At 47.3% G+C, this 70070-nt stretch overlaps 3 protein-coding genes across 4 annotated transcripts in view; 2 read left to right on the top strand and 1 right to left on the bottom strand.

Moving 5' to 3' along the window:
- Positions 1-18163: 18163 nt before the first annotated feature.
- NDRG3 (NDRG family member 3) lies at positions 18164-51797 on the top strand. 2 transcript variants are annotated; one of them, XM_009886323.1, is made up of 15 exons: positions 18164-18220; positions 22912-22947; positions 39115-39220; positions 39918-40038; positions 40564-40626; positions 40953-41013; positions 42651-42737; positions 43282-43338; positions 44546-44649; positions 45050-45115; positions 46526-46577; positions 48020-48067; positions 48731-48766; positions 48859-48910; positions 51299-51797. In XM_009886323.1, exons 1-15 carry the CDS (start codon positions 18164-18166, stop codon positions 51475-51477), a joined length of 1125 nt encoding a protein of 374 aa, XP_009884625.1. In that variant the 3' UTR covers positions 51478-51797. The 2 variants fall into 2 exon arrangements, with proteins under 2 accessions (XP_009884625.1, XP_009884626.1); XM_009886324.1 differs by lacking the exon at positions 22912-22947.
- A 5476-nt stretch (positions 51798-57273) lies between these two features.
- Positions 57274-59600, top strand: SLA2 (Src-like-adaptor 2). The gene is made up of 7 exons (XM_009886322.1): positions 57274-57367; positions 57477-57570; positions 57702-57788; positions 58096-58199; positions 58908-59057; positions 59228-59354; positions 59459-59600. The coding sequence occupies exons 1-7, from the start codon at positions 57274-57276 to the stop codon at positions 59598-59600; spliced, it is 798 nt and encodes a 265-aa protein (XP_009884624.1).
- A 9086-nt stretch (positions 59601-68686) lies between these two features.
- Positions 68687-70070, bottom strand: part of PHF20 (PHD finger protein 20) — a 57315-nt gene continuing 55931 nt past the window's right edge. Inside the window, exon 17 of the mRNA XM_009886320.1 lies at positions 68687-68982. Coding sequence (XP_009884622.1) covers positions 68840-68982 — 143 coding nt within the window. The 3' untranslated portion in view covers positions 68687-68839. The remainder of the gene's footprint in view (positions 68983-70070) is intronic.

Raw genomic sequence — 70070 nt, 5'->3', positions numbered from 1 at the left:
GCAGGAAGGCCAGACAGATGAATGAAACTAGTCTCTTCTGACTTTACTGCATTGAATAATATCGACATAAGAAGCATTACTTGAAGGGCCCAAGAAAAACAAGAGTACAGCCTGAAAATAGATTAGAATGAACTGCTGAAACTAAGTCAGATCAACATGTTGTTTTGAAAAGAAACGAACACCTGAGCCTGTGTGATAAATGACTTAGTCCCAAATCAGGTTGCAATTTAAGTTTACAATTTATTAAATGAATAAATGCAGGCAAACAGTGCTGGGTGCGCTGGGAGCCTCTGCTCTACCGAGACGCACGCTGTACAGTTCCTGTTTCTGGTTTATATCCTTTCTGCTAATACACATTCTTTAAAAGGTGGGTCTATGCGAATAAATTCCAGGAGTAGGCTTATCTCTTTCTGCGCATGCCCTCGGGGTCTTCTTGGCTCCCATCTGGTGGTCTTCCTCGCTGCCTTCAGGATTACCCCAGATTCCACGTATGCACATGTCCTTCCTCAGCTCACCCTTAGGGTGACTCCAGATTTTTATGGCTTGACACCATACGGTTAACAGCAAAACCGGTCCAAACTAACACACAAGTATGTCTTTTACAAAAAGCTAAAACTATATACATTAACCACTCCATTTCTCTTAGGCCTGTGGTTATACAAGGGTATATAAGACAGAAAGTCACATTTCACCATGCGGCCCTAGCATTAGTCCATATTGACATGAATCAGGTGAACACATTTCACAGCCTGTAATGACTCCCACTGCGTCCTTCTTTTGATTGAAGCTCTGGAACAAGCAGAGGAGTATCAGACTTCTCCACTGCTATAGTGGATGGACGCTTTTCTCTTTGCAGCTACCAGGCACTAACCTAGTGTAGCTCATACACAAATGCAGAAAATGTACATAAAAGGGCCAATTCGAGTATAAGAGGACTAGAAAAGAGAGAGAACGGTGACGATACAGAACAAAGATGTGGAATGAGAAGAAAGAGGAGGAGACATTAGACGGTTTAGGACTTTGTACCTTGGAAAGGAGCCACTTGGGGGACAAAAGAAAGTAATAAAGCTTTATGAAAGCATGACTGGCACAGAAGGTGAGTAAAGAATAACTGGCAATTCTGAGAGCATGAGGACTATTGGGACATCCAGTAAAAATTTACCTGTAAATCGGACAGAAGGAAGATTTATTTTATACAGTGGTTTTGCAATGTTAGCCATTGCCAGAGAATGATGCAGCAACCAAAAGAAAAATAAATGGATGAAAGGTGACAATGTTTGTTGATTAAAAAATAAATAATTTATTATACTAAATAGAAGACTTAACTGTGAGGAAACATGGAAAAATCCTATGCACTGAAGGTTTTAAATTCAGTGCAGTGAAGTAATGTACCTGGAGAACAGCCGCCACTGTGTGTATACGAGCTCTGGGTTGGCTTTCCAGTCATAGATGAAACTTGAGGGTTATAATAGGCAGTTCTATCAGAATATTATTTCAGTGTTTGGAAAAACAAATTGAAGGTTAGATGCTTGCGGAAAAATAATAGTGATCAAACTAGGAAACATACTGTTGTGTAAAGCCATAGTGCACCGGTGTTGTGAATGCTGCATGAGTGCTGGTCTCATTGCTCTTAAAGATCCAGTGAAACTGGGAGAGATCCTGAAAAGGTTGACAAGAATGATCAAAGGTCTGAAATGAGCTCCCTGTGAAGAATGATAGCTAGATCAAAACTCTTCAGGCTCAGAAAGATATCTTTGAAGATAATATGATGGAAGCATATAAAGTCTTAGCAGCATGGAGTGTATGTGAACCCATTATGCACTGTCTCTTCCTATAAGAGCCCTAAGACCACCAAATGAAAGTAGTGGGTGGCAGGCTCAAAACAAAGTGAGATATTTAGAAAGTGGAAGCAGGACCTCCTCCTTTCTCTGTGGCATTGAGGTTTTAATCTGTTGGAACAGTTCCCTGGATTTAGGCTGATTTATTCTGCAGTTAACACTTCATCAGAATGCTGTTCACAAGGCTTTGAAAGCTTAGCTCTAGAGCTCTGTTCATAAGAGAAATCTTTTCAAACGTTGGAGTAGGGATATGAAGCCTGGCAGGCTGAAACAATCCCTCTGATCATTTTGCATTGGGCAAAATCTCAACAGTGTGTTTTGGTGGAAATACCCAGTAAAGTCAAATACAAATCAGGTACAGATCGCAACATATAACCTGGCCTTGTGGCTGGTATTTTGGGGTTGTTATTGGTGTATTAAAGCTTCTGTGACAGCAAGACCTAATGTATCCTCTTGGTCTTACAGTTGTGGTAGGTAGTTCCAGCTTCAGTTACTGCGGAAATAACACAGGATTAAAATACCAACCAGTGGCAGTATTGTTATTTTGGGATTGCTCCACAGGGCGTAGAAAAGGACAGACTGAAGGAGAAGGTTTTGGATTCATGGAAACTGGATGTGGTTCCAATGTGCAAGTGGTATTTATTTGTGGTTTATTACCTGTGGCTTCTTGTCTTCACATATTCATTGACAAAATTATTTTCTTGCCCTTTTAGGCTGATTCAGAGCATCTTGCTAAATATTTATTTACTTAATTGTAAGAAGAGGTATCACTTAAATTCATAGACTGCTCAGGTGAATTGTGCTTTGTATTGTATTTCAGTTTAACATCTGCTTCTAACCTGGAGAAGGGCTTCTGGTCACAAAAGCTTGTCCTTATTTCCAGCTAGTTAAATAAAAGATATTACCTTAATCTGCAAATCTTCGGAGATATTCGAAGGTTGAAAGAGTGGGGAGAGGAGTGATGGGGTGCGTGGTGTAGCCGAGGTACGATGCCCCTCTGCTGTAAGGTGTGCTGAGCTGCAGTGTGAGCACGTGGCCTCGGGGACTTTGCTCCCTGGGAGAGCTCATGTCTGCCTGGGGACACCTCGCTTCTGAGCAGGGAACCGCTGTGCCTGAGGCTGAGCCAGGCTCTCCAGACAGTGCAGGAGTATTCTGTGGTAAGGTGGGTTATTATCATTTTGCTTTTAAAGTATTACGTATGATCCAGAGTAATTGGATTACTGGTGCTTAACAGATAACTAATTGTGTTATGCTCTGGGGGTGCTCTTAGACCTCTCCACTGGTCAGCTAAAACTCATTAGCTTAAATTGCTGTGGAGGAGGCTCAAAAGAGAATCTGCACTTCGGTTCCATGATGGTGGCTTAAACTAATATGATATTCTTTACAATTGTTTTTGGCACCTGTTAGTACCACAATTCACCTGACTAATACCATCGTAATTACATCTTGTGGTATGGCTACCCTTCTTCAGCACACTTTAAATCTCTTTTGAGGGTTTCTTTAGAATTCATGGCTGTAACATTGCAATACTGGACATGGGGTAGATAGGTATATCTGCTGTTTTCCAAAAGGATAAGGCAATGCAGCTTGGAGAGGGAGGGGAAAAAAGTACTATTGGAGTGAATAAAATCAATGCAGATTGATTGCAGGCTTTCATTTTATTTCTGTGATGACTGCATCAGCAGTGTTTTTAAACTGAATTCTGCTTAAACGTTAATATGGGAGAAATGAGCATGTAATGTTACAGGGAGGAAATACTGAAACCAGGTAAAAATATTTGATAATTTGTCTCCAGGTGAGTGTTGGCCAGCTAGCCTGTCGTTAGAGAAGGTATCAACAGGCTTTTGTAGGGTCAGGGCCAGTGTTCTAATGCTTGCCGTTTGCTAAGAGCCTTGGTTTGGGAAGGTCCTTCTCTGGACAACACACACTGACTTCTGGAAAGTTGTGGCTGCTCAGAGCTGTTGAAATGCGCTGCTGGAAAGTTAGTCTTTGTTTTACCCTCCAGAGTGTGTTACTTTATATTGAATATTGTTTTTTGGTTTTGCCATGTTGGGATGAAAGGGTATTCTGTGTATGATTGGTACAGATGTTTATAATTTTTGTGAGTATCGGGGAAGGAGAGAGGCACCAAACTAGATTTCACTGGTAAGGCTGCCTTACCAGTTTTTCTGCAGCACAAAGCCTGCGAATAAATAACCTCTGTGTTCAGAAAGAACAACAGCATTTCAGTGCGCTGAGGAAGAAGCTTCTACAGGACCAGAGAAAGACTGACTCTTCTCTGAAATATGCATGAATGTACAAGCAAAGAGGGAGTGTTCCCTAGGTGCTGTTCCCTAGGCGTTTGCTCTTGAACCGTATCAGACTGGATCTTGCACCACACAGACCCTGTGCAGTCCTTCATGTGTTCTTATTCTGGAAAGTATTGAATATTTTTCAGGGCAGGGATCAGTTTAATATTAAACCTGTTATTTTGACATTAACATCTGCCCTGAAAAATCTACCAGGAGATGAATTTCTGATTCATCTACACCTTTAATGTGTCATATTTGACTTGATTCCTTATTAATTATTAAACACTTTTAGAAAGGGAATTTTTAAATAGTGCTGATGTGTGGCTGTAACAGTCACTACTTTTGGTTTTTCTTTTTTCTTTTTATTCTGGTCTGTGATATTTTCAGGTTAAAAATTTCATTGTTTATACATCTGCTTTCCAGCAGCTGCCTGTTTTGCCAAATTTGTTATGGTTTGAGAAACCCATAACCATTTATTGTCATTTAGACAATCATTTTATCACCCGATGACTCCTCCCCACCCACGAAAGGGAATCAGGAAAAAACAAGGGAACTGGGAGTTGAAGTATAAACAGATTTAATAGAGTGGGATTAGATAATTAGCATTAATAGCACTAAAGAACCAACATTGATCCCGATACCACTACAGAATATGCAAAGATTATCCTCAGCCCATTCTACCCGTAGAAGCTGTGCACCCCCAGCAGTGACAGCCAATGGGGGGACACTGCGAGCGCTGCGGCCTCGGGAGGAAGGGAAGGGCTCAGGGCTCTGGCACCGAGGCACAAAGGTCTCAGGATCACTGCCTACCAGCAGCTGCCTTCCAGCCTTGCAGCAAGGGAAATTCCCATTGGACAAAAGGAAACCATTTTTGCCATGAAAGTGGTGTGTAATGCTGGAATCCACATCCTTAGAGATTTTCAAATCCGTAAGGCCCTGAGCAACTAGATCTGCCTTTGAAATTACTCCTGCTTAGAGTAGGAGGTTGTGCTAGGTGACCTCCAGAGATCCCTTCTAGCCTACCTTGTTCTGCGATTGCATTCAGATCCCATAAACGGAAATCTTGCAGTGCCTCTGTCGTGCAGTCTTCACCTGCAGAAGAGGCTGTGAACAGACTTCTGAGAAACTTCCTCTTGGTACTTTGTACTTGAGGAATTAGTTTTGGACTTTGGTGTAGTAAGCTTTATCCTTTCCTGTCGCGTCGGAGCGGTAAGTCCTCCTTGTCTCATGCTGATTTGTAGGGAATGAGATCAGGAATTAATCTGTTGTAACCAAGTCTTTGTAAATGTGGGGGGATAAATGTGAAACCCATGTGAGGGTTCAGCTTCATTCAGAACTAGAGTGTTAAAACTGAGTCACTTGCATTGAGATCTTCAACCTCTTTTCAAAGAAGTAAAATCATTGTGTTTTAACATCTTCATGGCTTTGTTCACAACAAGTACATACTCTAGTTGAAGTGTCTGTGGTATCATGGATTTCTTTCCTGCCTAAAATGCCAATGGGGCTTGTATCTGGAGGGACAAGGGCAGGAAGCACCTTCAGGAGGATGCGTCTGTCAGACTTTGGCATATCTCAGGCACTAATGACCAGGGCTGTTGAAGGAAGATGGAAACTCGCAAGCATCCAGAGCCAAAAACAGCCACTGGAATCTGTGGAGAGTAAACTGGGTTTGGGTGCATGTGGCACCCGCTAGGCCTTATCTGACAAACTCCCAAAATTTGGGAAGGCATATTTGGTACAGAGTGCCATCCTCCTTCGGCCTCCAGCTGCTTTTTGAAAGGCATTCCTAATTTGATGGAAAACATTGCTTTCCTTGTGAAGATATTTTAGGTATCTACTTTTTGTATAGTGTTATAATGGACTCCAAACAGAAGTCATTGTTATGATTAGCGATTTGAAATCGGTTACTAATGGCCAGGAGTTAGACCCTGGAGATTTCCTTGAGGCTGTGCTGAGATTGTTAATGCCGCTCCAGGGGCCTGTCAAGGGTGACGGATTACTCGAGCAGCCACAAGTGGCAGCAATCAACAGAGCTCAGGCCCATCATCAAAAGGAGCTCCTTTTTTGATTTTGGGTAAAATGCCACTTGGTCATAAGAGCTTATGAAGCAGCAGCAGTTGGCTCCCCCATGTGCCTTCCTATGCTCACCTGGGACCCGGGCAGCTCTGAGCTGCGCAGCCGCGTCAGGCAGGGCCGTCTGAGAGAGACTGAGCCCGTTCCGCTGGTGAAAACTCAGGGGCAAGTGATGTCACTCCTGAAATAGTTAATGCATTTTGCAGGAAAATTATTTTTCTTTCTTCTCTGGCCAACACTGAAGAAACCCACGTGAACACCTTATTTCTAGGCACCTGCCACCCAGATTCAAGCATTCTGTTTATCCTCAGACTTGCAGAATTTAGCTGGAGGTCAGCATACCTGATGATATTCCAGGCCTGGTGTAGCATGATTCTGCTCCCGGACAGAGGATTTAAATAATTTATGTCATTGATGGGTGGCGTTTACAGGCAAGGGAAGGAGGGCAGGCATCTGTTTTGGGGTTCTTGGCCTCTTTTTGGTACAGCTGATGGTGAAATACGTCTCTCTCACCTCTGCATTTCACCGTGAGGTGACTTCATCTGGTGATGGGGAGGGACTCAGCTGTCTAAAAACTGCCACTTTGCTGTATAGGGTTGGGGGGCTACAGGGCAGTGGCTCCCTGCTTGGGTGATGAATTTCACAACTGAAGAGTAACAGGCCAAATCCAGGCGCAGTCAAAACCAGTTTGGTGCTGGTGGGCAGGCAATTCTGTAGTTTTCTCACGGGCTGAGCACCTTGGGCTGTGCTAAGCAGCTTCTCCGCTACTTGCTTGTTTCAGTGCGTAGAGAAATGCATGGAAAGGGCTCCATGTAAAGTGTGTTAGATAAAGATGGCATAAGAGGGACGCTGTTTGGCGTGCCCAGCGGTGCATCTGCTCATCTGATTCTCCAGCGTGGCAGTGGGAGAGCTGTTTAGGGAGAGGCTGTGAGCTGGGCAGCTTTCTGCTGCTTTCTCCCATTGCTCTGCTGGGATCCACAAAGTTGGGCTATGGATACTGGAAGAGATATCCATTTTATTATTTTTTTCCCCCTGTCTAGTGTCTGTTTATGGGCCTGTTCTCCTGAATGTAGCAACACATTTTTTTTGAGTCTCCTGAATGCAAAACCTTGAATTTTTGATCTCTGTTAATAGTTCTTCTTAATGAGGGTCATATCCCGCTCTCCTTTCTCCTCACTCCCATCATCACACTGGCTCCATTGCTCCTGTGGTCACAGCGTGAGCTGCTTCAACTCACTAAAACAGCAAAAAGCAAACCTCTGCCTTAGGAAGCAGGAATAAAAATTTGGTTTTAAATTAAGCTCTTCAATAAGTTCTAACTTTCAAACATTATCACAAGTACTGAACCACCTGATGTTTCTGTGGGTGCTCTTAACTCCAGTGCTCCCTCTGCCCCATGGAACATGCTGGGGTGGGGTTTCCCTGGCAGCTTTGGAAGTGATGGCTGACGGCGTGTATTTGCTGGTGCCTGTGATGGCTCTGGCACTGCTCAGTAACCCTTGTCGATCGTGGTGGTTGGATCTCATCCACGCTGCCTGGTCATGACGTGTTTGAGTAATGTAGTTAGCAAGTAAACAAGTAACACAAACTATCAGTTTGAGCATCCTTTGCCAAGGGACCATTCTAATTCTTTCTTCCTTTTAGTCCTCTTAGCTTCCCATTTGCATTTGGTTTGTCATGCTTTATGGTATTTCCTGTTTTCCTCATCTGGACAAAATTGCCACTGCTTTTAAATCCCAGCCATTCCCAGGATAGCCTCCTTAAACTTGCTGTTGAGTCATGCAGGGTTTGTGTATAAGGTGGCTCTATTTTTATGCTTGCGTAGACTACCTGAGCTTCCCATACAGCATTTTTAACAGCCTCCAGGGTCCCTGTAGGATTCCTTCTTTTTGTTGCTTTTTCTAATTTTTTTTTTATTTTGTTTTGACAAGTTGCCTTGTTTTTTATATAGTTTCTTTTTTTTGGAAATGGAGTGTGTGGGCCAGATTTGCTAGCTTTGTCACACTACAGCATTTAGCCTAATTGTATTGTGTTTTCTATTGAAAAGGAGATCTTCCACTAGTATCCTTCAAAGCATCGTTCCAGTCTAACCTATTCTACAGGATAACGTTTCCTAAAAGAGCAGCTGTAACACGCCCCGCTTCAGTCTGCTTCTGGGAAACAGGTCAGTTGGAGCCCTCGTGTGCCCAGTGTCACTTGAGGGAAGGGCCAGGGTCTGACACAAGTACATCCCCGCGAACTGTGGAGTTACCGCCTCAGCACCTGAGCAGACGTACCTTGCAGGGAGCTGACAGCCTCGAACACACTGAGCAGTCTTGATTTACTGCTGAAGTAGTTGGTGTTTTCCACCTGTGTCTCTGTTGTAGTCATGCAGGTGTTTACAAACTGCTCCCCTGACTCATGAGGGAGGATGCTCACAGTGGCAGGAAGATGGGGTCAATTGCTGCATCCCGTGTCTGTTTCCACCCTCTCTGAAATAAGACATTATTACCTGTTTTAGCAAAGGGCTTCTATCCATTTCAGAAACTTGTAACATGAATGCCCATGCTGATGCATACTAGATGTTAATTTATAGCCCCCTTGTATCCAGGGAGCACCATGAGGACTGTAGTGAGTTAACTACTTTGTATATTTGCCTACTCTGTATGTTGTACGTGATCCTCAACTTAGACTGCAGGAGTTGGAGATGACTCCAGAGCTGGACATGTCTGGTCCCTATTACATGAGCTGGTCTTGATGTTCATGTGATTGTCTGATAGACTCATTCGGTTCAGTAAAACAGCAGAACGCTAACCTGGCAAAAAGTCAGCATTAAATCTGCTCACGTCGCAGTCAGGCGTGCCAGAAACTGCTTAAGGCAGGGTTTGGGTCATGGCTGCAAGGGGACGGAGGAGCAGGGCAGAGGAGAGCGCTGGAGGATCTGATGTTCCTTTTCAGAGCCTGTAAGGTAAAACTTTAGTTCCTCTGTATCCTGAAATAATACCCTACAACAAGGCCAGCTCAGATTAGCAAACTGCATTCTGGTTTATATTCTGTATACACTTTATCTAAATTGATTAGATTTAGCATATCTTGAAGCTAAGGTCTGCATATCATCTGGCAGTGTTGTGAGCACATACTTTATCCACTCCATGATTCAACTGAAGAGCTAACACTGCCAAAAAACCTTCTTTCTTACAATCAAATCTCAAAGCAAAGTCTTTATACTTGACAGAAAAAGAGGTAGTATAGAAGGAGCTGAAGGAGCCTTTTCCTCAGTCAGTTCACTGATCCAAGTGAAAACTAGTCCTGGAAAAAATTAAGGAGGCAGGGAGCAGACCTGATTTGCCACGTTGCCGCGTGATCATCGACCTGGTGCGAGGGAAGGAGAGGGAGGAATTTCTGGCTGACGTAGGGAGGGGGGAAGGACAGGAGCATCCCTTTTGGCAGCAACCGACAGTTATATTAAATGAATAATGAAATTACATCCTGAATTGATTCTGAGTTGCCCTGTATCTGTTACTGGTTTTAACTGTGTTAATTTGAGTTGCATCTCCTGCGCTGGCCAGCTGCCTGAGAAGGGGCATAAAATTCAGCCTGACACACACAAAGATATTTTCTGCTTGGAAGTTAATTCACAGACTGGAAATGATGGCGGTGACAGCAGTACAGCAGTTGTGATGGTTTTGAAGTAATGACACTGAAACTTAGGAAGCGATTGTCCTTCAGATGAGGCAGGATGGGCAATAAGCCAGACTGGAAGAGCTTGTTCTGGGAAGCTCCAAGGAGCAGTGCTACATGGGTAAGGGAAAAATGCATTTCATTAATGAGGAAGAAGGGGGAAAAGCATAGACTAAAAATCTAATTTTAGCAATTTGTTTTTCATACAGCGTATATGCGTTCTTAAAATTTATGTCAATCCTGTGAATGACCCTTTTGCAAGTGATCTGCAGTTACAGCAGATTAAAATAGTGAAACTGCGTCCTGAGAGTTAAAGCTGTCTTCTGTGTACATCTGTATTCTTATATTCAATAGGCATAATTGTTTAATACTAAAAAAATATGTATTTGCTGTGATAAAACTGAAAAGGTCTCTTCCGTGTCTGCTGGTAACTTGGAATTGGGGATGTAATCAGCTTTGACTGCAGGTATATTTTCTGATGGCCAAAATCCATTTTTTCAAGTTTGAATGAAGTAAGAAGGAAAGTTTGGTTTTGCTCTCTGAAGACATTAGTAGAAGTGATTTAGTTATATATACATATACAGCCCAATGAAAGGGTGTTAGTTACCTGAATGAGCTGATACCAGAAGCAGTTGTCTTAGTCTTAGCTGCTGAGGAGCAGAATATATTCCTTCTTCCTGAGCTTTGCACGCCTGTGATGATTTCTATACTCACATTAAGCTAGGTTTATCCAGGCTGCACTATATTACACTGCACGTGCCAAGAGATGTGACCAAAACTACTTGGTGGTAGTACTTCACTGTTAAATATATGTTATTACATCAGTTTTAGGTTGTACAATTTATATGTATGAGTGAACACAAAAAGTTTAAGGTAGTTTTATTTTTAAAATGAAAGTGACTCTACAAACTTTCCTGTGCATTTGATCTGACTATTTTTCTTCCATCCTAATAGCACTTCGCATAAATGAGTTAAAAAAGATCATCACAATTGCATTACAAAATATGAAAAGTGAGATCTGACTGAATGTTTGTTTAGCTATACTATAACTTAAATGGTGGTTCCCCCCACACAGCAAGAAGGCTCAGTTGGGTGTAGAGGCTATACTTAGCAACTTAATGTTCGGTAGTCAGTGAAAATGCAACTTTTTCAGTAAAATAAATAAAATGCAAAATCAGCATTAAATTTCCGTAAATTGAAATGTGCTGTTTGATTATATAAATCATTGTTAAAATCTCTGTTTAAGCAGATTTCCAATCTGTCTTGCTCTTTAATGCTTTATTTTGCTCACTGAGATATATATTCACATTTTATTTGGTTTCTTTTCACTTAAAATGTAAAAACACAGAGTCAATTAGTAGAAAACATAGTTGCAACAAAGCAGAAACAAGCTTGAAAATAAAACTGCAAAGGGAACCGAAGGATCTGATGGAAAGCAGCCAGATTTAATCATAAGCTGCTTAAGAGTAAGCTGCTGCCGAAGAGACCAATTTCCCCGCTTGCCCTGTGTCGTATCGGAGGACGTGTGCATGCAGAGCTGTTGAGTTCAGCTACACGTACCGCCTCGGACTGGGGAGAGCTTCAGGGTGTGGTCAGGGGACAGAGAGAGGAGATGGCACAGGGAGAAGCTGTGGCGAATGCAGTGATGGTAGACAGTGCTGACAAAGAGCTACCAATGTTTCAATTGCGGCAAATATCCAACTGAAGGCTTCGAGAGCCCTCACCCATACCTGGGTGGGACCTCCTGAACTGCAGGGGTTGTGGAAGCAGGTGGCTCAGTACAGGGGAAAGCATCTTTGAACAGATCCATTTGAGCATGTCCTTCACCGTAAAACTGATAAAAATGGCTCTGTTGTTTAGTTTGAGCTGTGTGAGCTGCTGATGTTGGATAATGCAGATATTGCTTTAGAGTGGTGCCACTGGGCAAGAAAGGGACATGGAAAAATCATGTGAATAACATAATTGATAATAACAGCCACTGCTTATTTCATTTGCTGTGGGGAGAAGAGCTTATTAAGGGAAATGCTGCAAAGCTATTTGAAAGAGATACCATGACCAGAAAAGGCTCTTTTGGAGACAATAATTTGCATCATTTTTGTAGAGAAATTTTTCATTCCAGTTTATAGCCTGGATGTCTGCACTCTAAAACTTCTTGGACTGTACTGTATGGCGGAACTCAGCATGGTTCAGGGTTTTCATGGGCACTGGTCCAGGTAACAAAACAATTTGAAGACTTTTACATTTTTCTTGCATTCTTGCTCAGTCAGCCCTGTAGTTGATACCTGTTAATTCAAACGGTGACTAAGGATGACGTCCTGCTAGCTGAGCTGTTACCCACATGGCACTGTGATGCTTCTTGTAATTAGGATTGGACTCTTTCTCCAAAATTAATGGGAAGCTGGGCAAAGACCTTTTCCTTGCGAAACCATTGTTAAATGTAGGTCTCATTTAAATGCCTTAGTATATTTAACAGCTGGCATATCTGTCCTGAGTGTAGTCCAAATTTAAAGGAGGTAAAAGCATGCTGTGTTACAAAGCTACTGTCACTGGTGTGCAGTAGCTGGCACTGTGCTAGTTAAGCGGAACGTGATTTCTCTGCAGGCTTGCAGTTTATCTTGGAGGTGGAACGCCATGTGGTGTATTCCCAAAAATGTATGAGCTGGAACACAAAGTGAGTAACATAGGAAAATATTTTGAAAGTGAATTTGGACCCTTTGCCTGTTTTGCTGGAAGTCACTGTGTCAGCCAGCTTTTCAGGACAGAAACTGCATAGCCTGTGCAGGTGGTTAGGAAGCACAGTGCTGTTGAGAGGCTTACAAAGGACTGAGGAGCAACATAACAGGAATGTCCAAGGGTCTCAAAGTCCATATATGAAACTTATTTTACGTAAGATCTATACGCCAAGACAGGGGGCTGCCCTACCACACTGAGAAGCCTTGTTAGGCAACTTGTCTTCTGGTGTGTGCAAAAGAGAGAAGCAAAGGAGGCACAGGAGGCAGGAATCCCCTTAAGCAGAACGGAAAAAGCTGTAGCGAAAAGCTACACAACACACAGGGCTGAGTAAATGCCTGAGCTGCAGACCTGGGGACCATGGGGAGGTTCCTTTGGTTCTTGCACTGGCTGCAAATTCTGGGTTTGTTCCTGTTGTTGCCATGAAAAGCCGAAGTCAGGACTCTTGCATCACCGTCTTCCTTTGCACGCTCTGGAGCAGCATTTCTTCTTTCCATCTCATAAGAAACAGGCAGCTGTGTCAGACAGCAGTTCTTGGAAATGTAACCCAGGTTGTCATGACTGTAGGCATAGTCAGTCCCTGGAGAGGAGGGTTCTTCAGCCGGCCTCTGCCAGGCTGCCAAACAAGGGAGCGTGTATTTAGGTACGTTTAATGCCATGTTTTGTAGCATAGCTTGATAACTGTCTTGTGTAATGTTGCCTCAATGCGGTTAACATACAAAGCAGGAGTATAACAGGCTATGGAGTTAACAAATTAGAAGCTGTAGTCAAGTTGATGCATGAGTCAAGAGATGAATGAACAAGAATTTTCAGCCTCTGAATACAAGATTTTGTTGCACTGAGTTCCTAAAGAGCATGGAGAGATTTCACCTCCATAATAAAACAGAATATTCAAGGAGGTGCCCGGAGAGTTGGACTCAAGATCCAGCTCTTGCAGCTGTAATCCTGTGGGGAGCGGTACTGCTGGAATTTTGGTGACTAGAAACCAGAGCTGAAGTACCCACAGGTGGTGCAGTTTACATGGCTGGCTCTGTGGGTGCAGGTCTGTAGTACTCATGCTCTTGATTTACTGAACTTACTTTTAACACAGCTTCTTTTTTTTTGTATATTGAAAAGATGTAAATTGAGAGCACCCTTCTCTTGGAGTAAGCACGCGAGCACATATTTCAGATCTTATTTATAGGTAGATGGTTTCTTTCTTAGGCTCACCTGCCTTGATTTTTTGCAGCCTTCTGTGTCCTACCCACATTTCTAGTCTCTGTGCTAATGATTCACCAAATGTTTTTCCTCTATTCTTGTCTTACCAGTTTACAAAGAGCATACAGTCTACTCCAGCCTTCGGGAAGCCTTTGGAAAAAGATGGATGGTTTAAATTGGGGTATTTGAGCATATTTATAGTCATATGTAAATGGAAGCAAGAGGAATACTTGCAAAGCACGTGGTACTAGGACATTTATAGAAAAATGTATGGTTTATACATGGATCATTCCAGGCAAACCTTTTGCTTTGCCTGTAGCCTGTCTTCTACAGAGCTCTTCTGTGTACTATTAATATTTATGCTGCTTTGTTGGGGTATTTTAAATTTGCTTTCAGCATATGAAATTACATGTTTCTTTCTTTAAATAACAGGAGGGGTGGAGGGAGAGAATTCATTGTTTCCTGGGCAGATATGTCTGCAGATCTTTTACGAGGAGTCTTTAACATGGTTGGAGCAAGGGATAACCCAGGTCACCAGTACCTTACCCTTCCCTTTGCCTCTGCATTTGGAGATGTGCTTTACCAGGTGTCTCTGCTACAGAGCGTTCTCTTTTCAGAATTTCTTTATGGCCTTTTTTGGACAAGTATGTCCCTTTGCCATGTTTCAAACCAAAACCCATGTTGCTGTTGGCATAGCACGGTGCTCAGGTGAAGTTGTGGTGAATAATCATGTAGAGCGAGTAAGATCTCGGCCTGTAATAACCAAGTTACCCAGATTTGGTCCAGGGCAATCCCATTCAGATTGCTGAGACCTTGGGAAGAGAAAAGTGCATGCATCGGCCTACAGAACATCCTCTGAACAGATTCAAATAAAGTCTTGAGGTTGTCACAGCCATTTTCCAAAGAACTCACAAGCGAGTGGATAGGTGAGAGCTGGTTCAGCAATCTAAAAAAAGCTGCTTGCAAGCAGTGATGTACCCCTGTACCTTTTCCTTCAAAAACCTTTGAGTTTCTAGGAAAGCAGAAACAAACTCAGAATTGCTGAATGAGCAGATTAGAATGAAAAGGTTAGAATGAAAAGAAATCCACCATCTGGCCGTTTGTGGCTGTGTAGGTTTAACCTTTCTGTCTGATTTTGCTCTCAGTTCAGCAATTTTCAGTGGCTTCCTGGCTCACCTCAGCGTTCGGTCCCCCCCGGCCATTTTGGAGGTCCTGCTCTCGCTCCTGCAGCCTGGGTGAGGGTCTGCTCCAAGCCAAAGAGTCTCCCAGGCTGAGTGTGCTGCGAACTCAGTGCAGAGCACGTCTCTCACTCTTCCTGCGTGCTCCCTACAGAAGTTTTCCCAGCTACATGAGCCCAGTTGGTGTTAAGGAAGGTGGTCCCTTCTCTCTCAAGGGAGTTTCACTTAATTCTGAGCCCAGCATGCAAACCAGGCACCTTTCAGGTTGCTGCCCAGCTTGCTTTAACAAAGGAGCAAGAGGCAGTGCAGGTGCAACACAACAGTTTGTTGCCTTAGCCCCTACAGACCCCCCCTTCCCCTGAAACTGTATTTGGAGCAATAGTGGCCCCAGAAGATAAGCATCAGATTAATTTGAGTGACTTTGTTTATTGTGTGTGCTGTAGTTGCATCTAGAGACGAAATATGAAATTGAGGTTGATGAGATAAAAGCATTTGATAATCCTTGCTTTGAACACCTACTTAGTTTTTTATTATTCTCATATAACAAATTATTAACAAAGTAGTGCATGGGATTTACAAATTGTGTCTGTCTCCCTCTCTCTCTATTTTACACGCTTCGTGGACCGGCATGCTTGTGTGGGCAGCAAACGATGTCCCCTGGCAGGGTTGTCCCAGTGCTCGCTGGCAGTTGTTGCTCTTTGTGTAGCTCCTGGGGAAACTGGGAGGAATATCTGCAGAGCTTTAGCAAAAGTATCTTTGAGCAATCTAACGCAGAGCTCTGAGTTGCGTTCTTTGTTCAGTCAAAGCTCAGTAGATGCCCTGCTTCGCTGTAGGCTTTGGTTTAGGCAAAAATGCTAGGTGTGAGCCTGACTCGTGAACCACAAAGCAAGTGTCATTTTACATTCCCTTGTGTATAAAGCCTGACAGAGAAAGGTGGCTGGTGTATGCAGCTTTTTAATCCCTTTGCGTAGAGTGGGCAACTTCTTGGTCTCTTGGGTGACCTCAAGAATAAGCATCACCTTCCTGCCTGCCATTGGGTCCAGTGGGTGTCTTTTCAAAGAAGCATAAGAGAGGAATAAGCTCTCCAGGTAATGAGGGGGTTGTTTTTAGTACTGTGTCACCTGCTGCAGATAACTGTTTGAAAGGCTTGTTTGAAACTCTTTTGGTGTCTGTAACCTTGTGGGGTGCTGTTTTGGAGAGAACCTGGTAGATGTTGAGCTCTTCATCAGTCCCCGCAGTGTATACAGAAGTTGCAATTCCTTAGTAGAAAATATTTTTTGGTCTCCATAACACCTTATCAGAATTACAGTAATTACCTCTTCCTCTGGGTCTTACAGTGCACTATATAATGACTCTTGCTGCTCTTCTGAATAAAAATGCATCATTGGGTAAGGGGGGATGTTACCTCTAAATTAACTGGTTTCTTGGAACTCTCATAACTGATGTGTTTTACAGCAAAAAAAATCTGAAAAAGAAGAATAATTTCAAGTTTTCCGAAGTAAAGGAGCTAAAAGAGAGGGGAGTTGCTATGGCTGATTTTCAGAAGGAAAAGGCATTATGATTTGAAATTATTATCTGAAAGCTGGAGAGGGACTTTTTGCAAGGGCATGTAGTGATAGAACAAGGGGTAATGGCTTCAAACTGGTAAAGAGGAGATTTAGATTGGATATCAGTGGTGAGCCCCTGGCGCAGGTTGCCCAGAGAAGCTGTGGCTGCCCCATCCCTGGAGATGTTCAAGGCCAGGTTGGACGGGGCTTGGAGCAACCTGGGCTGGTTGGAGGTGTCCCTGCCCAGGGCACGGGGGTGGAACAAGATGAGCTTTAAGGTCCCTTCCAACCCAAACCATTCTATGATTTGTTTTGTGCCAGGCTGGCTTCAGCCACACCAATGTTAGTCCTGGCACAAAGGGGGGTGACAAGAATGTGCAGCTTTGCAGAGTGTTTGGGGTGAAGGGAGCCCCCCCCCTTCCCAGGGCAGCGCATGGATGTGTGGAACTAAGGTGGCTGGAGGAGCACAGCTGCAGTACTCTTTTTTCCAATTTTTTTTCATCTGTCGTTAACAGCACAACATTATCTTGGACAAAGAATTTGATTTGTGACAGTAGTTGAGAGTCTGTTTCTAGCACACTCAGCTAACGTCCAGGAAGCCCACCACATGCCTATTCCTGTCCCTGCTTATGTCCATGACTTCTTTTATTTCATCTACAGTAATCTGTATAGTTTTCCTGAACAACCAAATAATCTGCACTATCAGGCATGATCGTCCCCTCTTTCCAGAGCCACCTTTGTATTTCTCCAGCTGCCTGCTCTAGAAAGTCTCTTGTCTAGAAACACAGGTAGAGTCTCTAGAATAAAAATTAAATCCCTGGTAAACTCTGCCATATTTTTCGTCTGTCCTCATTGTGATTTCCAATACGTATGGCAACCTCACATACTGTTGATTACTTTCTTTTTTTCTGTTGATGACTGTGCACCACCTGATGGAGAGTGATTGCTTGGGCTGCACAATTAACAGTGTTACTCTGCACATGTTCAACTGGACCAGGGCTATCTGGGGGTCATTTTTATATCCCACCTCATGAAGCAAGGGCTGCCTTGGGTTCTGGGTTGTCTTATGTTGTGCTGACAAGGTACTTGGATCTCCACACCTCTGTCTCCCATGTGCAAATGCGGTGGTTGCTGCGTGTCTGGTGGGTTACAGGCACAGCGCTGCTGTTAGAGGCCGGATGCTGTGGTTCAGGTGTGTCAGGCATGGCAGGGAGACGCCAGTATTCCCGCATATTGAACACAGTTTTTCACTCTGCTGATCCAGAGTTTGCAGTTCATTTCCAGGCAGACTATGGTTGAAGTACCAGCAATGCATGGAAGTGGATCCAGACTTTCTGAGTAGAAAGGCCTGAGCTTTCAGGGACAGCTTTCAATGGGCAAAGCGATGTGCAGGGTAAGGAGTGACATAACTGAGACACTCAGTGCAAACATGGCTGTTTGCCTTCTACAGTTACAGGTGCTTTGTGTTGCACTGAGAACCAGCTTCTTTCAGACCTTCAGGCTTCGGTTTGAGCATATACAAGTCTAATGAAAGATCTTAAAGCTTTCTTTGGCTACCATCTCTTCTAATACTGTTTCTAACAATATGCTTTTGTTTCAGAATCACCCATTTGCTGCTCTGAGGGCTAGTTGGCTCTACCTACAGCACCATGGATGAACTGCAGGATGTTCAATTGACAGAGATCAAACCACTCCTGAATGATAAGGTAATGCTAGCTGCTCCTTTTTGCTCTCACAGGTGTACTCTGGTTGACTTTGGCAAGGAGCCCTGATTGCCAGGGTTTCCTTACAGCTTGGAAGTACCTTAAACACTGAAAAACAGTAAATGCTTCCCCACTCTGATAATCCACCACTCTATATTCTTCCAAAGTCTCAGGGAAAGACAGCCCACCACAGTTCAGGTAAGTTTAGAGTCACAGAATCACAGAATGGTCAGGGTTGGAACGAACGGACCTCTGGAGATCATCTAGTCCAACCCCACAATATGTCATGACTGTACTGAGAATTTGCAAAGGCAGAGCAGAAAAAGTTGATACCATTTCTGACCTGGAGGAACTGTAGAACCTCTAATAAGTTTGTGCTTGTTAGAGAAAGCTTGGATTGTATCCCATTTTCTTTTTTTTTACTTTTTTTGTTTAAAATCTTGTGTCTTAAACTATCCTTTGGTGTTTTAACCCCCAAAACACCCCTGCCTCCCTGGATTTAATGATGGAGAGCCATTTCCTTTTAATATCTCCAGAGCCTATCTACAGCAGTCCAGATTCATGCAATACTGAAACTTTGGAAAATCATTATATTGCAGCAGCTGTTTAAGGCTTTCACTCTGTCATCTTTGGGCTGGAGGAGAGCCATCTGGGCTTTAGGAAAGCCCTAGCCTCACTGGATTCTGCCACAAACTGTTGCTCCAGGTGCCTAAGTCATTATGGGCCATGCCAACAAGATCTAGAATCTTGCATCTGCAAATTGTGGCTGTGAGAAATGTGGTTTGGTCACTTTCCATACCTAACAGCCAAGGCTGATGGTACATGAAGTAGTTTCCAGTGCTTTGCTGTTTAATGGCTGACATCAAGAACTAGCTTGTGCTGCCAAAGGGATATGGTACTTTGTCCGCTCACTGTGTCCTTGTGAAAGACTGTGCTGTCTAGTGGAGATTCCCATGCAAAATAGGTGAAATCCCTGAAATTCTGCTATGTTTTAGTTTTTGCTGCTTAGTTCTTCCTCATTTCTGCGGTGTGCTAACATATCTGTTTAGTATCTGTAAAATCTAAAAATTCAGCTGAAATCTTCAGTCCAGCTGTGTATTCTTACAGCCCAATGCTGACTACTAGGCTTCCACCATAGCTTAAACATAACTTTTTAAAATGTTTCCAAGGAGGGTGAGCCTTGGAAGAACAAAATCAGTGTAGACCAGCAGATAAAAATACAGAAAGGCCTTGAAAACAGTTTATGACTTCAAAATTAGAGATAAATGTTTACAGAAGACAAGCTTCCTGAATGCAGTGCCCCAGCTCTTGCTCATGATTCTCTTAGGATTTTCCATGTTTGAGTTGAAGAGGTGTTGTGGTTTAACTCCAGCCATCAACTAGGACCACGCAGCCTCTCACTTATCCCCTGTCTCTACCTCCCCCCAAGAAGGGTAGGGAGAAGAGGGAGAAAAGGAGGGGAAAGGGAAAAAAACTCATGAGTTGAGATAAAGACAGTTTAATAGAACAGTAAAGGAAAAGGAAAATAACAATAATAATGGTAAAAGAATATGCAAGACACAAGTCACTCTCAGTGCCTGGTGAATTGGTTGCCCAGCCCTACGTGAGCAGAGATTGAGGATTCTTCCCCACACCCCTGGCCAAACCCCACATATATACTGAGCATGGTACAGAATATTCCATTGGCCATTCTGTTCCGTCTATGTTCCTTCTCAGCTTCTATGGGAAGCTGAAAGAAGTCCTGGACTAGTATAAACATCACTTAGCAACAACTAAAATAATATGCATTATTGACATTCCTTTCATACCAGCTCCAAAACCACAACAACCACTAGAAGGAAAAATAGCTGAAACCAGGACAAGAGGGTAGATTTCCTGTGCTTCAGTGAGCTGACTCAGTAGGAGGTATTGAAGCATGCCAAAACAAAGTGTTTTTCACTTTGTAAGTTTTTAGTCTCTCTGTCAGGTATTGCCTGATCAGGCCCGTTGGGTCCCTGCTGTGGTGTCGTCTCCACAGCCACTTCTCTTAACTAATAGCTGGGACAGTTCTAGTTTAAGTGCAGCCCAGTGGTGTTAACTAGCATACAGAAGGGCACATACAAACTCATATTTGGTTTCCTTGACTCAGTTTTTAAGTTACAGGAAGTACATATTGTCTCAGTAGGGAAAAAATACGTAGAGTGGCTCTAGAGCCATCCTCAGCACTGTGTGGGAAGCGAGTTGTGCTGTGGCTCTCCTTTTTATACTTTAACAAAAGAAATACCTCAGGGAGCTACCATCTGAGGTCTGGCCCTTATTAATGCTTTCAAGCTTGAAATAATACATACGTGCTTTTTAGATGTAGTTTATGGAGCATATGGGTGTGGTACCATAACATGCTGTTCTGTGCAGTGTATCAGAGTCCAAAAAGTATTGAGCTGGCAGTTCACTAAGATTTTTACTGACCAACTGGCTTTAGATGTAGGAGTTTGAGCCAGCATGGATTAATGGCCAGAAATAGTACAGTAAATCTCTTAAGGTGCTAATGAGTGAGTGCTCATGAACTCTTCAGATACAAAGACTGCTGTACTCTGGTGTCTTAATACTCAGACTCCAAAACCAGTGGAATTGCCTGGGAAATGGAAATGGGTCATATCCCGTTCACTTGTCTGAACTGTTGGAAATGTCACTGGGCACCACTGAGTCCTGGCTTGGTTTTGTCTCAAATATGTCAGCAGAAAATTGCAAGCCTGACTTTCAAAGAATACACTCTTATGTGTGTGTGTAACTTAAGCTGAATAGCAAGTGCAGGGAAGTAAAATACATTAGAATGTATATGTTCACCTCATTCAGGCTCACTAAAATGCAGTGAGTTTATACTGGGAAAGAAAATCAACTTCCAATGTTCCCATTTAGTTGAACAAGAGAGAAGAAGAGAGTACTGCCTGTAACCTGATCAGAAAACTTATCCCCATGACACTTTGTTATTCTGGCTGGTCCATATTCTGTCAATTTTGACTCCTATTAATACAACCTTAGTGAAAAATTGCTGAAATACAACAACTTAACTCAGGAGCTAAGGGCTGGATTGGGTCATTTCAGCTAGCTCTTTGCCTTTGAGGTTCAGCTGTCGCACCTTCAGAGGACTGAAAAACATGCCTTAATCTTAGACTTTCTCAAGTTAAGACGAGGAATAGATTAATGGTTTAAAGTCAGATTTTGATGTGTTAAAACCAAGTAACCAGGAGTGAGGACATGGCAGCACTAGTGCTGCTTATGCATGGTGGTATACCCTGACATCGAGCAACACAGGTGCAGCCTTCGTTCTCTGCTTTGTGTTGTTTCCTCCGGGCTCCCCGTCCCGGGAATCTTGCTTTTCTCAGTACAAATGCAGATCAGCCTTTTCTTTACTTAGCGTGCACCATCCAAGTCCAGTGCTGGGTACAGAAGTTTCTCATTTCTTCGTAAGCTTTTTTACAGTCCTTAATCACTGTGGCATTGGATGAGTGAACTTACCTTCTTTACAACCTGGTAGATGAGAAGGCTCTACTGTCTGTATTTAACAGAGCGGGGAAAGAGGCATAGACAGAGGTGTCAGAAATCTCAACTAACTTCAGGATCTCAAACTGAAATAAGAGGGGGCTGCTTTTTATTTTCTTTTCCCCCATCCTAAGGATTTGATGCTTTGTGTCATGTCACGTTCAATACTTAACACGGGAGGTATTCTTAAAACAAATTTGCAGATATCTCAACTTAAAGGTCTCATGCTGAAGAATGTAAGTAGCAACCTGTGTTCTCCCTAATGTGGCAAAGCTCTGGGGGGAGGAAAACAGTGCCATTTGTTTACACATGGAGAGGAGTTAGGGTGCTTAGCCAGAAGAAGTGTTTAAGGTGTTTCTGTTATGCATATATGGTCCTAGTTGTAATTTTACCACTAAGGTGCTACGTCTAAGGCATGTAAGATAGAATGCTATCTCAAATGATTTGCTCAGCCTTTTGTGGCATTTGACAGCACTCCGTAGCGTAACCTACTCTATGGTCAGAGCGAGAGTCTCACCACACACATGGGCATACAGACAAGTTACTGCAGACCTTCAAATTTGCAGTACGCCCAGTGTGTGCTGTACTTACTGTGCTCACCTATATGCGTGGTCTCACCCTCTGGGAAAAGTCAGTTGTGAATTGCTGAGCCCAGTCACCATGTCTTCTGGTTTCAGTAGCTTACAGGTCACTGCGATTGCTGTGGAACCATACCGCACACACTGCAGTTACTGCATAGCTTGCTTTCTTGCTCTCATTACGAGAGGTCCCAGTGGTAGTCCTTTCAAGAGTTTTGTATTCAAACTGATAACGGGCACCAGGATCAGACAAAACCCAACCTTATGACCAGCCTGACTTTGGTCGGGGTCCTTCCTACGTACCCATGTCGCTGCTCGAATGCTATCAACTCTCGGCTGTGTCCGCAGGTGCTCTCCTTAGCTGACAGCATTGGGGCAGCCCCCAGCAGACTTGCTGTATAGTAATGCACAGAACGTGCATGCAGTTTTCTTGTTCGGGTCTTACATTTTGCTGCTGTCCTGACCACAGTCAGGCTAGACTGTGCTGAAGCAGAGGTTTCTGAGGGGAACTTTCATGGTGTTGTTGGGGGTGTTCTGGGGTATTGTGCTGAACTTTTTTTTTTTTTCTTTTTTTTTTTTTCTGGTTTTTGTTAACAGAATGCAGCTCGCAACTTCCAGGACTTCGACTGTCAGGTAAGAAAAGTGCAGGACACAAGGATCTGTGTGCAGACTCGCCATGGCCCATCAGTAATGCTGAGAGAGAGATGAAAAAGCTCTGTATCTTAATTTTAAGTCCTGTTAAGGTTTAATCAATAAGAACTTGAATGTGTCCAGTTGGCAGATAATGCCTTTCACCCTTTCATGCAGAGCGGGTTGTTCTGAGCTCTGAGGTGCAGACCTGGACTGCTCTGCTGAGGCTCCATAACATCTCCCAGGGTGGCTGGTCTCCGGAAAAGCAGTTTCTTTGAGATATGCAATATGCTGAAGGGCTGCAGCTCTGTCGCATCCCATCTGGTTCACTGGCTAGGAAAGGAGGAGCCTGCGTGCTCTGTCTATTTGCGTTGAGAGTAGATGGAAGTCACCAAGCTGCCCCAGATACAGCACAACTGCTTTGCTGGGCCTGGGTCATGACGAAGCCATGGTCATTTTCTGGGAGGTTATTCACCTGACAGAGCAGTGCAGAGATGAGCCTGATGGCTCTGGTTGCTATAGGAATAATCCTTTTAGAGGAGCAGTTGCACCACAAGCATCCAAGACAGAGGATGCATTCTTTGTTAGGCAGAGCACAGCACTGAGATTACGTGGAGTGTTTTGTAGAGCACGGGCTCATTTACCATGCTGGATTACCTTGCTGACTTCCCACTCAGCATGCTGATACGCAGCTGGCAGCTTTTCTTTCTCTTCAGCTGCAGGAGGGTGCTGTGTCTGTAGTGTTCTGCTTAGCACAGGACAGGCTCTTGCAGCTGTATTACACCGGTGGTGTGGCTAGGGGGTAGAGCTTTCAACACCATGTGATAGCTTTTAGTAAAAGTCTGTTGATGTAGATGATTCCAGAAAACCTTCGGCCAGCGTGTGCAGAAGAGGAATATAATAAATACAGTCTGAAGAAGATAGTTTGTGTTTTTTCCAACAGACACTGAAAGTACACCCCTTTTGGGCAGGCACATGTCACTGTACTGCTTTAGCTTGATTGATTGTGAGTTTTACTGTTACCTTAAAGTCTATAAGTATAAAATTACTAATCTTAGTAAGTTGAAACTGTAGTGGCTAGTCTTAGAAGAGGCAACAGTGTTACACAATGACTTTTCTGTTTTAATAAAGGTAGATATGTGTTTAAAACACTTCCCTGTACTGTCGTGTCTGTCTGTCTTTCTGCATCTTCTCCATCTCTGCCAGAAGTGCAGCGTGCTCCCATGTTGGATGGGGAATCGGTAAAAATAGGTACAATGCTTTTGAGTAAGAGCGTTAGGGAGTACAGGCACTGCCTGCTGGGGCTTGTCTGCCCTCCTTGGAGGGAATATAGATACAGTGCCTGAGCATCTGAGTGTGTTAGCTGTCACTGCAAATTCTCTAATGACCCAACAAGGCAGTAGGTTTGCCCATACCCTGCCTGTCTGTGAGCAGATGTGGGCTTTGGAGCCGGAACGGAGTGAGAAGGTAGGAAGGAGTCCCTGTAACAGAGCTGTGCATCGCTGCTGCCTTCTCGCTCTACATTTTCCCCCTACAAGCAAAGCCTCTTTGTGCAGTTCTTCAAAGAACACCCAAACCTGAAGTTGTGCAAGCCCCAGAGGAACACGATGCTACAACCACTGACTCATGGGCGCTCTGCATGTCCCAGTGCTGTTGTCTCGGCTCCCTGTCCGCCCTGGGGCTGAGCTGTGGGAAGAGCTGCCAGCGGCCCTGCAGCCAGGGAGAGGGGGTCTCTCAAAGAGAGGGGCTCTCTGAGCGAGAGGGGGCTCTTGTGAGTGCTGGGCCCGGGAAGGACATGCTTGTTGGTTCTCTGTGCTTTGATTTAGATCAGCAGTGAGCTGGTGGCCATGGCAACAGTTGGGCAGGAGACAAGATGTTCCTTCCCAGAGCCCTCTTGGTAATTCATTTAGAATATTTTTTTTTTAGCAAGAAGTTAACACAGTGTCTCTTGTGACTGTAAATGTTGTCCCAGCCTCAGCTTCCTCCAGCATCTCTCCCTACAAGGTGTGGTTTCAGGGCACACCTGGCTTGGCCCCCTGTCCTACCTGGAAAGTACCCCCAGGGGCTGGATTAAGTCTCTGTTTGAAATCTGTCAGAGAGGATAGATAGTGCGTTGGGTCCTTGGATTTTCTGCCTTAGTTGCTAATACCAGGAACAGTATTTAAACTCAGATGTTGAGCTCTTCTGTTGTCCTGTGAAAAAGTACTGCTGCTTTTTAATCTGCCAAAGCACATCCAGCTGCCAGGTTGCGGCCTCTGCGAAATTGGTGTGTCTTTACTTACCAGTGTTTGAGAAGGGGGAATTTGAAGTGGTTTGCTAGGACTTTTAGAGCAAGGGAGATCCGGTTGTGTAAAGAGAGACTTAAAAGCACTTACGCTGAGTCGGGGGTTTAATTTGTCCAGAATTTCCCAGGGAGGAGTACCCTTGGGGGGGGAATCTCAGTTATACAAGAACAGAAGACATACGCTGGCCACGAATTCATGAAGGCTGGTAACTGGAAGATGGTTTCCAGTTAGCATGCAGTGAAGTTCTCAATCAGCTTCCGATAGCAGTAACATCTGCAAGGGACCTGGTGTGTTTTAAGAGAAAATTTAGGGGGCTTGTGGGATGGATTATATTATCTTACACAGTGTAGTGTTTGCAGTATGACAGCATGGCATTAGTGATGCAGGACCTGCATTTCAGACCTTGTTTTTAATAGTTCAGAAAGAGCTGTTTTAAATGGAGGTAAAGCTGTGGCTTTGCATGGTGTCGACCACATCCTGGGCTGTGCTTGCAACGCTGCAGCCAGCAGGACGAGGGAACGGGGTGCCGTCTGTCAGCACTGGTGGCACCCTGCTGACAGTGCAGGTCCAGTTTGAGCTCCCCAGTACAAGACATTGACATACTGGAGTGAGTCCTGTATTATTTCAGCCTGCATTATTCTGTGTCCTCAGCCATGGATTCGCTGTAAATCTATCCCAGCTCCTTCCAGGACTGACCTTGGATACAGCCGGAGCAGTGACACAGCCCGCCTCTGCGTTTGTTCATCCTGCGGTGCCTCTAGACCTCTTTCTGGGTGGAAGCTGGAGTTTCAAAATATTTTCTGCAGTTGATCCATGCTTATGAGTGGGAGAAGTGTTTAGTTTAATCCCAGCTCACAAGCATGTCGTTAGCGCTGTCACTGACTCTGCACCTAGTGCCAGGCACACAGGTTAGGCGTGCTGTTTTCTGTAAAGCTTTGCCAGGTGTTACTTTTCAAGGTAACGTGCATATTTAAGGTTTATAAGATCTTTCCTTCCTTTGGGGAATACGGGTGATGCCATTGTGAATTTCTGTTGATTTCCTGGTGTGTTTGTTTTTAGTTTTGAATAACTTGCCAGGATCAGACTGGGGCAAAGTCAACATAGCAAGCATCCTCTTGCCTCTGAAATTTGTTAGTCTAGGTTAACGTGGTATGATAAAAGCTTTTAGCTTTTCTGATACAGCTGAGTTTCAGATACGGGTGCCCTCATTTTCTTAAACTGTTCATCTGCAAGCAACTGCAATTAGCCCTGACAAATAACAGACTGCCTGGCCATCAGCTGAAACAACCCCCACATAATCTGATAACCATTTATGATGGAGATAAAGGAGAGCTAGCGTGGTGGCTTAGGGGCCTTTATCAATATGAATCTAGGTTATTCTCAGAAATAAAATGTATTAACCTAAATCTGAGACCTACATTTTACTTGAAAGCTATATGAACTCTAATGAAATCTGGTCTTGGCTTCATTTAATGTTTGTGGGCAGATGGTGGATTAAATGGTCTGGGTTGCTGGTGGACAGATGGTGTGGTGACCTACTCAGTTAATAAAGCTGTGCTTGTGCTTTTATTATTATCTGCAGACCCTCTTCAGCTGTTTTGAGAAGTAGGTGGTCTGTGTTAGCCTAAATCTCTCCCCTTTTTCCAGGTGACTTGCTTTAAATACCAATGAAGGAATATGCTGATATATTTGTAAAACTATCCAAGTAAATCTGTGTTACCTTTCAGTCTGATATAAGCTAGCATCTGATCTGTAGCTAGCACTTCCTCTCTGCTGCCTCCCACCCACGTGACAGGAGAGAGGTGTTTTGCTCCCCACCACATGCCATGCAGAAGAGGACCAGGGCTGTGGAGATGGGTCTGGGATTTGGCAGAATATTTGCAGAAGGCTCACGAGGTATGGAAGAGGTGGGAATAAGCAAGTCCAGGACATGCAAAGTTCAGCTGAAATGGAAGAGACAAGACATGGTTAAACCCATGGAGGAAAAAAAGGGAAAGTTTCCCTGTACAACAGCTTGCTATGCATTGCTGGAATGAATTGAAAAGGTGGAGTTACTCAGTGTTGCCTGTGTTCAGAGTAAAACGCAGCAAAATGTTTGAAGATTTAACGACAGACCTCAATGAGGAATTTTTTGCCACTGTTTTCTACTGGAAGTGCAACTTTTCAATAACACCATGTGTTTACTGATTCAATTTTGGAGAAGTTCTTCCACAAGCATGTTTGTTTGAAGCTTTTTAATCTGCATTTTTAAGAGTTTGCTAGTCCTTGCCCAATTTCTTTGCTTTATTTTTGCTTTCTGTGCAGCAGGAGATGGTATTCTGCTATTGAGAGGTTATTGAAATATCACATCATGTGCATTTGCTGATGTCATGGACGTTGAATCGAAACTGTGCTCAGTTTTTAATGAAATCATTAAAGCCAGCTTGTGATTGCTACACAGTGGCATTGAATACAAGACGGTTTAAGGCATCTTCTGTTTATTATAATGAAATAATATGAAACGTTAGCATTTTGAGGAAGAGTTTGCTTTCTCTATATGAGTAACAGGGGAGCTGTTCTCACCAGCATTGAAATATTTTGTCTAAAAGATTGAGGACCATTCTTCTGATTTGTACAATGAGTTCTTTTGTTCTCTTGTTCAAAGTGCTAGAGTGAAATTAATACAACACAGAAGACGTTTTGATCTAGAAATCAAATTTTTTTTAATGCCTACTAAATCAGAAGCTGCCCCTAATCTTATGAAAACTAGTGTCACCACTAAAGTACTGGGTTTGACTTCTAGTGATACTACAGCAGCAAATACTGTAAAGCTAAAAATGATTAAAATGGAATTTTATTTTGGATTTTTTTTTTTCATTATTCTTATTGCTTGGGAAGCTCTTCCTCTGATTCTTCCCGTCACTGGCTTTCCATCTAAAAAGTTTGTTTTCTGTAAAACTGCAATGTTAAGTGCTGGGAAGCCTTTGCTAGCTAGACTTAGACTGATTTTTATTTTTAAATGGATGAGCACAATCCTCCCATGGGGTTTAATTAAACGTTACTTTTGCTTTCTGTATGCTTGTGACAACAGTGTGCTAAAGAGGTTGATTATGCAGATGTGGTATTTGAAGTTCCTGTGCTTTTTTTGTTCCTGTCAGTGAGTTCTCACAGCAAAGCAAATGTATGCACTTTAGGTTGAGAAAGGGATTTGCCTCCTTCCTGTCTTCAGAAAAATGAATGGTGCCTTTCCATTAACAGTGACTGATTTGTTTCCATCTGTTATGCAACACCCATTAATGGTATTTCAGAGCAGCTAATGAGTAATTGCAGTACTAGTTATAACTCAGTGCGGTTAGATGCAGTTCTAGTTCCCGGGGGCATGGGAGGTTTGGAGACACAGAACACGGCCCTGCTTTCTCTTCTTCAGGAGATTTTAAGATGTTCATGGTCTTCAAAAATGTAGTATTTCACATCATGTCAGCAGGTGGACTGTCCTTGGCTGGAAACGCAGCTCCTGGCCTGTCTTCCGGGTGATGATCTGAGGTCTAGGAGGCACACAAAAGATGTTTAGACTTGCCTGTGTGTTAGCACATTTAGATCTTCCTTGTATGGGATTCAGGTATACAAAGACCGTGTGTCTGCAGGTTGTGGCACCTTCAGCCCACCGTTCAGGGGATGGAAGAATGCTTGAGGCATCAACCTGTCCAACTGCAGCCGGTGGAGAAGGCTGCAGCCTGATACCCCACTGACTCAAAACAGTGGTGTAGAGTGCTGGAAAAAAACAACCCGCTGCCATTCTTGTGCAGATGAGAGCTGATCTGCAAGAGGTTTAATTCACCCAGAACTATTATAGATGTAGGAAGGTCCAGTTTCCTGCATTAGGTGGGGAAAGGGGAATTTACTGTCAGAGCAGGAGTAAGAAGCACCACGTATTCCTAAGTCCGTGCTGGGTGCCTTGCTCATGACATTGAATACTTCACTGGAGTGCAAGAAAGTTGTGGCTTTAAGTGCTGCCTGTAACACATGGGCAGGGCAGGAGATGGAGAAGTACATCTTGCTCCATCTCCAACATGTAGGTGTTGTCATTAATTGTTTATCAGTCTCAATATTGTGTATTGTGTGGTTGTAGGAGTTTTTGATCTCTGTTGGCTGCACTCCCGTTGTATGTGACTTGACTTTAGTTCATTTGGCTGCAGAGCCAGTATCTGTTCTCTAGGAGAATCTGAGTTTTGGAGGTCACTTGCCATTTCTCTCTGGCTGACACAAAGCATTAGAATGGGTGACAGATACACACTAGGTCTGTCCTTCAGCATCGTGTGCCTTTGGAACAGGAACACACAAAGGCTTGTTTGTATATACAACAATAGGTTGGGTGTAGCCCAGCAGCACCTTTGGCTCCTGATGCTTTTGTGTTTGTGTAACCAGATTACACACCTCCTTTTCCTGGTGCTCTTGATTCTCACCCAACATTTCTCTAATTTAAGACTTAATCCAATTACATGAAGTACTAGAAACCAATGCCTGCTTGCATAGATCATATTGTGTTTTCTATTAATAAATTTCTGCTCTATATGGAAATGAATAATTTAGTTCAAGATGTTGCTTTAAGTCTGATTTAGGCTTGCTTCCCACGCAGCTGTCTCCTTCAGCTCTACTCTTTCCAAAATAATTTTGTGCAGAGAGGACATGGTAAGCAGTTACCTACCGACTGCGTTAAGGTCTGTGGAACTGTAATGGTAAGAGTTACTAGATGGTGATGTTTTACAGTCTTAGAATATTTTTTTCTTAGCTTATGGGCATGCTGTTGTTGTTTTAGTACTGTGTAGAACTTTGAGGGCAGCTGTTGCAAAGAGCAAGACAATGGAACCTCTACTTTAATCTCTCCAGGGTTAATAGCTGTAATATGTTGCCCGAGGAGCATGCTGCAATTGTTTTCCACCTTTGCCAAGCTTGGCAAGATGACATGAAGTAAATAATAGCTGTAGCTACAGTATCACTGAAAAAGGGGAAAACCTGATGTGAGTAATCTGCATCTTCTCCACCTGACAGCAAAGTGGCAGTTTTCTTTGCCTTAGGTGAACTAGGACCTGAGTGTCCTTAAGCTGAATGGTTTTTTTGGACGTTTCTAGCCCTTTACTAGTAAAGACATTCAACAAGCTTGGGCAGAACGTGAGCAACAGACACCTTGCTGCTCTGTGTTCTGCGAGATTTGAATTAAAAAAATAAATAAAGCGGTTTCACAGATGTGTTCTTTATTGTTGGTCTCCAAATTAAATAAATTCTCAGTTTTTCCAGGGAATTAATTTTGAACTTTGAACAGCTTCACATTGGGAGTAAAACTCATCTGGTAATGCCAAAAAAAGAAGCTTAATAAATTAGTCGTGAAAAGCGCTGGTAGTATGAATCCTCATCACTAATCATTCCTACTGTGAAACAAATGGTTTACTTCAGACTTTAATAACTTTTAAAACTTAAGCTGAGGATCACACTTGACCTGGAGCTGAGGGAGCATGACTGGAATTTGGCATGCTGCAGTCCAGCACCCAGGTACCTCGATTTGCTGCCTGGGAGTCTCTGGAGCTCAAGGCATTAGCACCTCTGGAGCTGCTGTTGGATGCTTCATTCACTTACTCAGAGATATTTTTTCTTCATATGGGAAATTTTCTGTGGCACTTGTCAGTGGCACTGTCATTGCTTCCCTATCTGGCCAAAGACAGGGGGTGGCAGTCAGCCATGGTTCACCCATTTGAAGCTTTTGCCACCTGGGCATGTGCCCTCTTCTTCCCATAGTCAGTCCCACAGTAAATTTAGACATTGGCAGTCATAGTTGGGTGTGTGTTTTCCTCCTCAGTTTAAGAATTATTCAAAGATGTTAAGGCCAAATAGCATAATGTCCCATTCTAGTCTGACCTTCTGCAAATCCCCAGCAAGGAATACCTCCCCGCAGTTCCTCAAATGTTTTAAAGCTGTTGTTGGGTTATGTCTTAACAACTTCTGGCGTCTGAGCCTTTAGAAAATTAGATGTGTGTGAACTGTAAAGTGTAGGGCTCTGACTAAAAGCACAGATTCTCAGGAGCTGGGACCATAAGGCATATAGCAAAAATCACAGGGCTTTCAGAGATGGTCAGCAGCATTGGTGGCCTGTTTCCAGCTACTGTCTGTTCTTCTGTCCAAGCCCTACCTGAGAGTATATCTTAACAGTATAGCTAAGGCAAGTCAGTGCTTCTGCCGCTCTGTGCACTCGCAGTGCTTACCTCCCATCCGAATGAGAGATCCTGTGGCTGCAGGGTCAGTTGCTTTGCTGTAGTGGGACAGCGAACCCAGCCCTGCGCTCCCACTTACAGGTTTCCATGAGACTGTCAGCTCACTGGACATGGGGCAGGGCAGAAGGATGAGAGAAGCACTCTTTTTGATACCACTTCGTGAAGTCAGCCAATCTGTACCAAGAAGTTGTACGCAAAATCTCGGTTTTGTTTTGTTTCTGCCAATGGTTATTGTATTCTTATCTGAGATCATAGAAGAGAGTTGAGGTGCCTCTTGGTGGACACTGACAGTGGAACAGTAATACCTGGATACAGTGTACAGGAAGGAAAGGGTGATGCAGGTGGTGGGAGAGGATGCAGATGGATGTTAAAGGAAGCTTGTTGATCTGATTTGGCTCTAACTAATGTCGGTGGATAACTTAGATTCCCCTTAGACTGAAATCCCAGGCCCAAATAAGAAATTTATGTTTTGTCTTTAATTGTGGGAGTGCCCAAGATGGTGATCAGAGAAGCTACGGAGGAGACAGGACAAGGGTAGGAAGCTTCAGCTGCCGAGCGTCAATTAGGCAGATGTGGCTGACTGGCTGGCATGACATCAATGTGCCATTTTAGCCACAAACTTCTATGGAGCAACAAGTTAGGGAGCCCTAGAGAGGAGAAGCCATCATTGACATGATTCTGAGAAGGAGAGAAAAATGTGTTCAAAACAGTGTCTTCACAGAGCTGCTCTGTGATAGGAACCATAACGTGCTCCATGTTAACGTCCTTGGGGAAAAAGAAAAAAACCCAAACCATCGAAAACTTCTACTGGTTTTGCATTCAAAGTTTGAAACAAGAACTGCACAGAAATGGAGAAGCTTATTGAAAACGAGCTAAGCAGAGAGCAAATGCCCACCATCTATCACAGCAGACATGAGAAATGGTGCAGGGAAGCCAGCATGACTAAACAGAAGGGCATGGAGGCTATTGAAAACAAAAAAGCATTTTTCAAAAAGCTGGAGAAAATGGAAAAGTTTATAAACTCCAGCAGATTAAATATATGAACAGAACAAAGCAGGCAAAAGGGGATTTTGAGAGATGACTTGCAAAGGGCGGGAGGGGTGGGTAGAATAGTCCTGTTTCAATCTATCAGAAATGGAACGGTGTGAGAGGGTTTGGAGAGTGCTAAGGCTGCTCAGGCTCTGAAAGGAGGACTTAGAAAAACTAATTTTTTTGTTTTTTCTGCACACAAGCTTGCCATGGAGCAGCTCCCAGAGGTTACCATGCTGGAATGCTCTTTGTGGGCAGAGACCCTGCCTTAAACCACGGTACCTATTGCAGAGGCTGTAAAAAAGCTAAAATCCATGGGTTTGTAGCAGGTTGCCAGGACTGGGTGTATCAACCCAGGAGTTTTAAATGGGTTTAAGGATTACATAGCTGAGTTGTTAAGTGAGAGGTTATGCTCCTCTGTTGCAGTTGCGGTGGTGCCCAAGGACTGCAGTGTTTCATCTGTAACACTCTTTTAAAAACTGGTCCCGGGGGAGTTCTGGGAATTCACTGACCAGCTGTACCAGACAGACTGATAAAACTAGCAAGGAGTATAGTGGGTGAATTACACGGATACATATTGGGAAAAGGTCAACGTGGTTTTTGCAAAGGGAAGGAGTCCTGCTCTGCAGAACTGTTGGAATTCTTTGAAGGAGTCAGTAACATTATAAAGGCAATTCAGTTGATGCAGCCTACTTGGAATTCCAAAAGACAAGACCCCTTACCAAAAGAGTCCTAAGACCCTAAGTCTTAAGGAACTTAGGTGGCTATGCGATCAGAGGAAAGGTCCTTTCATGGATGAAAATTTGGTTAAAAAATTTTTTAAAAAAAACCCCAGCAATTATTTTCACAGTTGCTTGAGATCGCTGGAGGAGCACCTTAGAGATCTGTGCTGGGCTCTGTGCCGCTTAAATCTACTCTTAAATTATGTGGAAGAAGTGATGGAAGGTGCAGTGGCAAACTTTATGTGCCTTTGTGTAAACATGAAGTATGATGCACATTGAGTAAAACCATCCCACAGTGGAATATGAAAGAGCGGGCTCAGAGCTGATGAAAACCCAGAGGCGTAAGACCTTAACATTGCAAGAGATGAGTGAAAATGTCAGCTCAGGGCTCGTGGCTTTCAACAAAGCAAATCAATTCTTGTTTATCAGGAACAGAGCAACCTCATTGTGCTACCATGTAAATCCACAGCACGCCCACGTGTGTTTGACGTACTGTCAGCCCTCTTGTCTCAGAAAGGACAGAGCTCGACAGGGCACTTTTGGAGAACAACAGTGTGGTTGGAAGAAAGCTGCGGTACCAGGACTGGCCAGATAGTCCAGAGTACGTCAGCCCAGAAAGGGGCACTTGAAGGGGAATCACAACAAGCTGTTAGGTTGTCACTGCTGTGGATTGTGGAAATGGGATCAGTCGTTCTCTATCTTCCAACCAAGGACTGGGGGATCTCATGCAAAACCAGCAGATACAAGACAGGAAACAAAGTGGTTCTTCACCCTGCACATTGTTAAGCTTTGGCTTTTCTGGTCACAGGGTGAGGCAGATGCCAAAGGCACAAGTAGCAGGGGGTGACTCCCCCGTTCTCAGAAGAGAAAGTCAAAATGAAGACCACCCCTCTAGTTCAGGAAGTCTCTTTTGACCTACCGATAGTTGGAGCTTGGGAAAATTAAGGGAAACTGTTACAAGATGCAAGTGTTTGAGGAAGTATTGCTACATGCTTGCTCTATTTTATTTTTCCACAAGCTCATGCTCTTGAAGTCAGGCTAGGAGGGTACCTGGGCCGTTGGTCTGACCAGCTACAGCTGGTCTCCCTCCATACCTCCTGATCCTCCTCCATCCTTGCTTATCTCATCCATGCCCTGAGGGAACTGCTGGGTTTTGAAGCAATGGTTCCCAGCTTATTTGAGTTGATCAATAGTAGCTGCCTGCACAGGATGCGCGTCCCTGCCCTGTCTCCCCAGCAGCATGCTGCTGTTCGGCATGCGTGCGTCACAAGCTTTGCGCCTACGGCCAGCAACAGCAGGCTGCCAACAGCAAGGCTGCCTCTGCTGTTGTGTTCCTATTTACGGCAGGTTGGCTGCAGCTGCTGTTTATTTTTTACCTACTGTACGAATAAGGGCAGAAGATAAAATCTCTTCAGAGAAACCTCTGATAAAGTTTCCAGTCCCTAAGTGAAAATTAAATTTTATCAAGCTTTTCAAAACCCAACTGCAGATCATCATCTTCTCTCGCATACATCTCCCTTATTTTGCAGACTGCACATTTGTTAAAATCTGGCTGTCTCCTGGCCGCATCTTTTCCACCTGCATTCTCCTATCACTGCTTGCCTGCACTATGCTGCAGTCAGACAGCTGCAGGGTAACGATCCTTGAACCCCGTTCAAGCTGTGCTGCTTCAGCGTGTCAGAGTTGGCCTGAATTTTTCAACACTGCATTTCTACATGAGCAGTGGGCAAATCCCAGGAGAGAAGATGTGGGATTGTCGGTGGGCAGCGGTTATGGAGACAGTGTGACGCAGGCAGTACCTCTCGCTGAGTGGCTGGTGGGGAAGGCGTATCTACAAGAAGGACGTGAGGAAAGCATGTTTGGCAAGGGCAGAGGGTGCAGCCTGTGAAGCTGCTCTTCTCTCACTGAGTACTCTGCTACCCATTGTAACTGGGTTATTCTGCTCCATGGTTGGAAAAGTAATAAAGCGGTAATGAAATAATAAGGGGGTTTTTGTCTGATTCGAGGTAGCAGTTGGATAAGCATAGAGACTGTTGCCATCTTAAGCCTGATACCTAAGCTCTGTATTAAGCATCTGCCTCATGCTGTCCTTTGGCTTTGATGTGTGGGAAAGCACTGTTTTGGAGAAATGCAGGTGACAGGGAAGTCACGTGTGCTGTAATTGTGTGACGTCTGAAAAAGTTTTTGTCCTTTGCAATCATAGGTCAAGATAAAAGCCCTAAAGCTAAATGGCAAAGTTTCAGAGAAAATAAAGTTCACTGGAAAAAATGGACATGGAATTACCTGTAGAGAAGCTAGGGGTAAAACTCAGTCTTATCTCTCCAGGTAATCTTGAAAAGGAGATCAGCACGGATGTTGGAATGTGTACCTAAAAAAGTGAATGTAGAAACCCTTATCTCGAATGTAGTTTCTGCTGCTTGCTTTGGAGAGCTTGGAAGAAGCCTTTAAAAAGTAAAAGGTTTTAAATAGAGGAGGGAAACTGCTTCCAGGGGGAGTATTTCCACCTTGCCTGGGAACTAGCAAGAGAAAAAAGAAATAACCTTAAGCACTCCCAGACTAAGGCTTTGTCACTGTACCGGGCAGGATAAGCAGTTTGCAGATTTAGCATCTTAAATTTTTTAAAGTGCTGCTTGCTGAGATTTGTTAAAGATGGGATTTTTCAAGTTGCTCCCATCTTCAGTGGATGTTCCCTGTATTTGAATCACTAGTGTGATTGAAGGAGCAGCGAGGTGAGTACTCTTCAGATTGGGCTAGTGCCCAGTGCAGACATGAAAAAGCTCTTCTTGACAAACTATCTCACTTCCCCAAATCACAGTTTACACAGTCTGCAAAGTCAAAGTAAGTGGGAGAGCAAGGATTGATTTTTACCTTAAGGAAACTCTTTTCCTTCCCTCCTGGAGAGCAAAGACCCAAGCTCAACTTTGGAACACAAAAATGCAGGGTGTTTCAATATGAAGCACATTGAGGTTCTTGAACAAAAGCTCTGAAGAGAGGTGTGTGTTTCTGTTTCTAGTACCTCGTCCGGTATTCTGCCTAGTGGAAGCACGTGTGACCGTAGCAGTAAGTTTGACTATAATTCCAGAAAAGACACTGTATTGCTGACTTTTTTTAATATCATCAGCTCTTCTGTTGATTTTTGCACTTTTCTCACTGTTGGCTCAGCTTGGGTTTTGTGCTTGTGTTTCATAGTGGACTTTTTGCTGCTGCTTATAAAACCCTCCCTAGTCCTCGGGAGGTGCAGTGTCATGGGACGTGAGTCAGTTTAACCAGCCTCCTGCTCAGGGCAGGGTTGTTTCTTCTGCTACCCCATGCGCTCCCCTCAGGCTCTGAGCCAGAACCAGGATTTGCCAGACTTCTCTGTGATCTTCTTAACTGACTGACCTGGCAGAAGTCTAACAAAGTAAGATTAAAAAAAAATCAAAAGCAGCTGGATAGTTTCCTGCCAGGTCAGTGAGTTAAAGCTGCTTATGGAAGAAGCCAACAACTGCCAGAGCTGGCAGAGAGACCGGCGTTTAATGGCAGTCAGCTCCTTGGTCAGGTGCGTGGGGAAGTGCAGCCAGCGGTTGCATGCTCTGGCTGCTTTGGCACTCACTGGGCTCTACCATGAGTTTCCTGTGCTTCGCCATTTCAGCCACGTGCACTGCCAGTCGCCACCCTTGGCCTCATCCAAAAGTTGCCACTTTTGTTAAAGGACTTGTTAACACCGGCAGAATTGGAGAACACTGAAATGAGGGCCACTGCTGTGGCTGTGCAACGTGTCACACTGGAGGACAACACAGGCTGTTGCCTGGCTCAGCAGAGCAGCCCAGAGCGCCCAGAAGATAGGCCAGGGGCAGAGCCGGGTGGTTTTGCAGAGGCTCAGGGGATGGAGGCTGCGCCCGGGGCTTCCTGGTGCGCCCTCACTGCGAGGGCGGCACTCCTGCTGCATGGACGCAGACTGGCTTGGCACACACGGACTAGTCATTCCCTACCTGCACAGGACACCTTGGCCCGCGCTCCCCTCCCAAGGGAAAGGGAGCCCCGTGGGTATCGGCCTGGATAACCTCACCTGCCGTATTCCCTAGCTCTCCTGCAGGCAGCTCACTGGTGCTGTGCAGGTGCTGCAGCTTCTCAATGTGCACAACGCATCAGCTGCGTGCAAATAAAACGCAACCCCTTTGTGAGGGCCAGGGCAGGCAGCTGTCTTGTATCGTTCAAAGCCAAGCTGGAGAAGGCTTCAAGCTACCTCGGACAATTTGGCTGTGGGCATCTTGCTCCTGGGGGACGGGAAGAGGCTTTGGGGCCCCTGAAAAGAAGCATACAGCTGGGGGGAAGAGGATCATCCACTGCAAGAGCTAAATCAGCGTGGCCCACAGCCAGCCCTTGGGAGTGCCCAGAAAGGAGGGCACTGATGTGCTGCAAGCCAGGTACTCTCACCTCTCCTGTGTTCGGTCTAATCGCATTCAGGTCACTGGAAATTACTTTTTAAAAAAAAAATCCCATACTTTGTGTAAACTAGTAAAAAATATTTTTGAGGTTGTAATGTCCTGTCTTCATGCTGAACTACAAGGCTATTCCCTAGGCAGATATTTTTTTAATATCAAGAAAATAATTGATGCTTTTTACAGTGTCTGTAAGTCAGCACATCTCTCCTTTGCTTTCTGTGGATGAGAGAAAGTACTTACAGCTGCTGTTGTGTACCCAGCCTTGCTGCCATCTCTGCAGATTTTCCAAACTTATCCCAGATCAGTGTTTGTCTCAATATGTTTGCAGCTATTTTAGTTAAACCCAGACAACTTCATGAGTAATTCTGTGTTCCTCATCATGAGGTTGTGGCTTCTGTTTCTGCACTGGACAAGTATTGGAGAGCTACCCAGAGGCCTCATGGTCCTCTGGCTATCTTATGCAAGGTGCCCTGCAAAAAGCCCTCGATGTTTTGCTTGGGAAAAGGCACGTAGTTTTGCTGGCAAATAATCATGAGACAGGTCGAGAAACTGCTCCACTGATACCCAGCTGGAAACCAGCATAACCTCCTGTATCTGTGCCAGTTGCTGTGGGAGCCTAAGGGTGTTTTACTGCCACGTTGCCAAACCTGGTAGCAGGAAAAAAAGTGTTTGGTTAAGGCACAGTGCTGAGCCTTCCCTGGGGTGACAGGTCAGCGAACATTAATGCAGCAGTGTGGTCCAGATCCAGTGGGCTATTGGCCAAATGGACAAGGTGGGGCTGCCTGGGAGAACAGGGACATGTTGATCTGTGTCTTTCATTTTTAAATGCTGTTGAAAGGAAAACTGCCACCCACTCCCCTGTGGATGGGTACAACCTCCCAGACAGGTAGTGGTTGGATCTGCAGAGCTTGGGTCTCTTTACTGTCCCAGCCATCTGCCAGAAGGCTCTGGTACATGGTCCCCAGGGGCTGGGGCTGCTGCCAGCCTCTCAGACACTACTATGTCCCCTCGCGGACAGGACGTTCCCAGGGATGTGGTTCGGAGGCACACTGAAAAGCGACTGATGGGTTGGAAGGAGAGGGATGCCGGCTGGGGAGCAAGGGCCTGGCTGTGGGAGGGAAGCTGCATTCGTGCTGCCACGAACCCCTAGAGACAGATGGACTCATGACACCCAGCTTCTGCTATGGCACAGCAATGCCACTAAAGGCCATTGAAATGAGATCTTGGTCACAGGAAGACACAGCCCCAAACCCTTCACACATCTGTAGAAAAGCTACCTGCTTTTGGCAGTGGTTGGAGAGAGAGGGAGAGACTTGCCAGGGTTGCAGATTGCAAGAGCTGTACTGAGCTTTGGGTAGGAGAGCAATGTTGAAGTGTGGATGAGGCCCTTGCTGCTGGCCTTCTGTTAGGGTTCCCTGTAGTGCAGACAGCACATGTAACACTGAGGCGCCTTCTTCTCTCTCTGCAGGAACATGACATTGAGACAGCTTTTGGAGTGGTCCATGTCACCATGCGGGGCACACCCAAGGGGAACAGACCTGTCATCCTCACATACCATGACATTGGCCTCAACCGTAAGCCCTTGCATTCCCAGGACCCTGAAAAAGTGGTTGTTTGTGCTATTTGCTTTTGAGTGTGGGGACCAGTGGGACTGGCCTGGAGCTGAGATGAGACAGGTCATTCCAGGGTAAAAAGATAAAGGTCTGCAGGAGAGAGCATGGCGCACGCCCCTGTCTGTTCCAGCAGCCCTTGAAAGATAGGGCCAAGGTGGAAAGGTGGAAATAGGGCCACCTACCACACTGCAGTGCTCTAGCTGACTTGTTGAGCTGTGCAATAGAACTGCCACAAGGCATCCGTTCCCTGGATGGGAAGGCAGGTGAGCAAGTCCCTTCTGCAAGGCTTGAGAAGTAGTGTAATATTTCTCGTGGGCTCAGTTGCTCTTTCTGCATGTCTTCCCACCCAACACCTACTGTTATGTTCGCACAGGTGCTCCTCAGTGTGTACCGGGAGTCCCCAAGTGCTGCAAGGCCCTGTTTTCCTGGGGATGCACTTTGGGTGTCATCTGTGTGCCCTCCAGTCGTGGCACCTACTTTGCTGGGACTCACTGCTGCGCTGCAGTTGGGGGGCACAGCAGCATGCAGCACCCAGCACCCACCGCCCCGCAGACTCAGCAGCGGGGTGGGCTCGTGCAGGTGTGTGCCGTGGTGTTTGGAGGTGGATTGCAATGTAACTTCAGGAAATGTCTCATTTCTTTTGTTGTTGTTGTTTTAGACAAATCCTGTTTTAATGCATTCTTTAACTTTGAGGACATGCAAGAGATCACTCAGCATTTTGCTGTGTGCCATGTGGATGCACCAGGCCAGCAGGAAGGAGCCCCCCCATTCCCATCTGGGTAAGAGCTCTGCAGAGACCTTTGTTGTTCCAGATGTGGTGTGGACTGCAGTATGGACTGAGGTAGCACCCAGTTTAGGCAACTGTGACTGCCCGGCTGAGTGTAGTAGGAGGCAGCTAACGGGAACAGAGGAAATGGGAAGATGAGGAGGCTTCCCAAGGGGCATTCGGGGAACTTGCCTATTACTGAGGCATGGGTAAAGCCCTCACTAGTGGTGAGTGCTGGTACCAGCTCGCTGACTTGAGCATGAACCCAGCACACTGCAGTCTAGCTGGCGTTCCTTGCTCTGTCTGTCCATCCTCCCACAGAAGTCTGACTGCTCAAAAACCCACAGCTCTGTGTTAGTCTTGCTCTGAGGGTGGGATCCCTGCAGTTGGCTGGAGTATACAGTATCGCTGCAAAATAATTGCCTGCATACATCCCTGTCAGATGTTCCTTGTCTCTCCTACCTTGGGTAGAACTGGAAGGTGACTACTTCAAGCTGTATTTGGAGGTGCTTTGATTTCAGTCTCTCTTGGTTTTCAGCTACCAGTATCCCAGTATGGATGAACTGGCTGAAATGCTGCCTGCTGTTCTAACACACCTGAAGTAAGTCTCTGAAAGGAAGGGGGGTGAGCCAGCTGGACACAGCCATTCCAGCACCTGTCTCTATCTCTGCAACTTCTGATATGCTCACTGAGTTGTCCCAAGAGGCCTGAGCGTCTGCTAACCTGTGTAACCCTGTCTGGTTCTTATGTTGGGAACATTGTCTGCCACATGAGACAGTTTATGGCTGCTGCATCATTGCTGGATCATTTTGAAAATGAACCATAAATGAACAGCTGGATGCAGAGAGGGGAAAGACTTCGCCTCTCGGGGTGCTTCAGGTATGAGCTTAAGTTAGCCTTGCTGATTGTGAAATGCTTATATTTCAGCCTGAAGAGCTTCATTGGGATTGGACTGGGAGCTGGCGCTTATGTCCTCAGCAGGTGTGCAGTAAGTATATCTTCATTTCTTTGTGACTTAGATAAGCTGTGATCTTCCACTGATCAAACAGACCATTTGTGGGGCACAGGCAAAGTAGCAGTAATTACAGCAGGCCTGCAGGGAGCCATGTGAGAGCTACTTCGCATCCAGATGGTTAAATTGGAGCAGCCAAGGTTACTCTGAAGCTATGCCAGACATGGAAAGACTGCAATGTGATGTCTTTGAGTCAGCGGAGCCCATCCTGGCTGCTAGGAATATCCAGTCTTGTGTCTTCACAAAGACTGGCTGCATTACTGTATGCTGTTTCCAGTGTTTATGACACCAAACAGTTGATTTGGCGATGTGCTGTGAACCAGTGCTGATGAGGAAGGTGCTTTTTCACTGAAAGGAGATAGATTTTGCACTCCACCCTTTGACAAGAGAGTGCTAGCTTTATCTTGGTACTTACTTCTACATTTCTCTGTAGTGGAGTGTTCGCAAGCATGTGAAATCAGTGGACATAGTTAAGCAGTCCAGGAATTTGCCTGAGTCTTTCAGAAATAGTGTTTAAAAAAAAAATACAGAAGTCCAACATTCTCAGTAAAGTTTGATTCAAGTTGTTGAGTGCAGAGAGTTGCCGGTGATTGCTATTGCTGTTATTGCTTCTACACCGTGGAGCTGCCCCTCCTACAAACAATTCTCTGCTTCCCATTTCCTCCAGTCAGGGATGAGCCTGGGGCAGTGTGCGACACTGGTGTTTGCTCTGTTCCTTGCCTTTTGTTATCTTGTGTAGTTTTCAGTCTTGTCAAAGAGAAGGTCACGCAAATAAGCTTTTGTCCTCAGCTCAGCGAAGTTTTTTTTGACTTTTTTCCTTCTGCTCAGGCAGTGCCAATCTGTGCAGTGGAGCAGAAGAGCTGCCATCAAATTTCAGCCTTGGAGTGAGCCTGGAGCTCAAAGTTCTCTGGTTCTGTTTGGTTGCTGAGTTTGTGTTTGCAAGCAGTTCTCAAAGTATTTTGTACCCATGCTGCCCACACACCCCCCAGAGTAAACTGCAGGGTGCTGGGGGTGCCGGGCTGGAGCAGGGGCAGGGGTGTCTGCGGGCTGGGGGGCGGCGGGGGTGCCCTCAGGTGAGCAGGGTGTCTGTGCAGCTGCAGCTCCCCAGGCCTCTGCTCAGGCTGCAGGTGCTTGCGGGGCCTCAGCCACAGGCAACTCCTGTGCCATTTGCCAAATCTTGCCATTTTGCCACATCTCCACCGGGAGACTGCCTCCTCCTTGAGGAATGGAAGGAGGTGCTCTATGGGCACAGGAGTTTGTCCAGGTCCTTGCCGGAGGTGCCAGATTGGAGCAGAGACAGTCACTGCTCACAGGACCTGCAGCTGCACCAGATGGATGGGTCACCAGGAGACACTGCTGAGGCCTCCTCAGGCTGCAGGTGCTGTGTGAGCGGTCAGTCTCTCAGTGCCGACAACTGAATCGAGTAAGGTCTGCCTGGGAGCCAGCTTTGGGCCAGGCTCTGAAAAGGCCACTGGCTGCCCAGCACAGAAGGAGCTCCCCAATTGTCTTCATTTTACTCTGTCTTCCTTTTGCAAGGAGCTTTCCAGCTGCTGCGCCTGCCATTCATGGGCTGAATTGTCCTTCTGAGTTGTGCCTGTGCTCTCTCCCCACAGCTCAGCCACCCTGACCTGGTGGAGGCACTCGTTCTTATTAATGTTGACCCATGTGCAAAGGGCTGGATTGACTGGGCAGCATCCAAGGTGAGATTCTCCTTCCCCTGCACATCTTCTGTCCTCAGTGCTTAATGAACAATGTGTAGAGTAAGAAGAAAAAGGACGGAGTACAGGAATTTGTCGGTTTATGGCAAAAACTGTACAATCTCATTTCTGCCCCTGCTGCGTTTTCAGTCTGGGTGTAGTACGGCCTCCACCAAAGGAGCAGGGGTGGGTGTGATCATAAGTGAATGAGAAATCCTGGTAAACTGCTTGGATATAAGTGGCTGTTGAGCACCCAGCTTTCCTCTGATTTAGTACTCATGCTCGCAGGCTTCATTTGGCTGAGGTTGAATGGATCTTTTAATTATTCTGTTATTCTGGCCACTTGCAGTTCCGGGAGAGCTGTGTGTTGTGTGTGCACGGGCTGCTTTGAAGCCTTGCATGCCCATCCCAAGCTTCAGGCATTTGTTTCTTATATCACTTGAATAGTTTCTTTTTTGTTTTCTTTACTCTGAGGAGCTGCTTTGAAATTTGTAATGAAACTGTATTTTCCCGTTATTCTCCCTCCTCATTCACGATTGCTATTCAGTTTTCAGGCTGGACAACCAACATAGTGGATATTGTCTTGGCACATCATTTTGGCCATGTAAGTACCCAGCAGGTGTTAATGTTGCCCATGCAACTGTACTTGCATCTATAACTTCTGTATGTAGTACGTACCTGCTCTGAAATAGCTCTGGTCCATCAAATAAGGGTTGCCACAGATGGTACTATCTTCTCTGTGTGTCAAGCTTGCATCAGGGCTTTGCACACTGCAGAGAGCATGTACACCCTCACGCTTGCCCTGACTGCCTCCAGACATGTTAAGGAAGTAGTGTCCCACACATTAGTGCTAGAAGTCCTCCTGTCTGTGTGGTGCCCAGGCAACTGTCTGCAGAAACAAGTGGCCGCTGGTTCTCTGTAGCCAGCATGGAAGCATTTGGGCTCTGGGTAGAGCACAGATCAGCTGGGGGTTGACAGTGGGATATTGTGTGTGCCAAATGTTGAACTGCTGCATTCTTCTCTGCGTCTTCCCCTTCAGTTTCAGCAGAAGGAAACCAGCCCCTCCTGAAAACTTTGAATACAGCAATGCCTTCTGTTTGGGATTTGCTGGCTCACAACCAGCAAGCTTACTGGGCAGCTGAAAGGGTCTGTGCCTCATGCGCACTGTATATGACATGCAGCAGATCAGCCCCTGACCTGAAGCCCTCCTGGAACAACACACATCAGCACTGGAATGAGTCGTGTAGCTTCCTCCTGCTTAGAGCACATGCTGTTCTCTCCCCACTTTCAGGACCCTTCTTTATATGTAGTGCTTCCTTGCATTCCCTTCTCTGTCTCTTTCTGGCTGTCACTGGAATGCAGTTTCTTCTTAGAACTGGGTGTTGGGATTAAATTTTCCTTTGGTCCCAGTCTTAGGGCTTATCTATAAAGCTTTGATTCTTTAACATTAAGCATAAGCAGAAGACCTTCCTAAAGCAGAGTGATTTCTATCTGTATAAGCATTACTGAGTCTTGGGAGCTAACTTGCCCCATCTGAAGATACCTTTGTACTCCTGCAGCAGCATGTGCGCTGCCATTTGTAAAAGCATAGTCGCATCACCAAAGTATAGCACCTAGCAGTCATGGTATAGAAACACTTCGTGTAGCCTAGGTACTAATGCGGTCTGGAGTCTCTGCCCTCTGTGTTATTGTTCACAGGGGAATGACATGTATGGTGGCAGCTTAATGCTTCAGTATTTTTACGAGTATCATTTCTTTACTTGTGAAAAAGAGGATGTTCCCTGTCTTTCAATTCTTCTGCTTTTTTACAGGAGGAACTGCAGGCAAATCTGGATTTGATCCAAACATACAGGCTTCATATTGCACAGGACATTAACCAAGATAACCTTCAGCTGTTCCTCACCTCATACAACAGGTACAGGATACCTTTTTGCCTGCTAGATTGCTCCCATAGCTTCCCTGCTCAGTAGATTTGCTGTGATATATTTTGTTCCATTGGGTATTGTGTCATATGCACCTTTGTCCTAAGTCTAGTCTTCAGCCGTTACCCTGAGCCAAGCTCAGCCCTCATGCCTGGATGTCCCTTTCACACCTCGGTACATCCTCTTTCCAGGCACACGGCAAGCTTGCCATGAGAGCATGGATCCTGTTTTCTGGCGGTGACCGCTGGAGCTCCTGCTCATGGCATGCCACAGAGAGTGATAACCTGTTCCCTGGGTGCTGGAGCCAGCACTCCTGGTTGGATTTTGTATGCTCCCACAATAACCAGTTTCCTCTACTGACTTGATGGGGAATTGTTCTGTTTTGTCTTGCAGTCGTAGAGACCTGGAAATTGAGAGACCAGTTCTTGGCATCAATGAGAATACTGCAAAAACACTCAAGTAAGTTGTTGTGAGTCAGCCTGTCTCAGTCACTTACTGTGCAGTCCCTTCAGCAGAAAAGCTGCTGCTGCTTCTCAGCAAGAACCCCACAAGCCCACGTGCTGGGAAGACCGTTCAGACAGTCCCAGGCTGTGGGTGCAGTCAGCAGGCTGGTCCCAGCAGGTCCCAGGCTGTCAGCAGAGACATGTCTGGAAGCCCTCTCATTAAGAACACATTGAGATTCTCCAGAAGGCAGAGGAGTAAGTGGACCCACCTGAGAAGCTGGCTGAGAAGTGACATAAAGAGTGATAATCAGCACAGGGGAAGGATAAATAATTTTTCAGATTCCAAGCAAGAAAGCAAAATGGCCAAATTGATTCCAACGTGTAGAGCACATGAAGACTGCACATCGCAGTGCTGAGGCAGGATGCCTGGGCTGGACTAGAGACTGCTGCTTAGGCACTGCTCTTGGCTTCTTGGAACTGCATGGACTTATGCTCCTGCCAGTCCCAGGACTGTTTTAGGCACCCACAACCAAACGCTCTAGATCTTGGCTAACCTAAAAGAGGTGGATTTCCTTGCTTGGTCTCCAAGCAAAGGCAATTGTACTGCTCTCTGTCTTTGTCTTGCAGACAGCTGTAAGCCACAGAGCATTGTCTGTCCATTCAAGTGTCTCACGAGGGTCTGCAGACCCTTAAAATATTTCTTGTGGAAGTGTGGATCTCCGTGCCAGTGGACCTGCATATAGGTTCTCTGCCTCCTTAGAGGTGGTACTCCACTGGGTCTGAGGTCTGTGGCTCTCAGCCTCTCTAATTTTTGTCGTCTAGTCAACACACAAAAGTGGGGCCTTGATCTGTAAATGAATAGTGTAAATTCACAGCCACCTGGTCAGTGACCTCCTGTGTATGTTTTACATGTCGAATGTTAATTTTTCTTCTAGAATTTTGATACATATAAAAATGGATATGAAGGCACAGGTTTGCCAACAGAGGCTTTGATATTGTGACATTTTTCAGTATATACCCCAACATCTTTTGTGTTTCTTTCTAAAATCCAAACCAAAATACAGGGCTGAGCCGTAACCAGCCTCAGAAGCATTAATCTCTGTTGGATGTGGTTATTCCTGAGTTCCTAACAGACGTTCATTTCCGAGAGCACGCTCCCTCTTGCAGCCTGGGATGGTGTTTATCCCAACCCTAGGCACATCTTTTAACACGTGTGCGGCAGTAGCGGCAGTTGGTGTGCATTATGGGTGTGTGTGCAAGCCCTGGAGGATGTTTTGGTGCAAGAAAACGCCACGGTGTGGTGGCAGGTAGAGATTTTGCTGAGCATTGTTAACCTTTCATGAGGCTGTTGGTTCACAGAGCTCAGCCTTCTCAGAAATCCCTTAGATGCACTGCGAGTAACATCTCTCTTTCGGCTTTTGACTAGGTGCCCTGCCTTGCTAGTGGTTGGCGACAACTCACCTGCTGTGGAAGCAGTGGTACGTATCGGTGAACTCTTTCCTCTCATGACATCAGCCCCACAAATCACTTAGCAAACCTGCCTCACCCAGCAGTGCTTTCACCTTGCACAGAACTAGTCGCAGAAAGTGGCTCTTTGTCCCAAGCTCTTTTCCAGTCCCCCAGCTGTTGAGACCTGTCAGCCACCAGTGGGAGAGCCAGGGCTCAGGAGACTTACTGGCCCTGAGGGCTGCTCTAAGGTGAGGGTGGCAGGATCTGAGTAAGAGTCCTTGTGCCCAAGCATCTTGCTCAATAAGTGATGCTGAGGACCCCTTTCAGGAGCTTGCGTCCTCCCCCGAGCCTGGCCAGGCTGCTGCCTGGAGTTCAGTTCAAGTCATGAATTACTGTTCTCTTGCCGTTGAGGCTTCTCTTGCTGAGGCTGCCCAGGGTTTAAAAATAAGCAGTGTGACTCCAATTCCTGTGGTGGGGAGTCACACAGAGCACTGCAAAAGCAGTGCATCACAGGGAAGGCAACACTTAGAAGCATCTCCTTCCTGTTGTTCTCTGCAGACACCTAAAACCCACTTCCCTCCCAGCACGGTTATAAATGGGGCATGGTACAGTGCAGTGTGGTTGTGGTGGATGTTGCTCCTCCCCTTGAGCCAGTGATTGTGGGGAGACCAGGGGTTTGTGAACAAAAACAGTTGTCTTCAGAAACCGTGGAAGAGTGTAGGAGTCTCCCAAAGAGGTAGCTTGGACCTAGGAGCTGCGCATAGAGAACTGCTGTGGGGCATTTTCTGGTCATGGCCTATTGCCTTTTCATCAGTCTATTTGGCCTGGAAGGCTGAGACATTCTCCAACTTTTGACTTTGTGAGGATGCTATCTCTGAGGATTCTCATTACTTCCCACCCACAGCTGGGGGACAGGATAGGGTCTTCTGGATCTTGGCTTACCTATCTGGCTGCCCAGGTTCCCAGCTCGTGACAATCTTCCCTGCTGGGTGGCTTTTCCTATAGGGCCCCCACCTATTCCCTTTTTGCAGCAGCCTTGCAGAGAAGAGGTGGCTGCGGCCTCCTTGTCTGGCCAGGGAATGGAGTGATCTCCCTCCGTGCTGCACTGCACAGAAGTCTCCTTTCCTCCCAGTGTTGCTGTCAGAGCCCTGAAGGTGCTCCAGGGTTTCACGGTGCATCCCCAAAACCAGGGGATGATTTCCCTCGAAGTCATGACCCCATCTCTCAGAACAATGATATTCTGTAACCACAAGGTCCCCTTGGATGGGAATACCTGCCTTTCCTCTCTGCATCTTTCATTCACTGTTCTCTTCCTATGTGCTCTCTGCTCTTGTGCTCGGTCCTTGGCCCCAGAGAAGCTCCCATTGCTGAAAACAGCCACTGCGTCTGGTGCAGCTGCCCCACATTTTACATTTGACTCTTCAAGTTTTTTTGTGTGTTATCATGTCTCTCTTTCCTCCTTTTATTTTAGGTTGAATGCAATTCACGTCTTGACCCAACCAAAACTACCCTTTTGAAGGTGAGTGGCAGTCTAGAACCATTTCAGCCTGCACAAAGATGTTATTTTTGCTGAGGGCAGCTCCACTTAGGTTTTTCCCTTCCACACATTTAGCTTTAAGAAGTTTGTGCAGAGTCATCCGGGGCTGTGTTCTCTCCTGAGTGGAGCCAGACTTGGGAGAGAAGAGTTTGTCAGGGGGTCACGGAATCCTGCTTTATGGCTACTTCTCTGTTATCATCAACCAGACAGGAAGACCTGCTGAGAGTTAGCAGAGGTGCCCAGCCTCCACCCTGCTCTCAGCCAGCAGCAACGTCACTTTTTCTAGCTCTATATCAGTCCTTCCCATCCCCACCTGCGGCTCCGCAGTGTGCCAGACAACTGCAAAGTCACAGATTTGGGAAGAATGGCAGGAGGAGCTGAGACTCCTGGGCTTCTAGAGTATGGCCTGAGGTCACTTGGTAATGCAGCCTCCGAGGTGCTGGGTTCCTTCAGCAACAGGCTCCCAGAAGACGTGTCACCAGGCCTTGCTTCAGCTTTAGAGACAGGATGGTAGCAGTGTGCCTCATGTAGCAGTGCAGCTTGGTGCCATCAGCCCCGGTGGGGTTGGCAGTGCTCACATGGTTCTGGGGTCATCCTCCTGGGGTGGGAAGGACGGTTCAACCTCCCTTTTGTTTCCTGTTGCAGATGGCCGACTGCGGGGGCCTGCCCCAGGTGGTTCAGGTGAGAAATGCCTCCCAGCTCTCCCTTGGCATTTGGGTTGTACAGAGCCCCTTGCTCTGCTCGCACTAAAGCCACACTTTCTGTTTCCACAGCCTGGCAAGCTGACCGAAGCCTTCAAGTACTTTGTGCAGGGAATGGGCTACAGTAAGTGGAAACACAGTTTTCTGGTTTGGAGCGGGGTTGTTGTGAAGGGAACTCAGCCTTTCTGGTCCATCTGAGCCCATTGGCATCTGTGTCCCCACCCGTGAGTTAGTGTGGTTGCCAGGAGATCCATCCACGCTGGAAAGTCAACCAGTGTGCCAACAAGCCTTAGCAAACCAGTGTTGTTCCCTGACACATGTTTAATCCACACTGCAGCTGGAGTGGTGACCCCTTTTTGGTTGCTGGTGTCGGTAAAACCTTGTAAGTTCGTCTTTGTGCCAGTCCAGAAAAGTGTGCTTCTGAGAACGGTAGATCTTCTGAAATCTTCTGTGCATACCTTCTCTGGAGGAGAAGGTATGTCTTTTCTCCTCGGACATACCTCTTTCTTTCAGACTCTCACCAGGGGTAAGCAATATCTCAGAATGAAACCCTCTAAGAGCAGAGCAGAGTGCTGAGTGACTTCTGAGACACCCAGGGAGCCCAGAAGGACGTGTGCTTTGATCCAGTGCATGCCCTGCTGTATGGCTTTCTCCTTGTGTTTGGAGGCAGAAGACATTGTCTCAGTGTGTCAGGCTGAGAGCTGCTCAGCTCCCCTGCCCTGGTACTCCAGAGACTGGGGGACTTCAGGAGAAGGGCTTCTCAGTGCGCTAAAGCAACTCTGTCTCCATTGCAGGCATCTTGGCACAGCTCTGTCTTGCCTGCCAGGGGCCAGGGCTAGGAGTTCACTTCTGTGGATGATGAACCTTCAAAAGCTGGAATTACAGGAGGGGTTGGTTCACGTGGCTGGTTGACCACTCAGCATGGCCATCATGGCAGCTGTTACACTCCCAATGGTCTCCACAAGGCCAGAAGTTCTTTGCCAGCTTATGGGTGTTAGGGCTTAGAAGAAGCTGTCCTTTCCCTTAGAGCTGTGTGTAGTTGACATGAACATAGTTGGACAATCATGTTCTCCAAGGCTGGCCAGAGGAGCCTGGTCCTGCAGAGGAGGGTGCCACATGAGAAGGCTCCCTCAGCCTCACAGCCTGAGAGCATTTCAATGTCCATATCTCTTGTGTTCCTGGTGTTAGTAAATTCAGCGAGTGCCGTCATCAGAGGAAGGACTTCAGCAGCTCCTTTTGGGTCAAATCTCATGCAAATAGGATGCACAGCACTGGGGAAGGACAGAGGGTAATTTTCTGTTTCCAGAATTAGTAGCTAGTCCGAAAATGGTTTTCCCAACTTTGGTGGACAAGACTGTGTTGGCACTGCTTATCTTGGCCAGCAAGGCCTCCTCTCTTGGGGAAAAGAAAAGAAGCAAATCATAGAAGCTTGCCATTACTAAAAATGCACAAGCCAGTTCCTCAACAGCTATTCTTGTGCCTTCCGCACATTGGCTAAAACAGTTGGACCTGCTCACGCTGACACCGCAGGTGGAAGGTAGTGCCTTGTAGGTGGCTCGTAGCAGAAATCTGACACTGTCAACTCAAGAAAAGATGGGAATTTCTGTTCCGTATCTGGAGTTACGGAATATACCCCAGTTTCCCCAACATAGGAAAGTGACGTGGCTGTTGAGCAGTTGTGGTGTGTCCGGTGGGAAGGTAGGGTCACCAGGTACATTGCAATTTCCAGCTAAAGGCATTGATGAGATCTGGCCCTGATGGATTTTTGAGTCAGCTTGGCATCTCCCTGAGATGCTCGTTAGCAGCTTTTTTAACAAATATTGGGAGGTTTCACTGCAGTGTGTGAGCTGGGAGTGGAAGGGAAAGTAGCTGGGGATCCCAGGAGCCGTGCTGCTGGTCACACACCACAACTAATTGGCTCTTTCCTGTATTCATCCCTTTCCTTGTCTCATGTTGTTTCCAGTCCCCTATGTGCAGCTCAGCCACCTAAGCACTGAGTCAGGTACCTTCAACTGTGCATCTGCCTCGGCCCCACTCTGTGTACTGAGTTGAATGATTCTTCGGGTGCATTGCTGTGTCTCGGCATGCTGGCCTGCTGCGGGCTAGGCTGATCCATTGTACAACATGTATGCTATGGTTTTTCACCTTTCATTTGTATTTTGTTGATTGTTGCATGACTTCAGCTCTGTGGTTTTCTAGAGTGACGAGACTGACTTTCAAAAGGTCATCTGTACAGCAGCTGCCTTGGTTTGCACAGACACTCCCCGTGACTGCACTTGCAAATGATCAGTTACACTTCTGGCATTTGCTCACCTTGGACCTTTTGAAATTGGGCCTTAAACATCTTGCTTTAGATGTGCAAAGACTTAATTTTGGCGGTGAAGAGTGAGTTTTCTTCCTCTCTGGGTATAGCTCTTCTTGTGCTCACCCAGTGGCACATATCTGAGTGACTGTGATACCTGCTCTAGGAACTTCCTCCTTGTCTAAGTCCCACACTTGTTCTTTCTTGCAGTGCCAGCAGCTAGTATGACCAGGCTGATGCGCTCCCGTACTCACTCCTCCTCTAGCGTGGGCTCTGGCGAGAGTGTCCGCAGCCGGTCTCATACTAGCAACCATGGTGAAGGAAGTGCTGGAACCCCAGAAGGAATTGACCTCCAGGATGCACCTCAAACCATGGAAGTATCCTGTTAGGCAGGAGCCCCTCTTCTGGATTCAGACAACTCCACTCGCCCCCACCGAACCCACTCAGAATCTAGCATTTCATCCAACATGGCATTAACTGTTCTCTCTAACTTGTGCATGTCCATCTGAGCTACCACCTCCTTGGTAGTCTGTACTTGGCATTACTTTGGTCCTTTCTGTATGCCCTTGGCATCAGAGCCTCTTTAACTCTTGTTAGCATTCCTCGGTCTTAGTAAGTCACGTTACTGTACATGCTGATACCATCTCCTTTCTGTGCTGTATATCAATCCAGATGACAGCTGTTGTCTCCCCTGTTCATTTAAATATAATTTCTGTGGCTTTGTGAGGTTTAGAATTGCTTTCTAGTTGTGCTTCTGCTAAAGGACCCTTGTGGTGCAGTAGTTATGGCATCTATGGGACGTGGGAAAGCAAGACCATGACGATGTGAAACTCCGGGCGCTGGAGCAGGCGATGCTCTTTGGCAGAGCTGTGCCTGGAGCACAGAACCCACCAGAAGGTCTTTGTGTTCCCAGGACTCTTGGCATGCCAGGCAGCCACGGGGAAAACAAATGGTCAGAAATACTGTCTTGGTCTCATCTCTGTATGTGTGTTAAGAAGGAGCAGAGTGATTTCTTACCTGAGCCTCCTGAAAGGGCAAAGCAATTAACAAGTAAATTTACACTAACTGAGGTGCACTATTAACTGAGTACAAGGGATATTAAATGGCAGCAGCCCTGGCTTCCAGACCACCTTAGCTGACTCCTGCAGAAGGGCCAGGCGCAGTTAACACCTAGTCACTATTCTACCCTGGCACAGGGGAATCTTTAACATCGAGTAGGTTGTGAAATGGGCAGCAGTGTCCCTTGTCTGGGGATCCAGAAATCTCCTGCACTGCCAGCTCTGCTTCCCGCTGCTGCCCGCCCCAGGCAGGGTGTCTGCACAGGGTATTAACTGAGGCTCAGGAAATACCAGTGAATGTAAATGACGGCCAGCAGATGCACATCCGTGTGAGTCAGGTCAGAAGTGCAAGCAGTGAATACCTCTGTGCAGGTAGTCTTTACTGTCTTCGTGGAATTCACAATTCTGCTGCCCTTTTACGTCTGGCCGGGTCACAGAGGGCAGGAGGCAAATGCCTGCTGCGTGCCAGGGTCTCGCTGTTAATGGGAGAAAAGGGATGAGTGGTCAGGCTGCTACAGGTCTCAATAGGTGAGCAAAACATTCTTTCTTAACTGTTGAGCAGTCCTGACCCACTGGGAGCCAGCTCCTCCAAGGGTCACGCTCATGTTCTGCTCCATTTCAGGTAGGGAATGGGACTGGGAGGCTCTGCCTGAGGGGGACTTTGTACCAGTTATTAAATAAAGCTATAACTGAGTTTCATTGTTACCCTGTGTGCTCGTGTCGTGTCTCTTGGCTCAACCCGACACCCCTGCTGGTTTTGTCAGTTTTGGTGTCTCCTGCAGTGAGAGGCGAACTCTTCCCCGTGGAAGGGGAAGCACTGCCCACCTCCTGCGAGAGGTGTCCTTGCGGCTGTGCAGGAGCAGCAGGGGCAGGTGTCCCCATGTCCCCTGGGAGAGGCTGCCTAAAGGCACTGCAGAGCTGGCTTCCGCAAAAATGCAAAAAAGAAACTTCCAGCTTTGACAGAGTGGAGACTAAAAGACAGGTTTGCTGCAAAACAAGGGAGAACTGCCGCCAAGAATTGCCTCCGAACACAGGCGAGCGCTAGGAGCTGCCTTCCCTGGTGAGCAGTACTCTGCACGGGCATGTTTCATGGGTCTGACACAAAGTTAACCTGTAAACCCTGTGACAGGGCTGTTGTCGTGACACGCGGAGGCCGAGGGCAGTTTGGAAGGCAGTGTGAGGTCTGTTTGCCCATCTGCCCCCTGCGCTGCAGCCCGCTGCAGGTGGAGCAATGCACAGCAGACGGTCGTTTAACTCAACCGTTTCTGCATCTTCTGCTTTTCACATCCAGCTTTTGCTCTCAAGTTTCAGCTGTCTGTCATCTTAACTTTCACAGAAGGCTCGTGGGGACTGAAGAGGGGTTAAACTTCTGGTCACAGATCAGTCCCGGCCTTGCTGTCCTGCCCACGGTGCGAACTCCTGCAGCATCGGGCTTTGACTGTCCGAAGACCTTTGTGGGGGGAAATAGACAAAGTGCGGGAAATAGACAAAGCGGTTTCATGGATCGCAGACTGAATGAAAGGTGAGAAATGGGAGCAACTGGCCCATTGTATTGATGAGCAAGTAGTGAAGTGACAAAGTGATTAAACGAACAAAAATATAGGTTTGAGTCTGCAGAAGATAGGAGAGTTTCAAAGACCCGGGGCCACCAGGTACCCCATCGCTGCTAAATGCAAGTGCCGGATGCAAAGCCACATACACAGGAGAGCTGATGTACGTGCGGCGCTGTGATTTAATGTCAGTTAACTACGCTGAGAAACGGTTCTTCCTCAAGTTCCCTTATGAAAATACAGCAACAGACCAAAGGAAAGGCAAACACAATATTAAAATGACAATGAAATGAGTTAGAGGAAATAATACCACAGCAGGGGAGGGTGCGAGCTCACCCAGTGCTGTTCATGATGATGTGGAGCAGGAGAGCTCAGAGCTACAGGCTGCCCATGCACAAGGAACCCAGGAGAGTGAATAGATGAGATTTTTTAGCAATTTGGAAGAAGGGTGATGAAGAAGAGAATTTTGTTGCCATGGTGGTTCATAGGTGTAAGCAAGGCAGGATTTGTAGTGAGGGTTGTCATACATTTTATTACCCCAAGCATAACTGGAAAAAGTGAATTTATTTTCACATAAGCAAGTGCTTTTCCTGGTAAAAATACAAAAATCAAAGCTAAATACAAGTTGAGAAATGAGTTTTAAAAAGGGCAAAATGTTTCTTTGGGTGGCAAGAGCAATGCCAACCAAATACAGGAACAGAGCTTGAGCTCGGGCCAGGCTTACCTGGGCTGGGATCCCCAAACCCCACCACGCTGGCCCCGCTGGCTGCTGGGGTGGGAGCTGGACACCCACTGGCTGGGGGGACACGGCTGTGCATTTCCACACCTCGAGGGGCAGCATGGAGGTTAGACTCTGTCCTCGAGGAGCTCAGTTCTGCTGAAGGTTTCTCTGGGGTCACCGATGGAAAAACATTCTCACAGCCATGGGCTGAAGTTTCTGCCAGGCAGCTGCTTGGCTGCGGTGCCACTTGTGCTGGAAGGTGCTGTACGTCACCCAGAAAACCACAGTCCTTGCGAGACAGCAGCTTCGCTCTGCTGACCCAGCGCTGTGGCCCAGCTGCAGCCGTGGCTGCGCACTCACAACTGGACATGCTCCTTGGTGAAAGCTGATGGACCCAAACTTTTCTTGGCCGTGCCAGATGATGCTGTGAGGACTAACAGCCAAACATTGTGGTTTGGGAGGCTCAGAACTGATACTGGGATCTTTCCCCCTTTTTAAGCCAGCAGGGTGGGATGAAAGATGGGGAAGGATGTGCAGCCTTGGAGATTTTCAGGACGGAGCCACAGCTGGGTAGCTCGTGTCAGTCACGCATTGATGAGGGAGCAGGACTGGGGCCCTCAGGGCCCTTCCCCCCAAAACATCCATTATTTGATCTTAACGCCTGAAACACCCTGCTGGGATGGGTGCTGTGGCTTGCTTTGCTTGGAGCCTTGTCCCTCTCCATTGGTGTCACTGCTGCCCCTGCCCGCTCATGGCATGGGGCTGCCTGGCGGGGGGTAGGCATGGCTCCTGGGAGCATCTTGTGGCCAGAGGAACCCATGGCCTTGTGTGCCACATTCCCACCCATGCGTTAAGACAAAGCCCCTTTGCCCAGCCCCACTGTCCAGGTGTGTGGGGGGGCGAATGACAACTGGGGTCCCATTTTATTCTCAGCGCAAACCCAGGACGGTGCTGGGCAGCGCAGTGCTGGGCTGGGGAGAGCTGAGCCACATTTGGGACAGGTCATGGCACCCCACATCCGCGGGGACCCCAGTGGGGCTTCAACACCAGTTCCAGGAGCAAATGAATCGTCTCCCAAATATAATGAACCCTTTCAAGCCAGCAGCGTCCGAGCTCAGAGCAGGCTCGTGGGGCCCTGAACCCCAACAGCCGCACACAGCCCCAGTGGGCAGCTGCTTTTGTAAGCACCATGACTTCACACCGTCATGGTGGTTTTCAAGTGACCAGAAAGTTTCAAGCGCACAGTGTAAACAGTAGCAGGATGTTCAGCCGCAGCAGCGTGGCCGAGCAGCCATGGCGGCCCAGCCAGCACGGCATGGCTGGTGCCACCCCAGGATGGCGGCACAAAAGTTGCCGGGAGCAAACCCCAAGGGCTTTCCTCGAGGCGGGGAGGGGGCAGCAGCGGGGCCGGTGCTGGAAGGGGCTTGGGTGAGGCTGGGGATGGGCCCGATGTGGGGCTGCCCCAGACGTAACCCAGCCTGGCACAGGCAGGGCTGTGCTTGGCCATGCTGGGTGTGGAGCAGTGTTGTGCCGGGGGACACCCATGCGGTGTCCCACCCAGCACCACACGCTGTCCTGGGGGCCGTGCTTGGCCCTGCTGCTGCGGCCATCGCATGGAGGAGGCACCCTGCGCCCCCCCATGGCTTGTCCTGGCTGGGGACGGGGCTCGTCCAGCCTCAACCGCTGAGTCCTGCAGCCAGCTCTGCTCCTGTGCACGGGCCACCCTTCCCTCCCTCTTTCTCACCCCCAAATCCTATGTGATGACCATAACACCTTGAGTGCCCCCAGGGATTTTCATAGGCCTTGTCCCCCATACTGAGGTCCCTGAGGGACACAGCTGAGCAACCTGTTGGCTGAGTGAAAAAGAGAAAACCCCACTCTGGTGCAGGGGAACGTCACAGGAAGCAGTGGCAGCCCACAGCCCCAGCTCCGGCCTCGCACCCCTCGCCGGCAGCACTGCCGGGAGCAGCCCCAGCTCCAGCACCTGAAAACACCCAGCTCTAGAGCAGAGGGACGGGGGCGAACCAAGCGGGTCTTGTGAGGGGTTGCCCTGCACGAGGAAGACTCCCTGCGCCAGAGGGACCCCTGCAGCCTGGGTGCCCTGAGGACCCACCGTGCTGGAGGAGCACCCCACAGGGCAGAGCCCAGCTGTTATCTGCCTGGATGGCTCCCGCACAGTGGTGAAAGCAGCGAGAGGCAGGTGAGTGGGGTTCGACCCTGCTGAGGGCAGCAGCTGGCTGGGGAGCAGGGGGAGAGCTCAGCCAGGGGTGGGTGTGGGTCACGCACAGCTTTGGCTGCATGTCTCCAAGGCTGATGAACCGAAACAGGCAGAGGGGTATCCCCGTAGCCACTGAGCTCCCCGTGGGGACCAGCAGCTTGGGGCATTGGGACAGGGTGGCCCACACACCAGGGGACACTGGACTGGGGTGGGCTGGCAGCACTGAGCATAGCCAGGGACATGGGGCAACCATGGGGATGTGGCTGCCCCATCCAGGGAGGACCCCCAGGTCACCCCAGCTGGGGCTGCAAGTCCCCATATGCCCTCCGGAGTCAGGAGGTAGTTTCCTCAGAGAGCTCCCTGGGGAGCTGCTGCCAGGCTCAGCCCCAGCCCAGAGCCCTGCCCTGGCCTTGACTTTCTGGGGAGCCACCATGCCAGCATCAGCCGGTAGCAATGCCCTGCCCTGTGACCCATGGGCCTGCATCCCAACACGGCCATGCCACAGGGCTCGGGGCTCCACAGGGGACCAGTTCCCCTGCCCTGGGCCCATGGTGCTGCTGGCACCAGGCATGAGCGTCTCCTTCCCTCCCAGCTGGCAGCTGAGGCCAGGGGCCAAAGGCCCCCGCTGAACCCCAGGGATGGGGAGCCTGCCCAGCCGGGAGAAGCCGCTCAGCATCCTGCCAGGGGTTGCTGACTCCATGCAGCCCCCGCTGCCTACACAGGCAGGTAAGTGCCTGGCAGCTGCCAGCTTGGCCATCAGCCCCTGGTGTGCGCATCCTTCTGCCCCAGCTGGTGCTGGCTGGTGCTGGGGGAGCTCTGAGCCAGCTCACATTCCCCTCAGCCCCCAGCAGCTTCTTGGCCCTCTGCGACTTCCCCTCTGGCACGGGGGCAGCCGTTGTCCTGAGGATGGGGGAGCAGCTCCGCGTACTCTCTGAGTAAGTCCCCGCACAGGACGGGCACCCCTGTGCAGCCCACAGGGCCATGATGGCGGCACCCATCCTGGGGGTCTCCTCCCTGTGCCCGGCAGCCTCGGCCCCTCAGGATGATTTCTCCCCCTTCCCTGCAGGGATGGGGAGTGGTGGCTGGTGGTGTCTGAGGTGTCTGGCAAGGAGTGTCATGTCCCCAGCAGCTGCGTGGCCAAGGTCAGGCACAGGTAAATGCTGGGAAGGGTCTGTCCCAGGGTGGGGCCAAGAGGACATGGCCCCACCACAGAGCCAGGCCAGCCCCGAGGCCAAACTCCAGCCACCATGCTGGGGCATCCTGCCCCATTTCTCTCCCTGGGCCATGGAGCAGCACTGGAGCTCGGGGAGGCAGTGCAGCATGCTGGGGTGTCCCCAGGACATGTGCTGCTGCACCCCGAGCTGTCCCCTCTGCCCCGGCTGGGGCAGGACAGACCCTGGGGTGCTGGGTCTCCCTGTGCAGCCCGGAGAGTGCTCACCCAGCGCCGGCTGCCTGCACAGGTGGTTGTACGAGGGCATCAGCCGGCAGAAAGCGGAGGAGCTGCTGCTCCAGCCAGGCAACCGCAGCGGGTCCTTCCTGATAAGGGAGAGCCAGACCAGGCAAGGTGAGAGCCCTCGGGCCCCATCTCCTGTACCCCCTCCCAGCCATCCCCACTGGGGTGCCGAGTGGGGCCTCAGTGGGGCTGGTCCTTCATCGCTCGCACCTGGTGGCAACAGCCCGCCCTGAGCAGTGGTTTCCTGGTGCCACTGCTCCCTGCTGCGTGCTGAGCCTCTATCTTGGGGCCCCAAAAGAAAAAAACACCAGCAGGCTTCCTGCAGCTTTTGGTTAAGCAGAGATGTAAAAAGGTTCAGCCTCTGAAATGAAACGGGGCCCCCATCCTGATGATGTGCCGAGGCAACACCACTGGGTGCCCCAGTGTGCACGGCTGATGCACCGGCACGGTGCTGCATGGCCCTGTGGTGGCCTGGGCACTGAGGGGCCATGGGGCTGGGGCTGTCTCATCCCTGCACAGCACTCAAAATTGGAGACTCAGGCACAGAGCCACAGCACCCTATGCTGAGGGCACGTGGGACATGGCAGGCACTACCTGGGCTCATCCCATGTCCCAGCACTTCCACAGTCCCCAGTTTGGAGGTGCTCATGGCATGGGGCTGGCACGGGGATGCTTGCGGCTGCACAGCCCTGTGGGGAGACAGGTGCTGCTGGCCACTCCCATGGGGCGATAAAATCCCCGATGTGGGAGAGCACGGGGCAGTGGGGCTGAGCGGGTGAGTGCCATGGCAGCCCAGCCACCTGCCCCTCACCCTGGCAGGCTGCTACTCACTGTCAGTGCGCCACAGCGAGCGTGCCTCATGGGACTCAGTGACACACTACCGCATCCACCACCTGGAGAACGGCTGGCTCTACATCTCCCCCCGCCTCACCTTCCCCAGCCTGCATGACCTGGTGGACCACTACTCTGGTAACGTCCCACCAGCCCCCCAGCACCCCCAGTCTGGGCGGGGGGATGCTCTGCACCCTGCAGGGAGGGAGTGGGGAAAGGTGGCAGCTGGTCCCCCACTTGCCCAGCTGCCCCCAGGGTTGGGGTGCAGGTGGGGGGCTCCCTGCTGACGCTGCTGGCTCCCTGCCTAGAGTTCGGAGAGGGGCTGTGCTGCCCCCTCAGGGAGCCCTGCTCCATGGAAGGGGCGAGGGTGGCCCCAGTCCCTGCCATGCCTGATGTCGTGAAGAAGCCATCACTCAACTGGGACAAGATCGACAGGTAGGGATGGCCGGGGAAGGGTCTGGGACTCCCCCCACCGCCCCTGCCAGACCCTCAGGGGGCCTGGGGGCTGCCCACTGACTGTCCCATCCGCCCTCCCACAGCTCCCTCCTGTTCTCAGAGGCCGCGTCCCCACCAGAGGACTCTCCCATCAGCCTGGGCCTGAGGGAAGCCATCAGCTCCTACCTCCTCCTGACGGAGACAGCCGCCCCCGGGCCTGCGGGGAAGGGGGCGAAGAGCAGCTGAGGGCAGGCCCCCATTTGGCCACAGCCCCACAGCGGACACCCGGCCCTTGTTACAGCGTTCTCCTGGTTTCAGCCACAAAGGTGCTGCGGGAGCCGTGCGCCCCGGGGCTGTTGGCCTGGACACGGGCCAGCTGAGACCAAGGTGGGGACAGCGGGCACCGATGCTGGAGGAAGGGGCTGCCCCAGGGCCCATCCTCCCCAGAGGCGGGTGCTTTGAGCACCCCAAACATCACCCAGCACCCACGGGAGGAGAAGGCAGAGGCTGCACACAGAAGGTGCCCTGCCTGCCCCACTATGTCCCCACGGCAGCAGGGAAAGGGGATGCAAAGGCCCAACGAGCCAAAGCCTGGCCCAGATGAGGGAACACCCCGACCCCACCAGACCCCTCAAGTTGATGCACAAACTTTTTTGGGGTGGGGTGGCTGTGCAGGACAGGGCTCTCACCCGCCCATAACTCGCCCCTCTGCTCGTCGGGACCGGCAGAGCAGAGGCCAGGAGGAAACCAGCCTCTTACTGCACTCAAAGTAGCTGATCTTTAAACCTTTCAACACATGGATTGTACTGGATTTAAGGTCCATAAAACAGTATCCTGCTGGACACACGGCAATAACCATTTATAGTGTCTTAATTAAAGAACATCTCATTCACAGTTGAGGGTTTGTGAATAAATTGTGAACTGCCAGCTATAACCACAGGGCAGGTTTCTCTCTGCCGCAGCCTGGGGGGGGTTCGCTCCTTACCTTTCCTTAACGTGTGACCAATGCTGTATTAGCGATCATTTTTAGTAATCATTCCACACACAGCCATTGCCCCTGGCCCTGCCGATGGCTTTCCCTGACCTGGGATGAGCCGATGGCCACAGGTCATGTCTGGTCCTCGGCCAACTCACTTAGGGCAAATTAACAAGCCCTGGAGGTTTAGAAAAGTTTAACATCACAACTGCTGTTTTAGGAGCAATGGGGAAAGAAATGGGTCCATGCCAGGACTAGATGATCCAAAAAGGCAGAATGCAACTACTCGTGTCCAACCCTGATCTAAGCTATGCTTCTGGGCAAGAGGGGGCCTTAAAAGCAGCAGAAGTGCCTCAGAACAGCAACACACCTGAGCCTTTGCTTTGAACAGCCCCCTTATCAGCAAAACACAGCCTGGGTAAACGGCCCAAGGCTTCCTCTGTGGTGAGAACCACTGCAGAAGCAATTTTGCTGCTTGCTGACATCCCTTCCTTCCTTTCCTCACGCCCAGAAGCTGGTGCAGCAGGAGCCCCCGCAGCTGCAGGGTTCCTGCCTCTGACACGCTCCAACCTCCTCTTCATGTCCATGTCTGACGAGCTTGCTTTTGCAAACCCACTGTCGTGTTCTCATTCCCTTCCACGCAGCAGCCCAGAGCCTTACACACCTGCTCAGCCACCAGCCTTGAGCCCCGATGTCTTTTCAGGTCAGGGATTGTCCCTCACCTTGACCTTGCCCCACAGCCAGCTGAGCTGGCTGCTCTCACCCCCGGGGCAGCCCAGAGGGTTTTGCTTCCTCTAGTTTTGCCACCAACGCACACTGTGTGAATGAAGGGGAGGGTGTGACAGCCCTCGCGCCTCCTTCCTCCGCCTCCAACCTGGACCCAGCTTGTTGGATGCTTTTACACCAGTGATGGTTCTACCTCAGACTTGGAGGCAGCCACACTCAAGAAACTGCTTCTCTGATGCTTGTATGGTAGCGACTGGGAAGACAGGAAATACCTGGTAGGAAAGCCTATGCGAATCCTTCCCCAACGCTGGCAGCGCCTGAGCTGGCCGAGCCCTCCTCCTTCCCAGCCCCACAGCCGCCCCACACTTCGCTCGTGCTGGGGAACATCTTCAGAGACCCCCAGACCAGCGGCTGCTGCTGGGGGATCCCACGGTGCTTCCCCATGCTGAACCACCGTGAACATCACCAGCACAAAGCCAGATGCCAAAACAGGTCTTTAAGGAGTGGAAGAGGCAGAGAGCAGGTCCCAGCATCTCCTCCCAGCAGCAGCTCTTGCCCCAGGCTGGGGAGGGCAGAGGCAAGGGGCTGCAGGGCCGCTGCACTGGGATGCTGAAGGCTGTGAAGGGACAGAATAAGCCCTGAGGAGACCCACCGGCACCAGAGGAGCTCCTAGCTGCCTCAGCCACCCAAGGGTGGGTGGCCATGGAGACTCAGCGAGGACAAGGGCTGCTGGCTGTCCTCACCAGAGGTGCGCTCAGTGCCCAGGATGCTCGTGGGAAGAGGAGCTTCTCAGGTGCTCTCCGCTGTGCATTGAAGGCACACTGAGCTTGCAGAGCCATGGGCACTTTGGCCAGATCAGCCATACTGTGGACAGCACTGACCTCTGAGAGCTTTGTCACTGACCTCCTCTGAAGTGACAGGTACTTAGTGACATCCAGATGTGCAACCTTGCCTGTGCTCTGCCCACCTGGTGTGTGAGCACCTCTTTCACAAGAGCAGCCACCTAGCATTGGCAGGGATCAAAGGGACTTCTTTAGAGAAGCTGCAAAATAGCCAAAGTATCTACAGTAGCTTTGGACCTCTGTTCAAAGGACATAGGTGTTGCTGGAGCCTAGATTCAGTGTGGCATTCAGCAAACCATTACTCCAACTGACACATGAGGGTACGGATGGAAACCCACCACTTCATTGGCCAGTCCTTCCCTTGGTGTTCCTTGCAACAGTGTAGATACCCAATCTGCATAACCTAAAACCACCAGAGTCTGAAAGTTCAGGAGGTGCACACAACTCCTCCTGAGCCCAATGCACCCAACATCCCTAAATGACTGGAAACGGGGCCCACGCCATCCTTACAAACTTGGTGTGGAGTGTTAAACTAAGACTGGCATCATTGAGCCTTTACTGACCGAACACCTCTATGGTACACAAACACCACCAGCAGAAACACCCTGCAGGCAGAACATGGTAAATTCCAGCCTTTTTGTTGTTTTGTTGTTCTGCTGTCCACATGTGTGTTCTCATAGGAAAAAAACTGGTATTTTCTGTTTTTAACTACCCGCCTCTTTGAACATGGACTTTTTCTGGTTAGCTGTGGCAGGTATTAACCAGACGTGATTTTTTCCCCTTCGCAAGAGAGTTGTTATGCAAATACTGAAGGATTAGTACAAAGATACAAAATACTCTTCAGAACAACTGTAACAGTTTGAGCTGCTGAGCAACAGCACTGGAAAAACCAGCCCAAGTACCAGTCACGAACACTTTCACGGTGTGACAAAATACCAGCACTGCAGCAGCAGGGATGGTACTCTAGCATCAAGATGAGCATGAAGGAGATCCGTGGTCTGGACAATATCAACAGTAGATCATGTAATTAGAAGAGATGATACTTTCTTCAAATAACAGTAAGAATATTAGAATGGTTGTGTCAGATTTCTTATGAGTTCAAGGTGAATGTACCCACACAAAGGCTGACAGATGAATTGGCAACTGTCCCCTGGTGCGAGTCCACCCCTACAAGACTCTTAAGATCAAGCAAGTCTTAAAAAAAAAAAAAAAAAAAAAAAAAAAGAGAGAGAGAGGGCACACATTCCCAGAAACACAGCTAGCCACAGCACCCATTTCATGGAATGACTTCGAATTCAGATCACATCTTCAAAACCTCATTTTGACATTTAAGCGATCAGCAAAGACGTACGTGATTTGATTGAACCATGAAACACATGCCTGGAGAGGTTTCCCCAGGCTTCACAAGCCAGGCTCCATCAGAGCGCTGCACCCTCTAGGCTTAAAATCCAGGACTTTTATGGGAAACTTGTTTTGAGAACAAAATTAGGAAGGCAAATTTGTTAGGACAAGGGAATAAACTTATTTTCCTCCTGCTGGGGAAATTGAGCAGGGAAGAGTTGGAACCAGAAATGCACCTGAAGGCCCCTGGACGCCTGCCCTGCCCTCAGGCACAGCCTGTGCCAGGTGCGCTTTCTCTCCAGCACTTCCCAGCCTCTCCCCTCCCCGTGCCTATGCATTTTCTCTGCGTGGGTTGTTCAAATACATCAAAAGCTCCTGCTGTGGCGTTAGTGCTAAAGCAGCACTCTCTCACACAGCAAACACGCAGCTTCTACACCGAGCTGCTGCTGCTGCCCAGCAGACGACAGCAGCTCTCAGAACTTCACGGGTGCAGCACCCACGTGGTGTTCCCTTCTAGCTCAACCCTCCCAAACCTACCTGAAACTCAACTGCTGGCCTGCTGCCATGTGAGCAAAACACATTTCCACCTAAAAATGCTATAGAAATTACATATTTTTCTCTATGTTGTTTGCACTGTACAGCTGACAGCACTTGGCCTAATCCACCTGGCCTTGGGAACCCTGCAGGGAAGCTATGCCTTCAGGTGCCTGCGCTCCTGCAATAAGCAGCCTGGCTTCACACTCGCCACATACACATGCTTCCAGGTGCTACAGTGCTGTGCTGTTCTGGTTACAGCAGCTTCCGACCCACAACACTCAAGTCCTTTGTGACGGGAGGGATGAGCCAGCTTCCCCTCTCTCATCGACGCTGCCACGTGCTCAGCAGGCTGTTCGTTGAAATAGGCACAAAAATTAGGGTCAGATTTCATATACTAGGTGCTAATATATTACATAAATTAGGATTTGGGAATAAAATGTACAAGCTTCTCACTAAAACAATTTTCAACAAACAACAAATACATAACAGTTTACCTATTAAGAGTACTTACATGAGATTGTCCTGGTTCCGGCAGGAATGGGGTTAATTTCCCCAAGGAGGGACAGGGGACACAGGTATTCCATACCATGAGCCACGACTGGGCTATAGGGGGAGCTGGCGGGGAGGGGGTGGAGTGGGCTGGGGCTGTGCGGGTCCAGTTGGCAAGCAACCGCACTGAGGGGAGACTCAAGGTTGACCCCTGGGGTTTTAGAGTTGGGGACAGAGAGAATCCAAAGCCCGCTATACTCTAACTGAAAAAGACACTGGCAGCATACGAGGGTGTCCGAGCTGCTTCGGAAGTGGTTGGTAGTGAAGCACAGCTCCTCTTGGCACCTCGACTGCCCATGCTGGGCTGGATGTTCAAAGAAAGGGTCCCTGCCACACACCATGCAACTGATGCTACGTGGAGTATTTGGATTGCACTGATCACACAGCGAACTCAAATGGGAAATCCCAGTCGCCCAGGAATACTGGAAGTGATCATGGATTGGCCAGAGGGCAAAGATTTCAGAATATCACCAGAGGAGGAAGTGACATGCGCGGAAGAGGCCCCACCATATAATAAACTACCAGAAAATTAGAAGAAAGATGCCCTGTTCACTGATTGTGGGAAAGCATCAAAAATGGAAGGCTGCTGTGTGAAGTCCCACACAACAAGTTGCAGAAGAAAAATTGCTGCCTGGATAGAGACCCTGGTTGTGAAAGTACGTCATTTAGATGCCCATGTCCCAAAGAGTCAAGCCACTGAGGAACATCAAAACAACCAGCAGGCTGCTAAGATTGAAGTGGCTGAGGTGGATTTGGACTGGCAGCATAAGGGCGAATTATTCATAGCTCGGTGGGCCCATGACGCCTCAGGCCATCAAGGGAGAGATGCGACATACAGATGGGCTCGTCACCGAGGGGTGGACTTGACCATGGACACTATTGCACAGGTTATTCACAAATGTGAAACGTGTGCTGCAATTAAGCAAGCCAAGCGGTTAAAGCCCCTTTGGTATGGAGGACGATGGCTAAAATATACCTATGGGGAGGCCTGGCAGATTGATTATATCACACCAAAGAATCACCCAAACCAATGACAGATGAACTTTGATGAGACTGAGCAGCAGTGATGGGACCAGAACTGACCTCAGCAGCTGGCTCGAGATTGACACCTTCAGCCCGTCAACTGTAGGCATGAGCCTCACCAGGTATACCAGCCACAAGCTCACAAACCATCTCACCTGCCCCGAGAAACCATGACAGATGAACTTTGATGAGACTGAGCAGCAGTGATGGGACCAGAACTGACCTCAGCAGCTGGCTCGAGATTGACACCTTCAGCCCGTCAACTGTAGGCATGAGCCTCACCAGGTATACCAGCCACAAGCTCACAAACCATCTCACCTGCCCCGAGAAACCGTTCTCACAGATGGAGCCCAAAGTCATGGACTAAATGAACTCAATAGACATTTCAGAGGGAAGGCCCATAGACTATGAGGATATCCCCTGCAGGTATTCCATACCACTGGAGCCATGCCCGGTCTATATGGGGAGCTGGCTGGGGGAGTGGGCTGGGGCGGGCCGGGTCCGGTGGGTGAGCACTGGTACCATAATCGCATTTGTACATTCCTCTATCGGTGTTATTGTTGTTGTTTTTTCTCTTTCCTTTGCTGTTCTCTTAAACTGCCTTTATCTCAACCCACAAGTTTTGCCTTTCTTCCAATTTTCCCCCACGGCTCTGGGGGTTGAGTGAGTTCTTTGTTGCCGGCTGAGGCCAAACCTCAATAGAGACAGATCTGGAAAATAATCTTTTCCATATTTTAAGAACAGTTAAGATCTATATTCCTGTCCAACAACAGTACCTGCATTTCAATTCTGTGTGAAGAAAAAAAGTCCAAAATTATTTTATTGAACAATCAATTGAAACAAAGACTTTACTAAGACTTAACCAGCAAAAACCTATTTATTTATTCCAAACACCAAGATACAGAAGTTTTCAAGTTTTGCAAATATTGCTCCAAAGCAAAATTCTATATACAGCGCCCTCAGTTCTAATAGTGCATAAACAAAGACAAATATACTCATGTATCCACAGTGCAATGTTTGCTCATTTCATCAAGGCTCCACGTTGCATTCACTTACCAGTGATTTAAAGAAATAAAAAAAGTGACCTGCCAGACTGAACAGCTGGTCCAGACTAAGAAATAACAATGTGGAAACTTGCAAAAACAGGGACAAAAATGAATCCAGGCAGAGCACAATAAAGAATCTTTCCTGAACTTGGAAACACTACTCTATTTTAAATAAATATTTTCAGTCTTTATTCAAGGGCTTCCCTAGCTCTACAAAAGGAAAACAAGTCTCCAGTATTTGCCATTTGATTCACTCATCGGAACCACCTTTTTTTCCAAACCTTAAAGTACTGCCCTGAGCAAAAATAAACTGGCAAAGTAAAAACGTACAACGAACACATGAAAAGCAATTGCTTGGGAGGGAGAAGTTCCACTCTGGAGTGAAAAGTCTGCTCAGGGATTTAACTGCTTTCATGCCCTCAAACTGACAACCCAGCTATGTTCTTCTCGAGAGACGCCCAGTTGGAGCGCTTGCTTTACAGATTTCAACTAGGGAACACCTGGTTGATCTCACCTGAAAAAACCTCAAAACCTTCACAGTTGTCTGGGGTGCTCCTTCTGATGCTGCTCTGGTTGTCTGGTTACTGCTGCCTGTTCTAGAGCTACATGGCATATGTGAATTCAGGTGCCATTAACAGGAATGAGACAAGGTATAAGCATTGGTCTCATCTTCAGAGAGCGAAGTGATTCCTAAGTATCATGTAAGCTTTATGCCAATCGTGTTACAGAAAAATAAGTTTATTTTTCTGCTGTACATATGTTCTATTCACTACATACAAACTAGTACTATAAAACTGTGAGACAAATTATTCCCTGAAATGAGTCTTGGCACAAAAGCCTTAGTTACTAACTAGTGTAGCCTAATTATTTTGTTTTCTGAAGGAAATAAAATATTCACTGTGTAGATACCCTTAACTCCTACAATAACATTGGATATTTCAAGTTTACGTTATTCTTTGCAGTATACAAACATTACAGATTCATATCCCAAATTAATAATTTGTACAGTTACGGGCCGTGCAATTACAACTGTGCTTAAATTTTACGCTTTGGTGGTAACATCACACACAATAAAATCAAGGGAACAAATACAGCTTTTTAAGGACACCCTCTCACTGCAAAAACTGCTTAGCATTTTCGACAGTGAACTTCACTCAGCAACATTTGGGAAGGAAAACCTAAAGTCACAGCAATTATTTATGGAGCTATGATCTGTAGCTGAAAGACTTTTAACGTTTTAAATACTTACAATACACCAACATTTCAAAAGGTACTGTATAATGTGACTTGAACATAAGCAGCATTTTCACCTTGCTCTCACAAAGTAATACAAATGAGAAAATTAAGGTATAAAAAGGGACTTTGTGAACATACACCGTTTGAGATAATAACCCACTCACTGTCTGTGAGGACAGCACCTCATGCATAGATCTTGAGGCTTTATTTACACAAATATAAAATAAACTGATTCCCAAAACCACACATTCATAGTAAGTCTTAACAATAAACACGTTCAGAGTATTGAAAAAAGTCTACACTTCAAAATATAACCGGAATGGCAATTATTAACAAATGGATAGAAAACTACATAACGTACATTACAGACCTTGCTGAAGTTTGGAACTCCGAGCGCATCTCCAGTCTCTTCCCGGCGGTATTTCATACTGCCACAACAAGGGTGTCCCACTACCACTGCTTCAGGAGGCACAGGATGGCCATATTTAAGAGCTCAAGAATGCACATAAACACAATGTCAACGGGTTTCCCCAGTACCGAGTCATGTGATAGTGACAAGATAAATATGGAAAACAATCATTTATTCTGAAAATAAGTGCAATCCACCTGTGACCTTCTGCTACATTATTTAACATAAGAGAAGTGGGGTTTAGGCCACTGTTACTTGCAAACCTCCATATAACACTTTATAGTTAAGAGCTGGACATTCATACTCACTAAGTCTGAAAACTGTTATAACATTTCCTAATGATTAAATACTGTGTGCATAAACCAGAAGGAATAGAACATGACACAAGTCACTTAATCTATGCAAAGTTATTTACAACCTCTGTCAACTAAACATTTTTGGCTCTTAGAACTCTGTTCTTCAGTGGCACAATTTTTAGTCAATTTAATTATGAAAAAGTCTACCATTTCAATGAGCAACTTGTAAGGAGTGAAAATTTAAGTATAATTTATGAACCAACACCCAACCTCTGAAGACAACAGTATCACCTCTTCCATATTGTTATAATTGCCTAATAAACCCCAAATTATTATGAGATAAAATAACTTTTTTGCTGTTCTTTGAACAGTACTTCTTCACGAATCCCTGAAGTCAATCTGCATCCCATGCAACCAGCATGCTAATTCATTTAAATATACAGAGCTGTTCACATCAGATGCTCCAACTTCACACTCAGTAACAGTCTCCAACATTTTCTAGTCTCACGTTGAGCAGCAAAGTGCAATTTGCTGCACTTTGCCCAGGTCCGTTATAAGCTGCTTTATACAATGTTTGAGCTGTGGGAGTCGTGCTAGTGGTTCTGGTGGTTCCAGCTCTCCTGTATAATCCAGCCAACTCTCCAAAACTGCAAAGAAAAACAGAACTGTCACTATTCCCGTTCTCAGCAAACAGATCACCTTAAGTGACAAAACAGGAATTCTTTAAATCTTTTGTGAATCTTGAGAGTGCAGTGTTTTTAACACACAGTATTTGAGAAATCAGACAACCAGGGTCCTCACACCAAACTTTGCAAATAGCCTTTGATACATAGCAAAATAATTCACTGGGGGGGAGAAGAGAAAAAAAAAACAAAACCCCCACCCAAACAGGTGTTCCTAGGAGAAGGAAAGCAAGGAAAACTCAGGACTAGATATTGTGAAATTTGGTGCTAAGCTTGCTCTGGAATTGATACAGATCAGAGGAAGGACACTGTGGTACAGGAAGTTTATACCATCAGAATACCCTTAAGATCACCATTAGATGCAACTGAAGAGCCTGTAACGGTAGGACTACACTAATGGAAGCAGCTTGCCGTTACAGAATACAATTGCCCAAGAGACAGAAGAACTGGGTAACAGAAAACGGAGATGAAATCCAAAAGCACAAACAGCAGACTAGTGCACAAAGAAAATGAATTCCTGCTCTAAAGCTTCTCAGCAGGAAACAAAAAACAGAAATAATACTGACCAAGAGACAACTAAGGTGAAAATGTAATAAGACCACGAGAAAGGTGGTCAGACTGCACTATGATGAGTTCAGGGGAAAGGACAGTACTGCCAAAGGAGACTGAAATGACTAAGACAGAACATATCTGCCAACCATTCTGTGATTCTGTGTGAAGAGAAGCAGCAGAGGCCATCACCACTAACTAGATCAACAGGCTAGTTCCACCTAAGGGCAGTATCTGCTGAAGAAGTGGTGGGCATCACCCAACTACTGATACATCCAGCCTTGAAATAAGAAAATCCCTGATCAGAGTACCAAAGCTCTGCGCAGCCCTCCAGCTCAACAGCAGACACAAGAAGCCTGACTTTTGCAAACCAGAGCGTCTTCATTTATGAAATAGGCATTATGACTACAGGCCTGACTGATCTTCATTACCTGAAATATTCCTTCAGTTGTTCAATTTTTCAGTACCTTACCAAACCACAAAGAGAGGACTCTTACTTTGCA

The sequence above is a fragment of the Charadrius vociferus genome, unplaced genomic scaffold (genome assembly GCF_000708025.1).
Source record: "Charadrius vociferus isolate BGI_N301 unplaced genomic scaffold, ASM70802v2 scaffold225, whole genome shotgun sequence".
In the NCBI taxonomy this organism is placed as follows: Eukaryota; Metazoa; Chordata; class Aves; order Charadriiformes; family Charadriidae; genus Charadrius; species Charadrius vociferus.
This window is presented reverse-complemented; position numbering and strand designations above follow the sequence as displayed.

Excerpts from the sequence above, each read along its gene's own strand:
- SLA2 (XM_009886322.1), top strand. The coding sequence starts at position 57,274 with ATGGGGAGCCTGCCCAGCCGGGAGAAGCCGCTCAGCATCCTGCCAGGG. Across the intron at positions 57,368-57,476 it reads GCCTACACAGGCAGGTAAGT|CCCCCAGCAGCTTCTTGGCC; the intron begins GCCTGGCAGCTG and ends CATTCCCCTCAG. Across the intron at positions 57,571-57,701 it reads CAGCTCCGCGTACTCTCTGA|GGATGGGGAGTGGTGGCTGG; the intron begins GTAAGTCCCCGC and ends CCTTCCCTGCAG.
- NDRG3 (XM_009886323.1), top strand. The coding sequence starts at position 18,164 with ATGGATGAACTGCAGGATGTTCAATTGACAGAGATCAAACCACTCCTG. Across the intron at positions 41,014-42,650 it reads ATGTCCTCAGCAGGTGTGCA|CTCAGCCACCCTGACCTGGT; the intron begins GTAAGTATATCT and ends CTCTCCCCACAG. Across the intron at positions 48,767-48,858 it reads GCCTGCCCCAGGTGGTTCAG|CCTGGCAAGCTGACCGAAGC; the intron begins GTGAGAAATGCC and ends CTGTTTCCACAG.